We start from the raw sequence: 72,089 nt of genomic DNA on the forward strand, positions 1-72,089 counted from the left end.
AAAATAAAAAAGCATAAGTACATAAATATATTGTTATTTAAATAGTGCAAAATTGACAGTAAAATTTATATTTAATTAATAAGTATACTAAAACTACATTATGGTATTCTATCAAGTGTAAAAATAAAAGATTCTAAAATTTGTACCATTTCAATTATAAAAACATTAGTTAGTTTAAATTAAATACTAACAGTTGATGATTGACAACTAAAATAGTGTTTTTATATGCACTCATTAATTTGGATTATACAGAAAAAAATCGTTATCGAGTGAGATTGTCAACTTTAATTGAAAAACATATCCTAAAAATACAACTTTTCAGTTAAGTCTAGTAAGATTTAACACAAATTAATTGCAAACAACATACCTTGTTCGAAAACAACGAGTTTTTTTGACTCGTCTTTCAGCATTTTAAGAACATCATTCCTTTTGATAGCTGCCAGATTCAATTGCTTCATCATTTCTTGGCCTATTTAAAAAAAAAAACATTTTATAGACATCATTTTTTTTAATAAATATTTTATATTTTCTAATGTGTCTTTTGAGAGTTTTTTTTCACATATCTATCCGAATAATCAATTTAAACTGCTGTAAAATAAATAGTTCAACAAACAAAACGGTCACTAACAGTTATTTACTTCTTTATAAACTTAGTAAGTTGCTAAACTAAATTCAGAAGCTTACTTGTTTGCTGGAAAATGAGCCGTTTTTCCTTTTCGAACCACTTCTTGTCAAACGACAAGCCTCTTTGAACGTTTGGAGATGCTTCGTCAGTGACATTTTCATCTTCAGCAATGCTCTAAAAAATGTTTATAATGTTTTTAAAAAATTTGTCTCGGCATTTTAAGCCATATACTTTTGACTACTAGGTTCAAATAATCAAGTAAAAAACTGTAAGTTCAACTTTTTTTTGCCTTGCTTTGATTAGAGAGAGTTTATAGGTAGACTAAGTAGAGAAGTGTAAATATGTTTATAAATATATATACATGAATAGAATTTGGTTGACATAAACATGAAAAGAAAAAAAAGGTTTGCAAATAATCTAGGAAAAAATTATATAGTAAAATAATGAAAAAAAACTTTAGTAATAAAAAGCAGCAAATCATATGAATGACACTTTCAATTACTTGCAATTGACTGTTTAAATATTTATTGGATTAACACAAAGTTTTTGACTATTTTAGCAAAATCAATATTTTTCTAAGAAAAACAAGTTTTTAATTGACAACGTATGTAGCAAAACACTCAGCCACAAGTAGAGTGGCTTCAGACAAGATTAAAATACAAAGTTAAGGATAAAGATCAGAGATTAGTGCTTGAAAACAAGTATGTCCAAGTATGTTGTTACTCAAACAGTCTTAATGTCACACAAACTAAGTTAAGTTCAGCTATCAAAACTAACCTGGCGAGTTTTGGACCGTTTGGATTTTTTTGCACGAGAAGGAGTGACCTCGATAGGTTTAGAGCAATTTTTTTCATAAAACAATTTCATTATTCGAGAATCAGTTAGGTCGACGTTGTTGGCAGGCGTAGAGGGTGTCTTTAATAATAAATTTAATGACAAAATTGTTCTCAACTTGAAAAAATTAGTCAAGTTTATAGTTTGGCAAGGGTTGCAACTCTTTGAAACAAACAATTTAGCCTGATTTTAAACGAAATTTACTTTAATAAAAGTTTTAATACTTAGATAAATCATAGTAATAACAAAGGGACTTATATCTCAAATAAATGTATTATTTTGAAAAGGGGTAACTATTTTCTTATTTTATTTACTTTAACATTTATGAAAACATCCAAACAAGTTTTGTAAAACACTTGCACTTAATAAAACTTCAAACACTTACATAGTTTTCAATAAAACTTTAATTAGTCTAGGTGGCCTGAGTGAGTGACAACCTTTTTGTATAACTTTTAATTTACTGTGAATGATTTTCAAGAAACTACTATTTGTTGTAAAAAAATTATAATGAATTTAGTAATCGCTTTTTACAAAAAGTAACAAATTAATAGAAGTATTTGTATATGATCGAACCTATCTAAATTTTTTATTAATTTCAACTAAAAAATATATTATTAAAAAAATGTGATTAAACATTTTTTTTAATTACTTTTATTTTAACTTATATTTTATGAAAATCGGTAAAGTTTCTATAGCTCTAAACATAACTTTACTTTAAATTATCTGGTGTTTTCAACAAAAAAACTATTTTAATAGAATATATATTTAGATTATTCTTAGTCTAACCTTATGTAATAAGATAATACTTCCACATACAAAAAAAAATTAACAAATAAGTAGAACTTTAAAACTAAACTACTTGTTATTTTAATTATTACGTATTTATTTTTATGAACTATTATCTAAATGGACTCAATAGTTTTTTTAAGAATAGCAAGGTGTTGCAACTTAGATTTTTATAGGAGATTGGACACAAAATAAAGATTAGGGTAAAAGAGGGAAGGTAAATCAGGTGAGCACATTATTTAATAAAAATACTTTGATTCGGTTGAGAGACAATGCAGTAAGTTTATCTAGACTAGGGTTTCCCAGAGTGGGCCGTTAGCAGCAAAGAGATGAGGTCATAATGAGATATTCTGGAGATGATGATGAAAAGGAAAAGGTCTTAAAATTTTTAATGATAGATTGTTGAAAAATATTGTTGGAAGAGGTTTAGCTTTTTGAAAAAAAGTTTGGGGAACCCTAGTCTAGACTAAAAATCACTTTTGTTAAAAATGACATTGAAATTAGTTTAATTTTTAAGCACATTCGCTATTTCAATATAAAAAATTTAGATTTATAGATTTTTTTAGTACTAAAAAATAAACTCTCTTAAAGCTTTATACAAAATGGATTTTTCATGCTTAAAGAACAAAAAAAACAGTTTAACTTGATTAAATGTAGTGAAAAATTTTACAACGAACCAGAATTTTTCCGTTTAATGGGTCATATTTCATCTCAACCTCACTTCTTGAAAAACTTATACAAGAAGTGACCGATTTTATCTGTAGTTATTAACTTCTATAATTAAATTGTTCCTAAGCTTTGATTAGTTTAAAATACAAATTGTTAATAAACTACTTTCAAACAAATTTTGTTTAAAAAATTGTTTTGTTGCCTTACAGGTTTTTTTTTTTTTGACTTAATCTGAAAGTTGAAATCTGCAATTCTTATAACTGGTTTATTTACATTTTTATTTTCAAAAACTATTTTTGAACAAAAATTTTTTAATATCCTGTGAAAACGGATTAAGAACCTAAAAACAGCTTCACAGAAATAAATTAGATTATTTCAATCCAGTATTTTTATTGCAACCTTTTTAAGCTAGTACTTCTTAAAAAAATTTTTTTTTTTGGTTTTCTTTTTCTAAAACTTCCTTATTGTTTTTCAATCAGACTCAAATCTTTTTAAAGGATCAGTACACTTAATAAATAATTGCTTAAGCCTACGAAGTATAATAAAGCTATAAGTAATCCCAATTAGTAAAAAAATCATAAGGCATAAATCATTATATTAATTAACTTGATATTTGTAAAAAGTTGAAAGAAGTACATTTTTAGTTGTATTCTCTAAATATCTATTTCTACTAATTTAAATTAAAATAATAACCATATCATTAGGGATGATTTGTACGTCCTGAAGATCATCTGAACCATTTGCTTCAATCATATCCGACTTCTTACTTGATGTTGCAATCTTCAATAAATTAGCATTGTAAAATTAAATTCTAACAGTTTAAATGGAAAAAGTTACAAAAATTACAAAAACCTTCCGATGCTTGGGAGGAAAGCCGGGAAATTCAGCTTCGTCATCGTCGGAAGATTTGAACAACTCAACAGCTTCTTTGTTTTCAACCTGCTGCTTGCTTCCTCGTTTGCTGTACGACGACTTCAAAACTGGTTTCTAAAAATCAAAATGCGTATTTTGAGTTAAAACAATACGACACTGGTATAATGTCTGTGTGCTGTTGGGTTTTTAAAGGTGTAGCCACACAGAAATAATTACAATGCAACATACATTGACTTGATATAAAACATACGCTTTATCACAAAAATATTTTGATTAACAAATTATTCATAAAAACCTGCACATAGTCACTGTATTTTCCAGGTGCTGTCCTCTTTCTGGCCGGTCGAGGAGTGCTAACGGCAGCAGGTTTATCAACCTTCATTTCTTGTGTTTCTGGTTTTGATTTGCTTTTTGTTGCCTGCTTTTCATCAGCTTCTTTCTCCTGTAAAGCTTTCTGTTGCCTGTAAAGAATTTGTTTAATTAAATTTACTTGCTGTATTTCTCAACCCATTGTTTGTTTTTAAGCATTATTGTTTTATACTATTTAAGATAAATAAAACTCAAGGGTGTTATAAAACTCCGGGTTGCCACTCAGTTTTTTAAACTTTTTTCCAGGTTTTCCAAATTTCTTCCAGGTTTTTAAAAGTCCACATTTTTGGGTCTATTTTTAGTTTTAAGCTAATTTCCAATAAAGAAACTGTGTTAAAATAGAATAAAAGCATTGATAAGATACTGTAAAGTTACTTTAAATGTGTTTTTTAATAAAAAAACTTTTGATGATGACAAAAAATCTTAATTATATGATAGATTTTTTGTGTCAAATCAAAATTTTACAACTGAAAATGTTAAAGTTTTTAAAAATTCCAGGTTTTTCCAGGTTTTTTGATCAAATTTCCAGGTTTTTCCAGGTTATTTTAGCCTAAGATGACAAATTCCAGGTTTTTCCAGGTTTCCAGGTAAAGTGGCAACCCTGAAAATTTCAATTCCCAAAATTTATATTTCAAATATTTTCAACAGTACTATAGTTTAAAATTTATAATTCTTCTAATTATAGTATTCAATTAGTCATAGTAAAATAACTTAAACTTTTTTTCATCTATGAAATATTAACTTAGTACAACAATGATTATGTGTAAATGTTAAAAATATAGCTGCAGTTCTAAGGTAGCTCCTGATTGGCTATCATTTTACTTATTTTTATTTTAAGCTATTAGTAATGAAACTTTTCTCCGGTTAATCTGTTATATGTTTGGGTAAGGTGGGTTGTGGGTTAGAAATAAGGGTGTAGATTAACAATATAAACTCAAACGAATGTTTATTGAATTGAAAACATAAAACAACCATGGAATCTAAACTAACGTAAATAACAGAAAAGCATCACAATTTGCTCCCTGGTAGTACTTGTATTCTTAAGCTTAAATATTAAATTATCTAGAGCACCTAAATTAAATTTTAAATACTACATTACAGTTAGTGTTAAGAAAAATCAGTATGCTTATTTTCAAAAGCATATACCTACTTTTTTTTTAATTGCAGTTTAGTCACAAATTTATCAATTAAATGAAAACTTTAAGAATTAAAACATTTAACTAAACTACTCAAACTTTCTTGCATATATTTATTCTCAAGTAATAATTAATAAAAAAGTAGCATGGAGAAAATGTAAAATCACTCACTCTTCAAGAGCCTGCCGAATTTGAGTCCTTAGAAACCACTCGGGTTTGCACTGATAACCATTGTCCTTGCGGACACTCAGAAACAGTTGGAAGGTTTCTCTACTGCTGCTTGTGCCTAACACTTAATTTTTTTTTTTTTTTGAAACATCACCTTGCATATATTTACATCAAAATTATGTGTTAAAAAATTGGTAAAAAATAAATAAAACAACTGTTGTTTTCAGTTCTCCTAAAATATTATATATGCAGTTGGAACTAATTTAAATTGTTTAAGTTTTTGTTAAATGTTTGCATAAATTTGATTGAATTTGTTTTTAATATAACATATTATGTACTTTTTAAAAATGTTCAAATAACTTCCAAAACAAGCATATAAAAAAATAACAAACGAATAAATGACCAATATCTATTTTGGCCATCATCAACAAAGTTGAGATGTTAACAACAATAAACAATTAACTTCACACGACCAACAACAATAAACAATAAATGCCATCATCAACAAAGTTTAGATATTTGCAACAATAAACAATAAATGCAAACCTGCATATCTGTACCACCTCCCTCTGCCGTCCTCTCTCGCTTCAGCCTTGAAGATCTTGTTTTTTATCAAAACTTCAAACAGTTTAGACTTGGTGTAAGTATAAGTGCCTATATGATCTGTTACTGTGACCACATCGTTGTCTCGAGCTTTTTCTGTTAGAAAAATGCTTTTGTTTTAAAGAAAAATACTGTCTTTGTGATTTTGATCTTTTTTTTTCAAATATTAGTTACTGTCTTAACAGTTTATGGTTATAAAATTTATAACTCAATAAATATGTAACTTTTGTTTTCTCTCTTGTAGAATATATGTAGAAAAAAAATTTTAAACTTTTTAAACAAAGTTTTGAAAACTTTTATTATAACAAATCTTTAGTGGAACTTTTTTATCAAAAAGAAGTAATTTACTTTCAATATTTAAACAATTTTATCAAGCTTACAAAACCTACTACTTTAAATTCTATCACTAAACAAAAGTATTTAAATTAGATATTTTACCTACTGAAAATTTTTAATTTACTGTGTTTTTAATTAAATTTATATTTAATTACAAAACTAGCTAGCTATTTTGTTCAAGTTAATCAATATGACTTTCATTAAATTGAAAATTTTTTGAAGTCTCAAGAATTGTAATAAAAAATTAATAAAAACTTAATATTTTTACAATGATTAAAAAATTATAAAAAATAACTTACTTCTTCCCATACTTCTAAGTTCTTTGACTGATTGCTATTTTGATTTAAAAAACACACTAATAAATGTTCCTGATAAAAATTTAGGAGATAATTAATGTTAACCTTTGATAATTAAGAATCAAAATGGTTTTAGTAGCACCAAAAACTAAAATACATGATTTTAATTCCAAAAACTAGCATTAAAATAAAATTATAATAATTAAAATTTATTTATATACACCATAGATAAATACTTTCAAATGGGTTTTATAAGTTAATCTTGTTTTAAACATCAGTTTGCTATTATACTTGATTGTAATACTAACAAGGTCTTTTACAAAACACAAATATATTTCAACAAGTTTTCATTAGTGTGATACAATTGTTACAAAATAAATACATAAATACAATAAAATAAATAAAATAATAAAAACTTATATAGCCTTATAATTGCCTCAGAAATTATAAAGCTATAAGAGTTTTAAAATTTTCTTTATTTTGTTACAGTTGTATCACACTGATGAAAATTTGTTGAAAAACATTTGGCATGGGGATCTCTACAAAAATTAACACTTGCTCTTATTTGAAAGCTTTATGTATAAACTACAAGTCAGTTTTTATACAATTGTAAAAAATTAATTAGTTTTTGAGATATAGACATTTTTGTAAAAAGTTTTCAAAACCAAATCAATTGAAATTTTATAGGGTCAATTTTCTTGGAAGTTTAAAAATTCACTAAAAATCTATTTCCACCTCCTTTTTTTGAGCTAAAAACCTCAAATTTTCAGAAAACATTTATTTCATAATTTAAAAGATTTATAATGTTGGGTTTTTTAATATTGAAAATAAAAATTTTAGGTAAAATACAACAAAAGAGTTTTTTTTTTCAAAATTAAAAAATTCTTGCATTAAATCAAGTTAAACATTAGTGATACACTTACACAGGGTTGCCACTCGTTTTTTCAAAAATTTTTCCAGGTTTTTCAAATTTCTTCCAGGTTTTTAAAAGTAAACATTTTTGGGTCTATTTTTAGTTTTAAGTTAATTCAGGGTTCGTGCGCGAAATTTTTTTCATTTAGCTTGACTGGGACCAATTTAGCCTGAAATTTTTTCAAAGTAAGGAAAATCCCCTTAAGAAGTCATTTTAGATATTTGGGGGTCTTAATTAGTACTATTGTAGTTTCCGACTTCAACTAGCTTTATCTCAAAAGTATTTTGAGCTTTAAAAATCTGCAAAAAGCAACTCATAGCTTAGTTACAACTCAATAAAATAAGACAAAATTGTGAAAAAGGTGACTGACCTCTTCCCCCTATACCCTTAACATAACAAATTCAGTGATAAGTTTAAAAAAAAAAGTGTTATATCTAATCTATTACTAGTGTAAAAACATAATATATATTACTAAACACATTTGTTCAATTTTATTAAGCACTAAGTAAAAACATTATAACCAGAAGATTTATAATAAAACGACGTGCATTGTTGTGTTTTATTAAAACTTAGAATGAAACGCTTACATGAGTACTAAAATTCAAACAAACAGCTAAGTTGTTGAACTAAACTGTAATGTTTAATCTGTATATTTTTTATGAATTTTCATAATTATGACGTATATAATCTACTCAAAACAAAATAATGAAGATTCTTAAATTTTTTTTAAGAGATTCAACAAAAGTTTTTAAGCATTTATTTTTACAAGTACTGACTAATTTTGTCTTAAATGAGTAAACCATTATTTAGAAATAAATTTACATCTCAATTTGATCTTATGAGATTTCTCATCTTTTTCTATCAAAAATTTGATGCATTTGAACTGAGAAAAACTGAGATTCTCAAATTTTTAAATAAAAAAACTGATTTAGCCTGACGTTTTTTTAACTTTTTTCAAAAAAACTGATTTAGCCTGACGCGCACGAACCCTGTTAATTTCTATAAAATAAACTGTGATAAATAGTACAAAAACATTTAAAAGATGCTATAAAGTTACTTTAAATGTGTTTTTTAATAAAAAAAATTTTGATGATGACAAAAAAATCTTATTTATGATAGATTTTTGGTGTCAAATTGAAATTTTAGTACTGAAAATGTTAAAGTTATTAAAAATTCCAGGTTTTCCCAGGTTTTTTGATCAAGATTCTAGGTTTTTCCAGATTATTTTTGCCTAAATTGTGGAATTCCAGGTTTTTCCAGGTTTCCAGGTAAAGTGGCAACCCTGACTCACAGTGAAAATTTGAAGAAGATTATGTTGGTTATAAAATAAAAAGGAGATAGATTTTTAGTTAAATAGATTTTTTGCGCTTTTTAGTTTGTGCCTTCCATTAAGAACCTATTGAGGTCATCAACTTTGAGTATATCTTGAAAATTACTTTGGATTTTTTTAGTGGTTTAAAATGTCTGATAGCTAAGATTAACTCTATTTTATCAGGGTTGCCACTCGTATTTTCAAATTTTTTTCCAGGTTTACCAAATTTCTTCCAGGTTTTTAAAAGTACACTTTTATGGGTTTATTTTTAGTTTAAGGTTAATTTCTAAATAAGAAACTGTATTAATTAGTATAAAAACATTGAAAAGACTATGTGAAGTTACTTTAATTGTGTTTTTTATAAAAAAAAAATTTGATGATGACAAAAGAATCTTTTTTATATGATAGATTTTTTGTGTCAAGTTGAAATTTTGGTACTGAAAATGAAAAATTGTTAAAAATTCCAGCTTTTTCCAGGTTTTTTGATCAAAATTCCAGGTTTTTTTCAAAATTTCTCAAATTCCAGGTTTTTCCAGGTTTTTTTTGCCTAACTTGTTAAATTCCAGGTTTTTCCAGGTAAAGTGGCAACCCTGACTATTAGACAACTTTCTTACAAATCATACCCATGCAGCTTACCCAATAAAGGTCTTAGACTAGTCAACCAAGTTTCACAAGAACAAATTATATTAATTATATATGGTGTATTTCTACTTTACTCAAAAACTTCTCAATTGTAGATTTACATTCATGCTTCTTGTATTCATGTTTAACACTAATAGTATTCTCTTTGCCAAAATTCACACAACTTCATTCTAAATGATGTTCATTACTTTATATACTAATACATGTCTTTATTGGTTTTTTTTTAATGCAATCATAGTCAAGATCAAAGCCTTAAATGTATTCATATTTTACACCGATCTCAATAAATAGATTCAAAATTTGGAGTTTAAAATCATTATTACAAATTACTTTGTTACTATTAATCAGGAATTTGGTAAACTTTTATTTAAACAATCGCAACTGACTTTTAAATTTTTAACTTATTTCTAATTTTTTAAAGTAAATAATTAAAATTAAAACAGTAAAATTAGTTGTATTGTTTCATTGCATCAGTTGAGAAAATTTCCTTATTTTAACTAGAAATTTCAAATTGGTTTTTCAATGGAGAAAGTGTTTTTGAGATATCTGACTCCGAAGCCGAAAATAGACACATTAGTCAAATAAAAACAAAATTTTATTGTAAAAGTATTATTAATCTTAAAGGAAATAAGTTTACTGTAAAATCATAATGATATAATTTTAATAAAACTAAATAAATAACTATCCTGTTTAAATATGTGTATTTAGTCCAGATATTTTCTTAAATATAGATATTCATTGTTAGTCAAACAATTTGCATATACATAAAAATAAAAATAATCATAGATAATACCCAATAATTTTAAACTTTACAATTATGTGTTTTTTATAGCTTAGATTTCAAAAAAAAATCATTATTGTACTTTTTTAAGCTATAAAGCTTAACATTTTATCATATCATATTCATATTGTATTGATATTACTATATACCAAGTCCTGGATCTAACTTATTGCCCTGGATAAAACATTAAAAGGTATCCGTGGTGGGCGACTTGATAACCGAAAGATTTTTTCGTACACCGGGTCCTACGATCAAATATTTTGAGACATTTTATTAATCGGCAAAACCTATATTTACCATAAACAAATTTGAAATTTATTATCTGCGTATTGAAACAGCTATTTTTATAATTTAAGTCTTTACAGGCTTTAGAAAAAAAGGTACTACTAAGTTAAAACTCTATTGCTTTAAGTTTTAATTGTTTTTATTGACATTAGAACACTAACATTTTTAAAATGATGTCGAACTTAACTCATTATATTTCGCAATCAACAACTTAAAACTAGAAAAAAGATGACATTCTTTATATTTAAAACAATAGATTCATATCAAATCTATTAACAAGCCTATTTAAGTAAAAAATAGTTATAATACAAACCTTTTATTTCAAAAAAAATAGTAATAAGACAATATTTCACTCTTAAGACTTTCAATTCTAATCAAATTCTAAAATATAATTTTAGAAACAGAGGTTTGAATTAAATCCAAAAAATATAAACAACTTGAGAAAAACTATTAGAAATTTATTTTATGATACTATAGTTTTGTAAATAAAAGTTTTTCGATATATTTACAATTACTATCTTAAAGTTATAAGTTTGAAACTGCATAGAAATTTATATTTAAAAGTTTAAACATAAAATAAAGAAAAAAGAGTTTTTTATAATGAAGACAAGAAAACGGTTAAAAAAAAATTTTTAAACTAGATTTGTTCCGATTGTTGACCAACAAAAAGTACTGTAAAGTAAAGAGTCATAATAATAAACAATTTTAGTATTTAATTTGTAGAAACTTAGTTTTATACATTAATTAATTAACGGTAATTTTTAAAAAATTAATTAGAACTATTCATCTTTTAAAAGCAACACCTTATTTAAAAAAAATAATAAATGTATAATATTATTTATTTAATAAATAATTTGTCCTGAACAAACATTAAAAGGTATCCAAGTGGTGTCCGACTCGATAACCGATGGTTTTTCTTTACTTATAAGATTAGTTCCAGATCCTAGTAGCAAACATTTTAAGTGTCGTGTTTTTTCGTTCAATAAATTATATATACATATACTAATAATAAAATAGATATTAACTATTGAAGTAACTATTGTAAGTAAAAACAAGTCTAAATAGTTAAATTTAAAATTAGCACGGTCAAAATTAATCTAAAAAGTTTACTCTTACACGCGTTTTTTGGATTGGAAAAGTTTAAGATAAAAAAATAGTTAAATTTGCTCACAATATCGAACTAACAAGTAGTGCAGAGAAAATTTGTATCAAACATCGCTATTTTTTGCTACCTAGTATTAGCTACTAGCTAGTTTAAATAAATAAATATTATGCTAAAACTACGATCTATATACTATTTTATTGCTATGAATAACTAGAACTAAAAAAATAAAATACTCTACAAAAACGGTATAAATTTTGCCCTAATCAACAACTAAAAGATTAAAGGATCTCAGGATAAAATTTCCTTACCATGCTTTGAGATTTTCTTTACTTATAAAATATAATCTCTACTGTGTCCTATATGTAAATTGTCATGCATCTTTTATAGATAAAAGAGTATGAAATTTAAAAGCACTGAATTCAATCAAAATTGAGTTAAAACGACCTTGATTGCACAATAAGTTTAGTTCTAAAAATACTAGTTAAAATAGATTTAACAGGTAGATAAATCTACACGAAGATTTAATAAACAATAAAATTTATTAGAAGCTCTAGCCATTTAGTTTAAGTTGTTTAAGTTCAATTTCTTTCCAAAGTTTGGCTGAAAGTTTATATATTCAAAAATAAGATTAGAAAATGCTGGAACGTGTAATGCTAAAATACGCCAAAATACGTTACTTTTCTGAATCCAGAACTAAATTGTTTGTATAAATTATTGTTTATTGAACGACAAAAAAGGAGCTCGAGGTATTTGGTCCTAGGACCTGTTGCACGAAAATACCTTTCTGTTATCGAGTCATATATCAGAACAGTTTGAAGCTTGGATACCTTTATATGTCTTGTCCACGACAAAGTGTCCAGAACTTAAATATAAATAAGTTAGGTGTATTTAATAAACCAATTTGGCGTAAGTACTATACATAAATAACTAAACAGTTACAAAACAGTATGTCCTGGACAAGACGTTAAGTGATGTACGACTCGATAACAGAAAGGTTCTTCGTGCACCAGGTCCTAGTACCAAACATTTTGAGCGTTTTTTCGTCGTTTTTTGTCGTTCAATAAACTATAATAATGGTAGCTGAAACATTTTAAAAATAAAATTGTATTTACTATTTAAAAATTTATTTAAAGGTCAGTCTGAGCTAAAAAAAATCTAAAAAAACTGAGTCATGAAAAAAGCTTTTTTTTTATGTTAATTTTAATAAATTAAACTTTATTCTTTGATTAATTTTTAATATGTTTAGGTATGGTTAGTTAAGGATAAAGGAATAAAAAGATATATAAAAAACCTTTTTAAAATGCTGACTCAGCTTTTTTCAGTTCAGACTGACTTTTTAAGTATGCTTTCCTTTAAAAATATAAACGCAAAAAATAAATAAAATAAAATTTAAATAATATTCTAGTTTTAAAACCTCTCTAAACTAAAGAACATAAAAAACATAAAATGTTTATCTTTTTAAAAACATAAAAATAGTTATTTGGTCGGCAAAATATGACTGACCGGATACGATCTGTTAAACAAAAAATATTAGCCCACGTTAAAATTAATCCTTATAACGACTTTCTCAAAACAACCTGAACAATATTTTTTTGCAAGAAGTCATAAGTAAGTAAGGTGTTAATTCTATTAGGATTTGTGTAAATTGTATGATATCTATTTAAGTCTATCTGACTACGTTTTTTATTTTGCTACCTATACTTACTGTTTTCTTAATACATAGCAAGGCTGCGAAGGTCTTTTTTGGTATTTTGTTTACGAAAGTCAATAAAAAACTATCTAGTTATGTTTGTAATCAAACTTGTAAAATTCAAAAAAAAATGTTTAAGAGTGTTTTACAGAATTTGTTTAAAAAAGGGTTGATTAAGTTGTGCTTCCAAATATTTTATACTTTTCAACAAAATTTTTATTCAATATATTAAAAATAACGCTTATTTGTTTAAAAAAAAAATAATTTAAATAAAGTTAAAATGTGGTTTTATTAAATAAAGTTAGTAAATTTTGATTAGTTTTATGTAGAAAATTACATTAATATCATTAGGTTCAATAGTACAATTTAATATAAAGAAGATAGCGTCTTTATTTGTAGTTAGAAAAAAATTGACCTAAAACGTAAAAAATTAACTAAAGAAAGTTAATTTCACTAACATTAAATGATTGGAAAAATCAAATATAATTTTGTAAAAATATAGATTTTAATGTTTATTTACAAGTTAAAGGAAATAAATTTGTTTTAACATTTACTCCAATCAAGTTAATGCCGCTTCATAAAACTTTTCATAGTTTTTTTTTTCAGATTATTTCCATTTAATTAAGAGTTTCTAAAAAAACCCTATTAGACTAAAAAAAATATTAAAATGATTAAGATGTTTACAATTTTTTTTTATTCATATCTAAGTACTGTTATATGGCAGTTCGAGTTAGAAAAATTAAAATTCTAAAGTTAAAACTATATAAAAATGTTTAATGGGCCGTAATTCAAAAATTAATGTGTATTTGCAAAAAAAAAAGCACATATAGGTCTAATTAATAATATTATGATACTTAAAAAAACATACACTGTATAACATTTTTAAAGATTACTAAGAATTACAAAAACTTTTAACTTATTTTGGCAAAATAGCAATAAATAAATACTAAGAATATTATAAAAAAATAAAGTTTGTAGTTATTAATTTAACTTACGCACTAATTTATTATATTTCTATAGATGTATACCTTTTTATGTAGTGGCACTTTAGAAATTGTCGGATTTTGAGTTGTCCGAATTGGAAAAGTCGTGCACCAAGTCATTTTATACAATTGCGACCAGGTAAGAATGTTTCTATTAATTTATTTAACGTAAGTCATATGTTTTGTAACCTGTTTTTGTTAATGTGTGAATAGTGTTAAAAGTTATTTAGCAATATGATAATAAAAAGTATTGTTTAGTTGTTGCTTTTTGGACAACAAAACTGTTATTAGAAGTTGCTTATAACTCATAATAGTTAACAATACTTAAATAGACGTCTTCTTAGAGGCAAAAAAGTAGAAATGAAATTCCAAAAATTAAGTTTAAATAAAGTCATATGTAGTGTGTTTTACAGTTTAAATGAATTTTTTGAAGGTAGTCTGCCTTTTTTAGAGAAGAAATTGGACAACTTTTAATATTATGATCTACATGTAATGAAACTGGTATTTAAAAACCGTATATAAAAACTGTCTCAACTCAACTCTTTTACAGAAAAACAGATACAGAGATCTTTTGTTTATTATATAAAAATTTTCAAACCTTATTCAAATAGATTTTAATAACCAATTTTGATTTATTTTATACAGTTATAGTTTATATTTTAAGTACTTTTAATACAGAATGATATAACTTTTCAACATTTTTTGAATAAATTGTATTTAAAATAGTATGACAGTATTGTACTCATTTTTTTCTCTAAAAACCTTGTTTTTTTACAATTTATCTATAAATTCTACTTTCCGTTTTTTGTTTATAAATAATCAATTAACCTTTTGATTTTGCCGTCAAACAAAAAACATTAGAAGTTTAACTTTCAACAGTCTATGATAAAGGTCTATGACTTATTTAGAAAGTAATTTAAAATTTATTACCAGCCTAAACTAGGGGTCGGTAAACTGAATTACACGAGGTATTTCAGCTAAAAACATAATTTTTTAAATACTTAAATAATTTTCAAGTGAAAGCTTTCATTAAGGTTTTTAATTTTACTAGTGCTCTAATATTACTTATTTTATCACGCTTTTGGTATAAATGTTACTTTTATATTGATAACTATAAAATTTTTGCGGCCCAAAGAAGAATTTCTCTATACAGTTCACTCGTGAGCAATTTTTTAGGATAAGAAAAAATCGTTACAAGCTGCCGATAAAACTAGGGGTTAGCGTTTGGGTCGCGGAGTAAAAATGACCAACATATCAATGTATACAAAAATTAAGTGAAATCTGTGAGTAACGTAAATAAAGTAAAACTGCGGCCTACGACCATGTAAATGTGGCCCGCTAAACCAGAAATCTAAAAAATTAATTTAGATATTCTGGGATTTGAAATAGAGAGCAAAACAAAAAATCTTAGGTGCAGTTTACAATATATTTTAAACTAGGATATTAGATTAATTGATAAGTTTTCTTGATAAGGACTAGATTTTTCCAAATCTGGCTCGCCGACTAAAAATAATGCCTAGCCCTAGCTTAACAGTGGTTATGGATTTAAATGAAAACTGTATTCTGAAGCAATTATTGTTTATTTGATAGAGTATCAATTGAAGTAAAGGTTTTGAGTTAAATATTAGATTATATCTATTGAAAAAACCTTCCTAACATATGGTTAAATAAAATTGTTAGTACATCAGATGGAAGTGTAAAAGTTTATTTTGTCAAGCTACAGCTGTTTCAAAATATATTAACTGTCGATTTCTTCAGACCTTAACAATAATAAGTACTTTTAAGGTTTTAGTAAAAAATATGCTAAAACTGACCATTTTCAAAAAATAAAAAAGTTAAAATAAACATAATACAACACACTAATGTATGTTTTGTTCTACTACTTTCATTACTCATTAAACTTTAATGGTAGATAAAATTTTTATTATAACAATTACTATTTAACATTTGACACCACTAAGCTTTAGTTGTTAGAAGTAGTAAAAGACTAATGTTTAGAGTTTAGTATACTACGAGAGGCTCAAAATCTCTAAACAAGTGCACAGGATAGCGGATATATATTTTTCTTTAAACTCAGTATTCAAACAAAAGTATAGTTACTAAAAAATATCATGTAGGGGTTGAGAAACAAATACTAGTAAAACAAAGAAAAACATGTAAAGTATTTTCAATTTAAGAATAAAATTACCTTGTTGTAAAATTTATTTGTAAATTTAAGGCTACATTTTAAGGTAGTAACTAATTTACTCTAAGAACAAGCACTAAATAAAAAATGTAAATGTCCTGTACATTTCGTTGAACTGTTCTGGTGTATGACTCGATAGCCTAAAGGTTTTTTCGTGCACCAGGTCCTTGGACCAAACTTTTTGAGCGCTATTTTTTGTCGTTTAATAAATTATATATAATGATCTTTTATTACTTGATACTACATAAGTTTATTATTCTAAAGCTTTATAGATGACAATTTGTTTTCTTAAATTGTTTAATAGGGTATATTATACGGACTAGCTATATATTTTTATTACTTGTCATCTCAAAAATTATGAACTTTTCCCAAAAAATAAACTAAATTACTGGTATATAGTTTACACTTGTTGCAATTTTTATTCATTTTTAATTTATATCAAGAATGACAATCAAAGTTCTAAACTTGCATCCAAGGAGGAAGTTACAAATTTATTGAATCACGAACTTATTTAAACATCAAATCTTTCACTTAATCAATAAAATTAATAAATTTCTAGGATATCATATATATTTTATCTAGTTAGAATACAAAACATGTATTATAAAGAGTCTTGTTTATTTACTAAACAATTTTAATTACAAAAAGTAAAACGAAACTAAAGGAAACATTTAAACAATTATAGTTTAGTATTGTGTTTGTTTAAATTGTTGTATAAATTTAATTAGAGTAGAGTTTAAGTAGACATTGTAAACAAAACTAAATGTTTCATTTTTTTGTAGTTTTCAAACTAATAATAGTTAGTTTAAAACAAGTTACTGAAGTTAAACAGTTTTATTCTGTTTATCGACAACGAAAATTTTTGCATAGGTAAGCTTATAGTTTTCTTTTAATAATTAGTTACGAAATTGCATAGTTTCACAATGAAAAAGTCATTAAATCGATAGTACAGTTTTTTTTATAATTTCTCTGTAGTTTTGACTTTATTACTTATTTTAACGACCTTAACTTTTATGTACTGTACAAAAATAAAACAATTGTAAGAAAAACTATCAACTATGATTACTTTAATAAAAAACAAAAAGTTATTATTGTTTTAAACTACAGAAGTTTATTCATGTAGTATTTCCAATAGCTTTTCTATTAAATATTAAAAATTTTCGAAAATTGGAAAGAGGAACTACTAATAATTTTTTCTTATCATTAGTTAGTTTTTGTATCAAACTATATTATACAATAACATTTAATTAATTACAGTTAGTTATCTTTGTTTATCAAACATGTTACTTGTTAGTTTTGAAAGTCGTACTCACTTAGTAGTAATTTTAAACAGAAATCCTTTAAAAAAAGTTTACTTTTATTGTAAAACTGTTTGATTTATTTTGAAATACTAATGAAAAACTTTAACAAATAAGGCGGGTTTTATACTAGTTACATTGATCGATTGAATTATCCTTAGGTAGAAATACTGATATATTTCGTTATTATTTATTGATAAAATAAACGGGTAAAAAAAGAGTTAGTTTAAACTAGAAAAACTTAATAAAATAGAGCGAGGCCGCAACTAGAAAATAAAATTTAAAATTTACTTTAAAATACTGTGGATAGTAAGCTAACATTCTCATAAATTTAGAGCTCCATAATAGAATAATATTCGTCCATAAGTGAAGTAATGCCAATTGTTGCAAGGTCGTTTATAGTGTATTTGCTTAAATTTTATTTGGAATTTTTAAAAATTTTAAAACTTACCGTTGGAGGTGATCATTTATGAACACTGTAACATGTATTCTATTAAATTAAAAAAAAAAAAAACTTTTTGCTTATTGTTTACCCTTGTCTCGTTTTCGGTCCCCTACAAGATAAACGTTTTAAGGTAAAAAAATACTGAGACAATAAGAAGTATCTGTCAAAATATTTGTTTAATTTTCTAGATTTATAAAACTTATCAGAATTTTGACCCCATTCGCCAAATTTCAAATACAGTTTTAGCCGATATGTTTGGCCTCGTACCTTTTATTTGTTTTTTAAAATAAAGAACAACGTGTTCTTTTTACACATAAAAAAATTATATTTCATATCTTAATAAAACTATTAGCTATTAAAACACAAAAAAGTTTAATTATGGGTTTAATTTGCCTCATTAAAAAGAATAACTTTACACTAGATAAAAATATGCAAACAGCAATAAAATTTCAAGCCCACTATATCAACCTGATACTTTTTATCATAATTTCTGTTTGATGGAATCAATTAATACGTTTTAACAAAAGTATTTGTTACACACATATTTATAACCATCAATAATTAAAAAAAATCAACTTCTTATGTAAGAAATTAAGTTATCTTATGTAAAAATAAATTGGTGTAAGGTTTAACTTGTTTTCAACTTCTTTTACCACTAATATATCAGAAAGAATTTTTTTATTGTGCAAAAACAATTCAACCTAAAATTAAAGTATTTACTACAAATTAAACATTTTTTTCGTTCAAGCTTGCTTTTGAAAAAAAAATCGATTAAAATATTGAATGTATTTTTAATTATATATAATTTTAATGAAAATTCTTACATTACTTTTTAGACTCAACAATTAATCATTTTGTACAATTAAAATTTATTGCTAAAATTTGAACTACAAGTTTAATTTGTAATACAGTGCTTATTCACTTATCCGGACAGTTTCGGTCACACAAAAATTCAAAAAACTTTCAATATTGAACACAAAAATTTTTGTTTGATACAAATGTTGAACGTGAAAAAACTAAAACAAACGTCCATTCTTCCTTGTCAAAATAAAACTTCCAATAAAAACTAGTTTGTTAAGAGTGATATGTTTCCGTTAAATGGACTTTAAACTTCGTCAAAATTTTTCTTTATGCATATTTTTTTTTTGTTTAGAGAGATAGATTGTCATTATTTTTGTTTTAAAAGATAAATTCAACTTATATTTTTTCTTAAACAAAAACTAATATTTTTTAAAAATTGATAGCTAGGGCAGGCGGAACTACAAATGATGAATTTTACTTGCTTGACCCTCAAAAAACGTATATCGTTGCAGAGGGTTAGTAAGTCTGATGTTTTTCTACCTTAGACAAAATTAATTGAATTAAACTAAAAATTATATTTTATTACTCACTATTATTTAATACGTATTTGTTTTTACCATAACACTTTTATTATGCATTATATGCAGCAGTTATATTTATATGAAAAAATTGATTTTTTGTAGTTATCCGGACATGTTTATAGAAAAATCTTGCCCAACGTGTCCGGATAAGTGAATAAGCACTGTACTACTAATAGTGTCCACAGGATGTGGTATCGTGTTAGAAGATGGAATATTTTCGTTAATACTAAAAAGATTTAATTTAAATAGTATAAATATGAGTATAACCCAACAACTCTCCAATAAAAACTTTTTTTAAAATAATATTCAACTTATCTGATTTAAACAAGGATTCTTAAATTTTTCTATTTATATTTCTCTACGCCTTACCCTAATCGACTATTATATTACTTTTATTGTGTTTGTATGTACTAAGTTATCACCTTTTATATTAAGCAAATAAGTTCAAAATTATTAATTAGATCTTTATAAATTTTACTTAGTTCAATTTTTTGTCTATCTTAAATTGTTAAATTATGTGTCCTGTTTAAGTGGCTCAGATTTCAATACCTGAGCTCTACATTGCACGATAAAATAAAAATTGTCTGGGCAAGAAACACAGTGTATATATACCAAACTGTAAAATTGTTCACTGTTATGAAACTTGAATTATAAATTTAATCACAAATGAACAACTCACGTCAATATACTAGGATTTTTTTAACATGCTCCTTTTAAGAGGAAACTAATTATATAAAGAGATTAGGAAAACGACGTGCAGCTTTCAAGTATAAAAATTTAGAGTCGTAATATAAGAAAAGTGTAATATTAGATAAAACTTTCCCAAAACTTAGTATATTCACACTTGATTCATTCAACTCTAATTTATGATGTTAATTTGATGTAAAACTTTATATTTTTAGACAGTCGTTTTTGGAAATACATAAATTTGTTTTATTACTTCAAGTTAATCCTATAAATTTTTAGGAATTAGGTATTACGTTTAACTTAGAAATTTTGCTAAATCTTAAGCACCAAAATAGTTATGAGTATTTTAAAATAATTTTCTTTATGTTGCAAAACAGGACTTTCTATTGCGTTGCTACAAATTTTAAGAAGTATAAAACAATGTTCACTTATATTATAGTTTATTCAAGTTATTTATAAACCAGCATAAGTAACATCATGAGCATTTAGTCATAGATTACAAAGTAAAATAAAAAGTTTGTATCATCAACGAACTTACTCAAACACAACATAAACAGTTTAGATAGATTATATAAAAATACACTGAAGACGCGAATGCTCATATATAGGGGGGAAATAAAAAAATGTCAGATGGATTCAATCGGAGTCAGATTCTTCTTCGCAAATTTCTTCAACGATAACAGTTTCTCGGAGTGCAACTTGACTGGCTTTTATGGTTTGGCTTAGGTCTCGTTGTGATAGCTGAAAAAGTAATAAATTTAAAGCTTTAAAACACCAACCAACTCTTTTAAAAAAAATTTACTACACTAGCTATATTGCTATTTATACGAATTTAAGCATCAAATAATTAAAATTTGAAGTTTAAAAAATACTTTTAATAATTATTTTTAAGATCTTTAATTTAAAATAAGACAAGTACCTATCATTATATTAGTAACTAAAGGTTTTAAAAGTTAGTTTCATAAAAGTTAAAATTTTTTTTTGTGTTTTTCAAGCTATAGTTATAGTTTTGGTTTTTAAAGGATAAAATATGAAGAAATTTGAGAATAAAAAGTTAATTTGATTTTTTCCTTAAAATACAACTTAATTTAATATTTGTTGAAAAACAAATTTATAGACTGCAATTTACACATTGAAAAAACTAACATTTAATTTAGGATATGATTTGATGATTTGAAATTCGTTACTGAGGTAACCCAGGGACCCGACAAAGTCAACCACCGACTGCAAAGTGTCAACTGAGTGCACGAATCTGCGGTTGACCATTTTATTGGCGGGGAGGCGGAACCTTATCGTGCAAGCCTTTTGGAAATAAAAACATAAGTATCTAGTATACTGTCAGAAGTAAAACTTTCTATCAAACTATACTTAAAGATAAATTTGGTTAAAAATAAGGTTGGTTAACATTTTTTTGTAGTTATGTAGCATTAGTTAATTTATATGTTAGTAAACACTCTCATTGGAATAAAACGAACGTTTTTGTCTTGGGGAGGTTCGACGGGCACCAGGGAGTGAAGCCTGGCGATTTCTGCTTGTTTCGATTCTTCTGCCGTCTGCTTCAGCATCTTCTCGTTTGCCGCTTTGCGCTCTTCCTCTTGCTGCTTCAGCGTCTGTTGCGCAAAATATTTGTCAACTCGTTATTTAACTTTGCAACCGTTGAAGGTGGTATCAATGGAAAACTAATAGAGTGAAACTTTACAAGTAAAAAATTTAAATATAGTTGTTTACCTTTTGCCTATCTATTTCCAATGATCTCTCGTAAGCTTCTTTTTGTTCCTTTATGATACGCTCTCTATCTCGCCTGGATTGCTGAGAAAAATACTTGTTAGTTGATTCATTAGCATTAACTTATTAGTTTAAATGCGACAATATAACTCATCAAACAAACGAAAACGTTCTTGAAAATTTTGGTATTTTAGTCAGATAATCTACATTTTAATGGCATTTATATGTAGGCTTAACATAGAGCTATTATATCAAATGTTCTAAACTTCTTATAAAATGTATATTGGCTACGATTACAATTTGTAAAAATTTTCATAATAAATTAAGGAACACAATAAAATTATAGTCTTGATTAAACCAACCTCATCTTTAATTTGTTGTTCTCGATTCCTCACTACTGCCTCTTGTGTTCGCATTATTTTGTTGTAAAGCTCCTCAACATCGGAACTTCCTGTTAGATTCAACTTAGTTAATATCACAAGTAATAAGTAGTTTGTATTCTGATTGAAGACTTATTAAATTGAATGAACGAACTAGTATTCAAGTTTAAAAAGCATATCACAAACTAAAAAGTTACCTTTGATAATTTCTTGTACTTCGCACTGTCTCCCCCTACCGGTGAGCAAAACAATGACGGGATATTCGTCAACTTTGATGAACCTCACTTGATTGTAAACGTCTTCGCTGTACTGCTTGCATGTGTTTAGAAACCTGCATTCAAGTTTTATATTACCAGCTAGCTCTTTTAATTTTCATCTATGGTGTTTAAAAGTAATTCTCAGTCATGTAAAGTTTCATTAAAAAGAGCTATTTCTCATACAAAAAATTGAACTCTTATTTATAACTATATTTTACAAACAAATAACTATTGTCTTACAATCTTTATAAATGAACGACAACTTTTTAAGCAGAAATAAATAATGAGAGTTGCTGTGCAGTGTGCAATAACATGAATATCTTTTCTTTAATTTCAAATAATTTATTAGACACGTTTTAGTACATTTTAAAGATAGTATGCAATAAGTAAATTAAATATACAAAATTTTAGGAAAATTGTTAAGGTTATTTTGACGTTTATTTTCATTAATTTCAATAACCTTATTATTAATCATGCTATACTTTCTAAAAAATATTGTTTTGTAACATATTATAAATTATTTAAAGTAACAAATAATTTATTGCATATCCTTTGGTATGTTCTAAAAATTATGTAGCATGCTACCTGAGTTTACTTAACTTTAGAATAAAATAATAACTTAAATTTTGTTCATTTCACTATTCTTTATGCACTATATTTAAAGAAAACTATCAATTTGTAACAAACTAAAAGTGACAATTACTTGTTTTTATTGTGGGCGGTGGTCATGTCCCACGCCCAGCACACGAAGTTAGTGTTGAGGAGTTGCGATACGGCTTCAGTGCACAGCATTTGCGAGCAGAACACGTTCGATATCACGCTCTTGTCGTGGTGAAGGTAGATTGCTGTCAATTATATTTATATTAAGTTTCAGATGATAAATGCTTAAGGCAACAATACACTATAAGTGTAAGTTATAATGATGTCTCCTACTAAATCGAAACACTTTAAAATCATTATAAAAAAATTAGCTTGAAAACAATAAACAGTAATACTTATTTATAAGATTGAAATTTAAAAAATGCTTCTAAAATTAACTTACATAATAAAAAATAACGAAGTACTGTAAGCATTTAAAATGCAGATTTAAAAATTTTTCTACTGTCACTAAAACAACAAAGCACTACCTAATCCCCTCCTGGAATGAGCTGACCCGCCGAACGCGTCTTCAACGGCCTCACCGAACAGTTTGGTGGAGAAGTCCGGGCCGGGTTGCTGCTGGCAGTAGCGTTTGGTGAACTCGGTTTTGAACTGGTTCAACGCCGCTCTCTCGTCCACCACTGCTTCTGGCACTTTAATAATTTTCAAAGTTATGGTATGCTTCTCATTTATACCAACAAACTAGGTCTTTAAAAACAACCTCTTATTTAAAAACGCTTAATTAAAAGGTAAATCGTTTCTAAGTTTTTTTTGTAAAATAGTAAAAGTCTACAAACGCTCAAGTATCGATAATATTAAGTATATTTTACAATTTTATAAAACAAGTTAGTAAACACATTCTATGAACTGCTCGCAATCAAGTTGAAATTTTGGTTGTTGAGTTGAAATAAAAATACTTGTGAATAAATATTATATTTCATCTGCAACTCAACACAATGGACTAAATTTTAACCGTTTTTGTGTTACTTTTTGTAATAAGATTAAAGCTTTGTAAAATTTTAGTACTAAATATTCAATAATTAGTTTTGGCATTGAACTTTTGAATAAACACTTCAAGTCTTCTTCACTTTTAGATTTTTTTCATCAAATATTTTATAGGTTTTTTAAGTATTACTTCTAACAATAATACTTTAGAATATGAAGTATATTCCGTTGATCTATTTTTTTTTATAATGTTAAGTTAAATATAATTTAAGCTTATGATATGAGACGAGATTTTTATTTTCAAAATATATTTTAAACAAAAATTTTGCGTATCAACTATACCAAATTAACTTTACTATTTGCTTGGAACTAGTTTCAGGTAAGCATAATTTTTTTTTTTAGTTCATGTTGATATTTAGTGTGTTTATGAAAGCTAATAATTCAAAATGATCTATTATAATTTAAACTAACATCTTCTTGAAGTAAAGTTATTACAAACCGTAAAAAAACATTTACAAGTTTATACTTTTCTCAAGACTTCTAAACTTGATGGTTAAATTATTTAACTAGCAATTATAATCTAGGTGAAAAATTCTATGTTTATAAATTTAAAGCTTATAAAAATATTATTAAGATTTTTTTTTTATCAATTTATCTGCACTAATTCTTATATAGTTCTTTAAACTGTCTACTTTACTTCTGAAGAGAAAAATTTCCAGGGTTGCCAAAGGCTTTTGAGAAATTTCTATTAGTTTTTTTTACAATTTTTTTTCAAGATTTTAAAATTTTTGGGTCTATTTTTAGTACAGAAACATTGAAAAGATATTGTTAAGCTACTTCAAACGTGTTTTGTAATGATTAAAATTAACAATAACTAAAACTTTTATTTATATGACAAATTTTTGTGCCAAATTGAAATCTTGCACTTTACATATAAAACTGTTTATAACTCTAGATTTTTCTAGTTTTTTAGTGATTTTTTTTTCAAAATTCAAGTTTTTTTTAGCTTAAACTGTCAACAGGTTTTTTGAGAACCCATCATTTCGCTTCTAATTAAAACTAAACCTCACAAAACTTCAAAATCTCTCTGCAACTAACCAATCAGCTCGTTGAAAACAAAACAACAAACCAATCACACGAGCTTAACACTTACTGAGTTTGGCGTTGGCGGTAGACCTGACTTCGACGTCGTCGCCGAAGAAGAAGTCGTCGTCGTCATCCGACATCGACGACTCCATGTCGTCCGACTGGTCCGGTGAGCTGCCGCGGTGGTTGCCGTTGAACGGGTGGAAGGAGGTTGGGGAGTGGAAGTTGCGGGACATGGGCCTGAATGACATGGGAGACGACGGTTGGCTGCCGCGACGGAGCTGAAACTGGCTGCCGTGACGTTTTATCACCGACGACATGGTGTTCTGTTACGTCACAAACGACTTGAAAGGTGGTATCAAATAAATAAATGAAAAGAAGCTCAGATCAATGGGACACCTACTTGTACCAAAATATTTTTGGCTGTAATTTAGATATTAAAATAGAATATAAAAAATAAATTAAAATAAAATATATAGATAATTTTTTATCTATATGATAGATTTTTTGTGTCGAATCAAAATTTTACTACTTAACAGGTAAAAATTGTTTGAAATACCAGTTTCCATTAAAGGTTTTTCCAGATTTTGTGGCAAACCTGTTAGGTATACTAGATATAACCTTTTGATATATGCAAAACTATTTTCAGATAGAGTTGAAAACTACTACACAACTTTTTTGATAAATACGATTTCCATAAACTGTTTAGTGTTTATTTACTAATGGATCTGAGTATTTTGCAAGTTTCAACAATTTTTGTTTGAAAAATATTTCCAACTTTGTATTTTTTTTTGGTGCTAGCGCTGAGCTACGTATAAATGCATTAAAAATATTTTCCATTTGCTCATATTAGTTTTAAGCTCAGTTGTATGAATAAATATAAATTTAATGTTAGTTTTGGGTTACCTATCTTACTGACAATGTATTTTTTTATTTATAGTACTGATTTTGTCATACTTCTTTTATATTTTAGCCGTAAAGATTTTGGTGAACTTGACTTCATAATATTTTACCAAAATATTTCTTATTGAATACATTTAGTTTCTATGATTTTCATACAAGAAAGAGAAAACATAAGTATGAAAATCTTATTTTAGGTCTATAACATCATAGCAAGAATTTTTACGAGCCCTCCACAAAACTTTCTTCAAGTTACCAAAACTTCCTTCAAAAATTGAAGAGGTGATGTTCTTATAAGCCAATAAAAAATCCAAACCTAATAAAAAACAAACACAAAACTAAAATAGTATTGAAACTAGGTCTACACTAGACTTAACTTTATACTTCAAAATGAATAAAATAGCTTTTATATAAAAAACAGAAAGTAAGACTATAATTTTATATATATTTAAATTAGATAATGCTTTGTGTGCTTGATAAATTAAGTTAACCATTTAAAAAACTCTTATGCAGTATAAATTTAGTTTTTAATAACTAACTGATACATTTTACTTGTCTAGCATTTAACAAATTATAAACTTATTGAAAAAAACTTGTAGTCTTTTTCTGTTGTTATATAAAAGGTATTTCGCTAATTTGTTTATTATTTACGAGATAAACTTACACTTGCGCCTTTTATTTGGACGTTTGAATGTAGAAGAGGAACGCTTTTTCACTATTTTTGAACTTCTAGTTCTCGTTTGCCTTACTCTTAAACTTTCGGTGTTTTTGACTTCGGGTCGTGCTCTTAGTTTTCTAATCATTTCTATTTTAGTTTCAAAATACTCAGCTTGAACAAAAACGTTCAGGTTGATGCTTGATTATAAGTGATAAATGTGTGAGTTTGTAAAAACTTTTGAAAATTAAATTAAACTTATTATGATGTCATACGGTTTTAGTGCTTAAAATTTGTATGAAAATTATTCTAAAGGAGTAGTATTAGTATAATTAACATTTATTTAATCAATTAAGCTTCAAATGATATTTAATTGACCTTTCTTTAACACGTCTTGCTACAGATATAATTACAGTTCTTGTTATTGTTTTAAATAATAATATTTATTGTATATGGATAACATACTTATTTACAATTTTATGTTGCTATGAACAAAATTAAAATGGACTAAACTAATTGATCTGAGCTTCTTTAGTACAAGTATATTACTTTTATTATATAGAAAATAAAGTGTAGTAAACTTAAGTATTTAATAGACTTACTCTGTCATCCTCATTTTTAAGGTTATCTTCCCAAATTTGTGATGGAAAGGGTATCTGAGATTTTCTTGCAACTAAAAGTTTAAACTCTTCTAGTGTTTTGGAACCTTCTGTATCAATCTTGTAAGTTGTGTTACTGTCCGAATTTTCTACGGTGACAGAAAAGGTTTTACTCAAATCTTCAATACTTATATCCATGTTCCTATTAAAAATTAAGGTTGCCTTATAAAAAACAGACACACCAAACACTTAACGAACTAGACAACACTTATCGAACTTTTATCGGACACAAAAAAATAAACAAAATGGACTTTTTAACAAACAATCAATTATTTCTACAGAATTTTTTCATAGATAAAACATATTAATATGATTATTGCAAAATAATAGAATTTTGCATAGAAACAATATGAGATTATTAGAAACGTAATTAAATTAAGTTATTTATATTTTTAGCGTAAAACACGTTAAACTTTTATTTAATTGTTATTTGTAAACAATTGTCTCTAAATATGTTAGTCTTATACATTAAAATCAGCTGATTGAACCTTAAAAGAAAATAGTTAGTAGTTTAATGGTTTTGTGCTAACCAAGTTATTAAAAAATCAGGAATGTTTTTTCTTTAAACTTATGATTTTTCAAAGAAGATTATAATTAAGCTTTTATTACTGCTCCTATTTAATGCATAATAAAAACTTTGTAGATTAGTGTGAATGAACTAAATTAGTTAAACAATGTTTGGGTTGATAACGAATTAATCTAAATTAACAAATATTATGGCAATGCATATGAAAACTATTATGTAAAAAACAATAGACTAATAGTAACTTTACATAAACTTAACATTTTATGACCTCTAAAGATTCAAAATTAACTCAACTGGTTGCTATAATAGTTAAAAAGCTAAAACATAAAATGTTAAGAAAGCTAAAATCATTATACATGTAACATTAACTATTAATTGCAAAGCTCTGTAGGTTCATAAGTGTTTAATATAATATTCAGTCAGTATATTTAGATTTTATATTGTTATTAAATACTGTAAAACTTTAACTAATTTAATTTTATATAATCAAGAAAATTATATTATACATAATGTTAAACTAACTGATACTTAACTTGATTACAATTGCAACTTATATAAGTATATGATATCTATAATAAATTTGATTAAAATTGAAATTCGGTTATTACATTTTCATCTTACATTTTTTAAATTTTTTCTAACTCTAACTGTTATTTGGAACAAACAAATGTAAATTTACTTATTTAATTTAAAATTTTTAGCTCGAGAATTGAATGCGTGCCTCATAAAAGGTAGAAAAAGATCTTATTATTTACAATTAATGTATGCAGTATTAAATTAAATTGTTATCAAAAGTAAATAACTAGTTAAAAAAACTATGTTAGTTAACTTTTATTAAAACATTGCCTACAAGGCACATATTAAAAACTGTTTTTCAAATAAAAATATAAGTTCGTTAGTATTTCCTTGCATTTGGAAGAGCTTAAATTGATATAACTTAAAAAAAACTATATAAACTGAAATAAATTAAAATGGGTCAAGTTCGTCTAGAGGCGGTCAACTATCTATTTTTTGAAACAAAAAAAATATATAATAAATGTTATACGGGTTTGTTAAACCGCATAGTTTTAAAAAAGTTTATTAAAAAAAATTTAATGCATATTTCATTAAACTTTTAATTGTAGGTCGTCTAATGTCGTGTAGTTAAAACCAATTTGATAGCGCTTTTTAAAATGAGTTTATACAAAACATATTTTATTTGTTCAATGCAAGTTGTTTCTCTATCAGTAAGTTGCCCATCCCTAGTTTTAAAATTTTAAGCCTAAACAAATTGGATCATTTAAATCGTTATACATAAGAAGAAGCTTGCCACTAAACTTCAAACAGCTAAAAATTAAAATAAAACATTTGATTTTAATGAAAAATAAACAAAGTTTAGCTCTTTCTGTGTGTATATAAATAATAGTTTGAAAAAAAACAATTGACTTATATAATAAGAGCTTTTCGAAAAACAAATAATAGAAAAGGACTATTAAAAGGAAAATAAAAGACTATTTTTATCATTATAACTAAAGTAGCATTCTTAATAAAAAAGTAAAAAGATATTTTTGTTAAACCTATTGTTAACCTTAAAAAAAACTAATCGAATTTACTAATATACTACACCTAATACCAACATACTTACTATTTGCTATATACTATATATATATGCTAAATACTTACTATTGCTGTCAAACTAATTACAAAAAAAAATAAGAAAGTAGATGAGTAAATAATTTTCAACAATTTATTAGGACACAACTGACTTTTAAATACAATTACTTTAAAAAAGCTTGTAACATATTTAAAAAACACAATTAATCATACTTATTACAAACGAAATTTATTTATAAAAAACTACATAACTTAAAAGTTTATTAGTAATAACATAACACTACGTTTATTATTTTAATTTATTGCAAAAACGTTTTATATAACTAAATCTAGCTACTTTTTTATTTATCAAGTTAATGTTGTCTAAAAGAAAGTTTGATAGAATAACACTAGCAAATCAGAAATACTAGTTTTTTCAATTAATCTGTGCTACTAAAAACTATTAGTATATTCAAGTGTAAAAACTGCATACGTAAGACTATTTATACGTATAACCACAACATACAATAATAACTTATTAGTAATAACACTACATTGATTTTTAAACTTATAGCAATATTTCTAACAGAAGTTCAAGTATAAAAATTTTAAATGTTTTTTGTTACAATTTATTTATTTTTATTAAAATTTAGAATTGACTATTTTCTGTTAAAACTAATGAAAATCTTCAAATTTTTTCAAGTTATTATTTCTCAATTCAAAGCTCATTTAAAAAGAGAACTAGATATACAGTTGTAAATATTTTTATTAGTATATGGTAATTTCTTAATAATTTTTACTAATTTATAAATCACAACTATAAAACTACGAAAAACCTTTTGAAAACTAACAAAATAGTATTGAAAAATTAGCCTTACATTTTCCTTAGCAGCATTTTCAGAGTAATAACATATATCTGTTTTAAAACTGTCAAATTTAATTTTTAGCAAACAAAAGACAAACTTAAGACATAAAATTGTATTAACAAAAAACTTTATATATATTCATTCAATAAACTAAAAAACAAAAGTATTTGGGACTTGCTTGTATACTAAAACAAGGTTGTATATTCTTTAGTGGCTAATGCAAGGTATAAAAACATCAAAACTAGTTTTGTTAACCTAATTTCTTCGTGAAAATAAAAAAAAAGTAAACTTGTTAGACTTCTGAGAAATAGTCAATAAAAAACTGGTTAACTTTTCAGCCTTGTGAGTAGGTATTGGTTAATTTAATCTGTTAGTTGAAAACTATGCAGTTTTGAATAAAAAAAAATTAAAATCAACTTTATACTGTTTTAGGAATGAAAGTAAAATTTTTAGTTTTTTACCACCTAATAACTTTTTTCCTCAAAAAACTAAAAACTGTGGTATCATTTAAAAGCTCATCTTTCAAAAAGTAACTTTAATAGACAATTATACGAAATATTATTCAAGTTACTAGTCAGTTATTAAAATATTAAATGGTTTATCTTACAATATATGACTTAGCATGCTAAGTGTTTGAGTTGTTTTATGTAGCCAAGAGAAATTTGCAAAAAAAAAACACATATATGATACAACTAATACCTTTTAAATGGCTTACATTAAAATCTTAAATAAATAATGGCTTACAAGAACAGTAAAAATAAAAATCTCTAAAATCAAAGGTACCTAATTAAGCAAGAACTTACGTATTAAAAAGTGTATACTGTGCTGAAGTCGAACTCAAGTGCTAAGCAATAATCAAGTAGGATAATTACAACGACTGTAATTTTGTTTTAACAAAAATTAACAGAAGAAACATAATTTAATATAGAACAATAAATTCTGTTTTAAATATTCTAAACGTAAGATGGCGCTCCACAACACGTATAAAAGCATGCATTTTTAAGTTAACAAAAAAAATAACTATTTTTTTAGGACAAGCTCGAATGTGGTCGAAGTTTTGATCACTAAACTATTGTATAGTTGTATATAAATATACTTGGAATTTGTCAATTTTCTTTTTTTTTGAATAAAACAAACTTATACTTATGGTTTAGGTGAGAGTTTTCTACATTTGTCTTATAATAGTTTGTAGTCTCGCGACAGAAGGTAGAAAACGTTAAAGAAAGGAAATCAAAAAGTTAAAATACTAAATCAAATTAACATAGAATGATTAAAATTTAGAATGTATTATTTAAATCGTTTGTTGAATGTATTTTAGTTGAAATAAAAGACTATTGACAATCAATTAAGGTATTCGTTTAAAAAAGAACTTTTATAAAGAACGCCATAGCTACTATACGACTAATAATCGAAGTGTTTTCTTTAAGCAACAATAATAACAAGCGCAATATGAAATAAACACAAATAGCTGCACTGTAGACACTAAGATATTTACAACTGCAGTTATATTTTCAAAAACAATAACAAAACTTTAAGTTTAATGTTGAAAGTCTCTTCTTAGAAAAAAATACAATTTACTTTAAACAGGATTTATACCAAATGTTTTGCAAGTTTATACTGACGTTTTCCCTAACTTTCATTGGTCGACGCAGGGCTTATAAAACGATGTAGTCGACTAATAATAGGACTTTTTGGTACATATTTCTATGCTTTAAATTAGATATAGCCCCTGAAAAATGCCATAAGAATTTAAGTTGTTGGTCCTAGTATTATCATGTAAGTACTGCAAAATTATAGAACACTTTAATTTCAGAATAAGCTCACTCAATTTTAAACTTTCTAAATAATTTCAGCTGCATCAACACTGTTACTTTCACTTTATGATACCCCCTTCCCTCTGATAAATATACTCCCTGCAAACAATGCCTGAATGCATCAATTGAAAAGTTTTAAATTGACAAATATCGACTTTTGAGTGCAATTACCAAACTTTTATTTAGAAAGAAATTCACAATCTAACTATACAATCCAAAAAAAAATCTGATTCTTAAACTTATTTTTGAAATTTTACAGCATTTGTAGTTAATAGTTCTGATTTTTTAAATATTGCCTCTAATCTAGTAAAATTAAGGGTATAACAACCTAACAACAGGGTTGCCACTCGTTTTTTTTTTAAATTTTTCCAGGTTTTCCAAGTTTCTTACAGGATTTTAAAAGTACACATTTTTGGGTCTATTTTTAGTTTTAAGTTAATTTCTATTTAAGAAACTGTGTTAAATATTAAAAAAATATTAAAAAGATACCGTAAAGTTACTTTAAATGTGTTTTTTAATAGAAGAATTTTTGATGATGACAAAAAATCTCAATTAGATTGATAGATTTTTTGTGTCAAATCAAAATTTTGCAACTGAAAATGTTAAAATTATTAAAAATTCCAGGTTTTTTGATTAAAATTTCAGGTTTTTCCATATTTTTTTTTTAATTTCTAAAATTTCAGGTTTTTCCAGGTTATTTTAGCCTAAATTGTCAAATTCCAGGTTTTTCCAGGTAAAGTGGCAACCCTGATAACAACCGATTTATTACTTAAAATAAAACCATCTAAAACTCTACTAAAAAATATTTTTTTTTAATGAATTCAGAAATTTAAATTCAGACATTTAAACTAAAGTGCACTAGGTTGAAAAGAAACTTTTTCAAATTTTATACCAATGGTGCTCATTATAGTAAAACATTTTTAATTTAGAAAAATTGGTTTATACAAAATAATAATGAAAAATAATAAATACAATAAAATAGTCTTTTACTATAATTAAATCAGCTTTCGAGAACAACAGAGATATCTTATAAATTTACACTTAATTTTTCTTTAAGTAGCTTCATGAACTAGGATTTATGTAATTTTTTTAACAACAAAATCCTACCAGTCGCTATTACTAAACGATGGCCGCTTGGCTTTTTTCGAATCGACGCGCAGCTTTTCAATGCCTCTTTTGATTCCCTTCGTCGTTGCTCGGACGGACCTGCGTGCAGTCAGTGTTAAAGTAAGTCGTCGTGTTTGGGGGCATGTAGTATTGACTTGGTCTTTACAAGTTACAAACAAGCATGAAAGATGCTAATTCTTCTGCACTTAATACCGGGTAATCATTCAAAATCAGTGAGGGAAATCAGTTTTTATTGCGTTCTTACTTTCTGAACTTAAGTATACTACATTGGTAATTATAGAAAAGAAAAAAATAGGAACTATGGTCTAATCTTTTATATTTCACCAATAAGGTTTTAATTTTGTGAATAGATCTTGTATTTTACTATTAATTTCTAAAGGAACTTCATATGAAAACCAATAGTCCAACAATAAGTTTCTAATAACTACAAAAAAAAACAAGTAACCGAAAAATCACGACATCTAATTAATATATTTTTAAGGTAGGAGTTTAGTAGGTAGTTACAATAGTGAGATTTCGCTTATTTTCATCAATCATATGATATGTTTAATTTGAGAACCAACACGAGTAACATGTCTTTGTGAATACTAAAACATTAATTATTAAACCAATAAATTTAAAAGTCTGTGCTGCAACTAGTAACAGCAAATTTACAAACCATACTACATGCCCCAGCACACAGTTTCATATATTTTAAAACGTTACTTTTTAATAATTATTTTTTTAATAAAAGTAAATGTATAAATTACTTGTTAAAGTTATGACCTTAATTTACTATTAAAATCGTGGATTGCTTTTTTTATACATTTCTACAAAGATATTAACACTTTGTGACGCACCATATATAAAAAAAAATAATAAGGAATTCAGTTACAATCGATTTAAGCATTTACTTCACTTTATAAAATACATTTATTACTATGCTTAGAAATACATGCTATACTTATTTAAATACATAATTATAAGTATAATGAGGTTGAATTAATTATTTATTTACTTATCAAAGACAACTTGAGGACTTTAACTTTAAATGAGGGTTACTGTTGCAACCACAACTTAAAAAAAAAAACCTTTTTTAAGTTTAGAAGTTTTAGTTAAAATTAAGAAAGCTACTCATAATTAAGTAGTCACAAAATATCATATGCCTGGCATTTATTTAAAGTTGAGTAGAACTAAAGTGATAAAAATAAATTTTTTTTTAGTTTATTAATTAAATCATTTATCAAAGTTTAAAAAATTATTTAGGTTTGAAATAAACACAGAAACATTCGAACACTACTTTGATAATTTTTGAGTTTAGCGTTAAAATAAATATCATTATACAACGAGCTTAGATAAAAACAGATGTGCAAAAATAAAATTACTTGTTTTAACTTTTTGAACTAACTTCTTTAAATTCAATTAAAAAAAATACTTATTTTGATTTCAAGTTTACAACAGCATTTTAACTAAAGTTTGTTTTTTAGGTATAAAATGGTTTCTTGACTTAATTATGTAATTTTAATTTTTATTAAGTTTTGTTATTCTATAAATACATAAATACAACAAATTTGCCATATCATTACAAAATTAATAAAACTTTATTTTGTATTACAAAAGTTATAATTAGTGAGAAGTTTTAAAAGCTTACAACTAAACCAACTTTCTCGTTCTGCAAGTATTTTCAAACATTTAGTCAACTACCAACTTAAAAAAGCTTTAGAAGCACAAACCTGCTGGAAGAAGACGAAGACGAAGAGGGCGATTGGACTCGCGACAACTTGACCTGGTTGACCATGGGCAGGTGTAGCTTGGAAAATCGCGTTTCCATGGACAGTTTCGACGGGTTGCTCGTGGGCCAGTCCACAAAGTCCAAGGTTTCCCCATCCGGGAACTGGCTGCTCGCGATTGATTTCAAGTCGCCTGTGAAATAGCTAACAAATTTACAAAAAAGTAATTTAGTGATGAAAAATAATAGTTCATTTTTTAACAGTTTCAATTGAAATAAACAACTATTGCTATGTTTTCTAATGTAACTTGTTTTTCTTCAAACATAAAAAAAAATCATAAGAATTTAATAATTATGTTTTTTAAAGTTTATCCTATTTTAACTTTTTTTTTTACTTTAAAAAAACATATCTTTTTTCTTATTAAACATTTTTTGGTGAAGTTATAAAAGATTAATGGTATAAAATAACTTAGGCTAGCTTAACTCAAATATGTCTCAGTGGAACAGCGTTGCAACAGATTGAAAAAGAAAATTTAGTCAAAAAATAATAACTGGGGTCACCACAAACTAAACAGAGATTATGAAAAAATAATTATATGAAATATTGAGTATGAAGATAAATAAAAGAGTCAAAATGCATAATTTTTTTTGTTCAAAATTTAGATTTAATCGTTTGCTAACAAAAGATCCTACATATATATCGTAACGTAATTATTGTACGTATTTTGTTCAATCATCGACAACGGTAAAATAAATTTGAATCAGTTATTTTTTCCACTGAAGTAAGTGGTTTGTTTATATTATGATTTGTTGTTTTGTTGTGTATTTTAGTTTACTTTACATATTTTAGACTTAATAAATACAAATATTATATAGTTTTATAACAGTCGGATTTAACATTTAGTATTTTACCTATTATCAAATATTACCTGTATAAATCTGTAGAAATTATTTTATTTTAAAGAAAACATGTACACACCTACTTTATTCTATGCTTCTATTCTTACACTACAGTAATTATTTTTTTTCAGAAATCAGTTGAAGTGTGTTGATTCGTTAACACACAGAAACATATGTTGGTACAATAAAGGAAGATTAATGTATAGCTTTTTTTTAATTTTTTTTTTTGTTAATTAAACTAAAAGAGTTTAAAAAGTTCATAAAAACAACCTTAAAAATATGAAATAATTAACAAAAATTAGGCTTAAAGTCGTTAAAACTAACTTGTTTTATCTGAAAAAAATCAAAAGACCTTAAGAGTTTTAAACTCACTTAAACTTCTGAAGTAATCTTTAGCCACAATATAAAAGCATAAAAAATTTAAAATAAAATATATGTCAATAGATATACTTTCGTGAGTCAAGCAAGCTTATGGGTATTTTTGTAAAACTTTGTTTTTTTCAGTAGAATTTTTTTTTAACAAGCCAGATCAATTTACACTTTAAAGTACAACTTTTAAGTGCATTCAATATACACGCTCACTTTAGATTATTCAACTTTTTCAAATATCTACAAATGCAGGGTGTGTGAAAAGGATATGATTGTTTTTTTAACTGAATATTGTAAATTAGACATCTCATACTTTAATACTGGTTTAACACAGGAAACAAATCAAAAACAAATTGAAGATTCACATTTGATTACATGTTTAAGAATATATTTATTACAAATTTACAGTTACTCAGTTTCACAACAAACAGGATTTTAAAACTACTATTCTGAAATAAAAAACTATGCAAGTCTTCTTTTTCAATATCGGTAAAAGTTGAACTGAAAAATTAAACATGTAGTATAAATTTGAGTATTATATAATGGCTAATTAGGTAATCATAAAGAAATAAAATTAAAATATATAAAAGAAAATTGATTAGTTAATACTAACAATTAATTACACTAGTATCTAAAAACAAATTTGAAGAGTTAGTCATTTTATTAATTTTTTATTACAGAATCTTAGTTTTAAAAATCCGTTTGTGGAACTGAGTAACTGTAAATTTTGTAATAAATGTATTTGTAAAGACATCTTATCTTTAGTTAAAAAGCATTGGCTACAGCTCATTAGAACTTGGACTTGTTTTTTTTTAGTTTTTAGATTATATGTTTAGTGTCAAAAACAGATCATTTAAGTAAAGCTAGCAGTAAAATAAAACATTAAAGATCATCAATAATTAAGGTGAACCAAAAAATACTTATTAGAAAACTTTTAAGACCTCAGGAGATCAAAATATTTTTATACAAAAACGTTGGCTCTTATTTGAAAGCTATAGAACTATAAAATACTTTTTAAACAACTAAAAAAGTCAGTAAGTTTTGAAATATAACACAATTTGTAAAGAAAGTCCAACACTACCTGTATTATATAGAAAAACAAATTTTTATGGTCAATTTTCTCAGAACTTTGAAAAGTGTAGTAAAAATAATTTTCTTATATATTTATGAAGCAATTTACTTTATGTTGTTAGGAAATTTTCATTCCAATACTACTAACAACTTGTAGGACGCGTAATTTTAAAAAAAGTTTAAAAATTTTATGAGCAATGTTAAAAAGAAAAAACTTTTTTGTTTTGTTTTATAAAACAAAATAAATTGCTTCCTATATGTTGTTCAAAATTTATTTAAGATTATACTGATTAAGTTTTAAAGCAACTGCTCAAAGGAGAAGACGGATTTTTAGTAAAGTATTTTGTTGTTTTAGTTTGCAACTCCCATAAAGAACCTTTTGAACTCTCTAAATTTGATTGCTTTTATCTTAAAGATATTATGATCTTTTTAAAATTGTTTAAAAACAGTTTACAGCTAAATATTATACTTATGAATACTATATTAATTTTAAAAAAAGTTATTTACCTCCCCTAGGCCTTCGACTAATAAGAATAACAAAATTGATTAACAGGAGATATTAAAACACCATAGCTTTTTTATAACAAATTTAACTATCCGAGTTAAAAAAAAAATCAAACTATTACAAAGTCTAGTCTGAAATTCCTATAAACTTTTAATAAAAATAATATGAATAGAAATCGTGTAGTATTAGTGCTCTTAAATATTTTTTTTTAAACTAGCTAATAATGGTTTAGTTAAGCTATAAAAAACCAGGCTTAGATATATATTATTTTTATTTGTGCACTTTGATAGTATTTTGTTATATTTATTTCATTTTGCTTAAGACTTAAACTAGACAAATAAACTAGAAAATTCTTAAAAACAATTAAGCATATAAACAGTAAACCTCTAAAATCATCAATCAATTGAAGTACTGAAATTCAAAAATATTTTAAACTACAAACATTAATTTATCTAAATCATAAAACTTTTTGAATCCTTAAAAATAGCATGAGGGATTACCACTTATTTAACAAGCTTTAGATATGTATAATTAATTTTATTAACAAATTGAAACAACAGCATAGTAACAATTATTGACAATTACAGGGTTGCCAAATTTTTTTGAGAAATTCCTTCCAGGTTTTCTGAATTTTTTCTAGGTTTTTAAATAATAGTTTAGGGTCTATTTTAAGTTTAAAGGTAAGTTTAAGATTAAAAACTGTGCTAAGTAGTATAACAACATTGAAAAGATACTGTAAAGTTTCTTTAAATATATTTTAATAAAAAACTATTTTGATGATGACAAAAACTTTTTATCTATGTTATAGATTTTTAAGTCAAATTGAAATTTCACTACTTAACATGTAAATTGCTTAAAATTCTGGAATTTTCCAAATTTTTTAGCCTAAATTGTCAAATTCCAGGTTTTTCAAAAATTCCAGTTTTTTTTTGAGACCTAGAATTTAATCAAGAAAAGTATTTTAATTAAGCTATTAAAAAACAATAGTTGATAAATTATCAAGCAACTACTCAAGTATAGAATGTTTTTTGGTGTACAAAACCTTACCTAAAGTCATAGTTTCATCTAACACTACTTCTTTGGTAACAGAACCGAGAGTACATTTAAACTTCAATAACCTTGAAGAACTGCAACTAGCAGAAGAGCTTCTGCAAAAAATTATTTAAAAAATTTACTTTTTTTTTTGGCCAATCAAATAAAATTAAAGCTGAACTTTGTGGTCAATTTAATTTCAAAATTCGTTCAAGTTTGATTCATGTTTTTATTTTAGTTCTAACAAATCTTTTTTTTTGCTACTTTAGAAACTTTTAAGATACAAATAAAAAATAGCACACAAAAATTTAGTCATGAAACCTTTGCTAAATTTTAAGCACATTAAAAAAAAAAGTTTTTTATCTACTGCTAAATGTTTGACTACTGTTAAATTAGGGTTTAATTTTGTAATAGCTAATACTACTTGTAATATTCAATGATTGAATATAAGTCTTTTTTATTAAATTTTTAATAGATTAGTTTTTCAGAAGAAAATTAAGTTATAACAATCTTAAACAATGTACTGCAAACAAACACAGCAAGAAAATATAATTCAACTCACTTGTCTTGCCTGATATTTTTTGTAAGGTCTGTTATTTGGTCTGGTTGCTGGTAAAAGTGGTTGATTGACTTCTGTACATCATAGTTAAATTTTTCCAATAAATTCTTTCCTAGCTCCCGATCAATGTGTAAAACTGACTGTTATAAAAGTATATTTTTTCAAGAAAAATTTATACTTCAACTCTAGTACTTTTATTTAAGTCATGTTAAGTGATAAACAAGGTAAAATTGTTTGTTCTTATGTTGTTACAAGTATTGAGGATTAAAAAAATGCAATAATTATTTTTATTTCTCCAAATTTCAATAATGACTGTGATATATGTATTAATTTAAAACTAAAATGCTAAACTCACAATTAAGTTTTGTAATGCATCTTCTTCAGTTGCATTTGACATGGTTAGTTTATATTTAGCAAAAAAAAAAAAGTTTCTAAAATACAACAGTATTAAGTTCAAATTAAGTAATTAAACAATTTACTTAGAATTGCAAACTAAATAATCTTACATCAGTGTTCCCACAAAATTTTTAAAAAAATTAAAGGGAAGTCCATAAAATATAGCAAATTTATAGGGAAATCATCAAAAAATAAACAATTAGTTTTAAACGTTACATACATACTTTTAAGGTAAATAAAGTAAGCTGTGGCATTAACCATTTAGAAGCACAGTCATAATAAGAAATATATTTACTAAAAATAACATTAGACTTTATATTAAAGCTTGAAGTACAAACTACAAGCTAGTTTTTATAGAATAAAAAAATCTTATTTAACTTTTAAGATTTTGTAATTTTAAAAAAACCTTCCGATACAAACGTATAAACTGCAAATTTTTTTGGGTCAATTTTATTAGAAATTTTAAAATTTATTTTTTCCTTCATTTTTTGAGCTAGAGACAGAGTTGCCACTTGTTATTTCCAAATTTTTTTCAGGTTTTTAAAAGTACACATTTTTGGGGCTATTTTTAATTTAAAGTCAAGTTTAAGGTAAGAAAACTATGTAAAATAGTATAAAAACATTAAAAAGATACTGTAACAGTACTTTAATTTTTTTTATAAAATAAATTTTGATGATGAAATTTTTTTTTATCTATGCAATAGATTTTTGTGTCGAATTGAAATTTTACTACTGAACATATTAAAACTGCTAAAAATTCCAGGTTTTTCCAGGTCAAGTGGCAACCCTGTAGAGACCCTAAACTTTCAGGAAACGTTCCTTTTATAGTTTAAAAGACTTTAGATGTTTAGATTTTAAAAAAATTTAAAAATAAAAATTTTACGAAGAAAAAATAGGTGGTTTTTTTTAATAAAAATTCTATTTTTTTATTATAAAAAAAAAACCTTGCATTCAATCTTTTTAAAATTTAATAATAGACTTTCTTTAAAAACTTGAAGAAGATTGCTTAAAAAATAAAGGAGATAGATTTGTAGTGAAATGGTCTTTTTTTGCAATTTTAGTTTGTGTCTTCCCTAAGGAACCTATTGAGGTCACGGACTTTTATTGCTCATATCTCAAAAACTACTTTGAATTTTTTCAAGCAATTAAAATGTCTGATAGCTCAGTCAACACTAAATAAAATAAGATCAACTTGTAAAAATCAAGGTTGACCTCCTATGCCCTTAATTATAACAAGATGAAGGCATTAAAAATTAAGTAATTTTGTAAATTTTTAGGAAAATTTTGCAATTTTAGTCTTACTTTGAAGGATTTTAATTAATTTTTTCTACTTTAAGGCTTTGGAAAATAAGGATTTTTATAAATTTGAACCGACAAAATCTGACATTTTTTTAAATCTTGTCAAATTTCCTGACTTTTTTTCAAAAACTCCCACTTTTTCCTGACTTTTGTCATTTTTTAGTTTTTCCTGACCTTGTGGCGGCAGCCCTGACAACAATTTAAGATGTTTACTTCTATAAAAAAAATTAAAAACTTGTTTGATCATAAGCTCATAGTTAACATTATTATTTTACTAATTGAAAATGCATTGCTATGTTTTTATCTACAAAATATATTAAGGGGATGGTTTTAAAAACAAGCCTTCATTTTTGTTTTCAATTAACTAGAAAATTCAAGTCTAAAAAAAATAGTTTAAGTAGTTAAAAAGTTAAGGGACCAATATCCCCCTTTTGGGAAACCATTCAGTTTGTATGAAAAGTTGCATTAATGAAAAAAGGATCTCTAAAATCTAGACCAGTATTTCCCTAAGTTGGGTGCAGTTAAAGGTTAAATATTGTTTTCCTAATCAATCCTTTTTTATAAAATTTTATCGTCTAAATATGGTCAAACTTTGCTGGGTGATCCTTTTTATAGCAATAATCATTGATCAATGATAAAATTTTCATAAAAAATTAATGATCTGTTTTCTTTTTACTCTTAAGTTGTTAACAACAAAAACATTGGCAAAAGTCTGCAGAGCAGAAGCCTTTGTTTGCCGCGAGACAAGCTTAAGTTTAACAATAGTCCTAATAGGACAAAACCAGTCTCAGTCTACCGAAAGCTTGTGGTCTGATGATCAAATTGGCATGATCAACCTTTTAAACTTAAGTTATTAAATACACACACAAAATTCCTTTGAAGTAATATCTAAGTTTTAACAACTCCATGATAAACTTGTGTAAGGTTAGAGTTACTAGAATGGTCATATTGTCTAAAGTTATTGGTGTTTTTTTAGAATTTACTAGCAGAGCATTTAATAAACAAAAAATTCTTGTAAATTTCAGCTTAATCCAAAACAAGTGTTTACCAACAATCAGGGTTGCCACTCTTTGAGTCAAAAAATTTTCCCAAGTGACTTTAAAATGTCATAAATGTTTTTAATCCTTTGAAAAATGTTTAACCTTTCAAAATCAAGTTTACAATTAAGTTTGTTATAAAGTGACAAAATGCAAAAAATATACCACAATAATATCATTCAAAATCTAGAAAAAACTGGCCTTAGATTTTTGGATATCTTAAAACAGGGCATCTAGAAGGTTTTTTTGAAAAATTTCTATAGGTTTTCTATATTTTATCCAGACCCAAGTTTTTCTAAATTTTAACTTTAGGCACAAATCTATCTTAAATAGTATAAGAACATTGAAAAAATACTGTAAACTTACTTCATATTTGTTTTTCTTAAAAATTATACAAAAAAATATTTTAGATTTTGTGCATCTAATCTAAATTTTATTACTTTTCATATAAAAGTTATTAGAAATTCCAGGTTTATTAGTGGTAATTGTTTCATTTTTTTTAAATTTCTCGAGTTCCAAGTTTGTTTGTCTAAATAGTCAAATTTCATATTTTTTGGCAACCCTGTTAAAACTTTTCTGAGTTTTGTATAAAAAAACTTAACTTGCTCAAGTCATCCTCTTTTTTTTTCAAAATACCTTTAGCTATCTGGAAGTTTTTCAAAATATTTTAGCTGTCATGAGTAGCTCAGACTCTGGATTCCAGAGTGTGTGGCAACAAAAATTTTGTGTGATCTACCTGAACTCTTAAAGAGTTGTTAGAAATCAAATTTAACAGCACAGTTTATTAAAGAACAAAAAAAAAGACGCTAAAATATATGGTTCTAGGACCTGGTGCACAAAGAACCTTTTGGTTATCAACATGCACAACAAACCAACTGGGATGCCTTTTACATCTTATCCAGGAATACTCAAATTAGAGAACACTAAATCAGTATTTATAAAAATAGTGCAATAAATCTTTGTTATAAGGTTATCAGTCTTGGATGAAAAAAATTCCAGCCAGAGTGACAAAAAATTAGCCAGTTAGATTAGGTCAGACTTAGTTTATGAGAACAGTGAAAAAAGCCAAAAATAGAGAGATTATTGTTAACCTATTTATATACCTAAAAGTACCATGTTAATAACAACAGGATTCAATAAAAACAATATATAAAGAAATTAAAACAATAAATATCCAAAAAAACAAGCTAGAGTTTTGCAATAAAAATTCATGGTTAAGGTTGGTTTTAAGGGCGCATACTTTACTTAGTAAATTTATTTTTTTTAGAGGTACTTTTAGAGGTACTTGTTGACATTATATTCAATTTTTTATATTAGCAGGGCTAAGCCCTGCTAATATTTACATTTATTATCCTAGTTGCTACAGAACTAAACTATATTAACTTTGGGAACAGGTCAAAATTTTATTACGACAAAATTGCACAAAGACAAATTTGCACGAGATGACAAAATTTCACAATCAAAATTTTTCACAAAGGGTCAATTTCGCACGAAGACAAATTTCCACTAAGGGACTAAATTGCACGAAGACAAAATTGCACAAAGGGTCAATTTGCACAAAGATACTTTTGCACTAAGACAATTTTACTTCAAAAGTCAATTTTGCACGAGAGTTAAAAAAAACTAAAAGATAACTTGATAAAAATCAAAAAAATGTTACTGACATGGTAAGGGTAAGAGGTAATAGTGTGGTAAAAATAATAAATAATTTATAAATACTGTTAAAAAAAAAAGAAAATAAATATAAAAACAAATTATACAGTAATCTTCCTTTATTCTACCAACATATGTTTCTGTGTGTCAACGAATCAACACACTTCAACTGGGTTCTGTAAAAAAAATAATTACTGTAATGAGAGAATAGAAGCATAGAATAAAGTAGGTGTATACATGTTTTCATTAAAATAAGATATTTTCATGATATCCTTTACTAGGATCTTTTGTTAGCAAACAATTAAAACTATATTTTGAACAGTTAGAAAATGAATATATGAACATAAATTAATTAAAAAAAAAGCTACCAACCAAGGGTAAGAGTTAAGGGTAAAATTAAGAAAAAAGTTCTTAAAAAAATTAATAAGAAAGAAATAAAACAAGTTACCGACCAAGGGTAAGGATTAGGGGTAACAGTAGTAGTAAAATTTATAAGTAAAGTAAATTAATAAAAACAATTAAACAAAGAACTAGTTGTTGATAATCAAATAACTTACAAAATATTATTTTTTTATTTTACTATAACTGTTACCTTTAACTCTTACCCTTGGTCAGTTTTTTTTTTTTGTTTAATTAGTTATTTATACCATTTTTCAGTTTTTTTTTTTAACTGTCGAGAAAATTTCCTCTTTGTGCAAAAATGTCTTCTTGAGGTGATTTATCCCATCGTGCAAAAGTGTCCCATTGTATAAATTTGAATCTTGATGCAAAATTGTCTTTGTGCAAAATTAACCCCTGCTAATATAAAAAATTGTATATTGTCAAAAAGTACCTTTAAAAATGATGAATTTATTAAGTAAAATACGCGCCCTAAAACGGATCATAACCAAATTCATTTTATCCCTATTAAAAATAAGCTTTAACTAGCTTGACTGAAGTGTAAGGCAATCCTGTTGTGTTACTATAAAAAATAACTTTAAATAAATCAAAGATCCTAAACTTCTGGCTTTTCACTTATAAACAGTGTAAGAAGCTTTGGTGTTGGCTGTTGCCACTGAAAATTTTAATATCTTTAAACACAGATGGTGTTTTGTATAAGTTTTTATTATTATTACGAATTTCTGAAATAAGATTTCATTTTTACAATAAATATAAATTGGGATATAAAATGTTTTATAAGTTGAAAATTTAAAAATTTATTCTTTTAAGAAGAGAAAAGATCTCAACATCTTGACTGTCCATAAAAAAAGTTTAATGATGACATAAATTGAGGGTAAAACTTTAAATCCAATCAAATATATAATATTGAACTTCTGACTTTTTCAACACTATACAGGGTTGCCACTCATTTTTTCAAATTTTTTTTCCAGGTTTCCAAATTTCTTCCAGGCTTTTAAAAGTATATATTTTTGGGTCTATTTTTAGTTTTAAGATAATTTCTATATAAGAAACTGTGTTTTATAGTATAAAAATATTGAAAAGATACTGTAAAGTTACTTTCAATGTATTTTTCAATAAATTTTTTTTTTGATGATGACAAAAAATCTTAATTATATGATAGATTTTTTGTGTCATATCAAAGTTTTACACCTAAAAATGTTAAAATTATTAAAAACTCCAGGTTTTTTTTTAATTTCTCAAATTCCAGGTTTTTCCAGGTTTCCAGGTAAAGTGGCAACCCTGACTATATAATAGTGATTTTTTGAACATTGTGGTATCTGTATGAAAATTTGAAACTCAGTTTATATTAAAGGTACTGGCATATTTTTTGTACCAATTTACATTTAATAGTAATAACTTTTTAAGAACCAAACAATAGATATAAAAGAAATCAAATAACAGGACCACATTTCAAAGAAATCATCAACTCAATCTTAATAAATTAAGGCTGAGTGAGCTTCAAAATATGTCCTTAAGATAGTTTTGAAATGTATCTGTTTGAACATAGCAAGATTAAAAGGTATACAAGTGGTGTACAACACAATAACTGAAATGTTCTTTTTGCACCAGGTCCTAGGACCAAATATAATGAGCTTTGTTTCTAGTTAAACAAACTAGTAGATTGTCAAGCTTTAATCTTATTGGCATCTACTTACTGTTTAAGTTCAAATACCAAATAAAAACATAACTTATTTTTGATGTTCTCTAAATTATTTTTACAGTACTTTTTTCAGTTCATTACAACTGGTCTTGGTTAGACATATGTTAAATCATATGTAAATTTACAAACATGAGTTATGAACAGAAAAACAATAATAAAAGTACTTTTGTGACTGATGCACTTTTATACTTCAAATGACAAGCAATATTGAAAGTTTTTAAGTTTAAAAAACGGTTTACTATCATTTTTAACTCGCGATCATACTAAACCCAATCATATTAAACTCGATGATAAAAAAACAACATATACTTGGAAAAATTTACTATACTAAGTAAAAATATCATAGAGAAAAATAATGATTAAATATATTTTCAACTCAAATATTTTATCTAAATAAACTTAATAATAATGTTGCTTTAAAACTTGTAAGATAGTTTCTCTAACTAGCACTTAAGGTTCGGCTCGGAGCCCGGCGGTACTTTTAAACTAGCTTAAATCAAGCCGTTCAAAGTACTGCTATATATTTGTCGTTTCGAATTTTGATAGCTTTATTAATTTAACTTAAGGTTTATGAAAAAAGATACAACAAAGCTAAAAAATAGCCCTTAAATAGCTGTCTAATGAAACAATAACCAAAACACTTTAGTTGCAAAGCTTTCGTCCATTATTTAGAACATTTTCAATGCAAAAATAAGGCTGTAAAAACGAAAATTAAAACATAATATATATATATATATATATAAATGTTTTTAATTGATAAAATGACATCTATTAACAGCAAAAAAAACACTTTATATAAAAAATTTTTACTAAATAAAAAACAGATTTACTTTATTCCTATAATATTAAAAAGAGTTTTATTTTATAATATTACATATGCAATTAATATATAAATGTATGTTAAGAACTACTTAATAACACAAAGATATACAAAAAAATATACAAAAAAGATGCATCTAACAATATTCACTTTAACTACTCTACCCCTATAAATCACTGTATTGTGTTTTAGCTAAATTAATATTTGATTTGAGTTGTTATCCAAAAATATTCTTTATAGTCAAGGTTCTTAAAATTTGGTTCTTCCAAAAAAGCAACTTCATACGCGTCATCAAAACAACACTTTTTCTGTAGATCGTTCTTGTGTTTAAAATAGTAGTGTCTATATAAGGCATTTTCATCTGTTATATCTTTTGGGTTAAAATTTGACTTTGATCTATTCCAACTATATCTATGTGCTGTCCATCTTGTACTAAAGCTATTTTTAGTTTGTCCTACATAGTTGCTATTACATTTGGTGCATATAGCTGCGTAAATTCCATAACTCTTGCAGTTCAGATTCGGTTTCAATTTTATTGTCTTACCCTGAATTTTTAAATTTTCTTTATCAAATACCATGTTTTTATGTTTGCTATGATTTCCACAAAGTGCGCATTTTTCACATTTTTTGCTTAATTTAGCACTCGTTTGTTTTTGTTTTGCAATCTGACTAAAACTGTTTAAAAGTTTTCTTAGGCTCGCTGGTTTTGTAAAAGATATTTTACCTAAAGGGAAAAGTTTTGTTTCCTCTTTAGTGAAACTTAGAAGCTTCTTAAATTGAGTAGACCAATATACATTTTCGTTTTTAGTTATGTCTTTTTGTTCAATTGGAACGTTCTTATTCTCATTTTTGCAATAAATTTTCTTAAATTGGTCTTCTACTAGTTTGGGATTGAAATTGGATGCTAAACATTTAGTTTAAAGTTTTTTTTTAAACTTTCATAATAATCTTCTTTTCTTTAATTTATTCTTTTCAATTTTTTTTCTTCGCCTGTAATTATACCTTAAAGATGTTCAGTGGGTGGAAAGATTTTCCGTTCAAAAAAGTAGAATTTACAGCGGTAGTTTTTGAAAAATTTCTGATATAGAAAAAAATTTTTTTGTTTAATCCAGTAAGAATGTGCTCAATATCTAGGAAAGGTAACTTATCTACCTCATTTTCTCTCGACATTATTGTTGATGTTAAATCTAGATTGTACTCTTTAAATTTTTTCTTGAGATCTTTTATTATTTCTTTTGATACTGAAATATTCTCTGATATCAATAATATATCGTCAATGTAACGTCTTACAAATAGTGATTTATTTAATTTAGAAGCTTTCGTCATTATATAATGTAAAGAAATAATAGCTATGACAACGGAGTTGTTGTCACCTGTAATAATACCTTTCTTTTGTTTAAAATATTTTTCTTGGAATACTATAAAGTTATTGCGTAAAGCTATTTCTGATAGCATTACTAAGTATTTGATCATCGGTGTCTCAAATTCTGAGCACAATTCTAATGCTTCAACAAGAGCTTTGCTCACTAAATCTATTGATAATGATGGATGTAAATTTACGACATCAACTGTACTTAAAATATAATTTTTATTATCATATGACTTTTTCCAAGTTTCCAAGTCTTCTAAATAACTTTTTGAATCTTTACAATATTCATTTATTCCATTTTTGCAATAAATAACACTAATCGGTTCCAATATTAGGTTGAGTACAGCTGTCAACCTACTTAGATCTGTATTACCAGCGGCTTGGACTATTCTAGTTGGTATATCTTTAATACTGCAAGTTTTGAGAATATCTGGATTTATCTTATGAGTTTTCCACAAAGGATATATATACCCGCAGTTTTTATTAGTAAAGTATTTCGCAGATGGTCCAAAGACTTTTCTTAAAATACCAGTTTTAGTTTTTTTCATTCCAGTTGTGATAAATAGCAAGTTATCGTCTAAATAATTCTTTTTCCACATATCAACTAAAATTTGACTAATATTTTCTTTTAATTTTGTCATTTTTATTAGTATTTCTTTCTCATTGTAAGGCAGTTCTACGTAGTTTTCATCTAGAGCTTTTGTAATTAATGAAGTATAATCTTTGTAATTTATTACAATAGTTTTGCCGTCTTTGTCTAAGTTTCCAATTACAATTTCTTTGTTTTTTGTTTTGATTCTAAGTTTTTAAAGAGATTTTTGAAGATTTCTATTAAGGTTGTTTTTAAATTTATGCATGTGCATAACTTGAAGCTTTAAATTACGGAATTTGTTTCTAACAATTGGATATATAACTCAGTATTATTTGTTAATTGACTTTTTTCTGGTCTAGAGAAATTTGGAACTTTTAGTAATTTTTGGCTCAAATTACAATTAAAATGATTTGTTTCAACTAAACTTTCATCTTTATTTATGAAGACATCTTTCCACTCTATTGCTCTTATGTGTTTTAACAGATTTTCTTTTTCTTGATGAATAACTTTATTTTCCCACTTTGGCGTTGGTATGAATTGGGGCCCAAAAGATAAAAGCTGTAAGTCATAATTGCTAAGATTTACATCTGATTTATTTAGAACTATTTCATTATTTGATTTATTAATTTTGTTTTTCTTTCTGATTAAATATCGTTGTCGGTCCTTTTTATTTTTAAAACTTTTCTTTTTAGGGTAAAATGTTTGATTTGGTTTGCAAAGTCTTCTTTCCTCCTTTTGTTTGTTAAAAAGCTAAGAAATTTTCTTTTGTAGCGTTGTTTTTGTTTATGGCAAGCTTTATTTACAAAACTTTTTGTTTATTTGATAGTTGGTCAAAATATAATATGATATTGTTTGTATCTTCTTCAATTTCCTTAAATTGCTTGTTGAGCTTTCTTTTTTGTTGTATTAACAATAAATCAAAATCAATACGTTTATTTTTATTTGAAGGTAGTAGAATGTCCAAAGTTATGCATCTTTTCAGAAAAGTAAATTTTTGATTTAGTAACAGCCGTTTAATTGTTTGGTTTACAAGCAAATTGGTATTGTTGACCTCCTGGTCAATAATTAATTAAGAAAAAAGGTAAGCCGTACTCCGGGGTCCAAAAACAACTCCAATTAACTATTGTTTCAGACAAAGCTATACTTAAATTTTCAAATACAACAAAGCTAAAAAATAGCCCTTAAATAGCTGTCTAATGAAACAATAACCAAAACACTTTAGTTGCAAAGCTTTCGTCCTTTATTTAGAACATTTTCAATGCAAAAATACGGCTGTAAAAACAAAAATTAAAACATAAATTATATATATAAAAAAATGTTTTTAATTGATAAAATGACATCTATTAACAGCAAACAAAACACTTTATATAAAAAAATTTTACTAAATAAAAAACAGATTTACTTTATTCCTATAATATTAAAAAGAGTTTTATTTTATAAAATTACATATGTAATTTTTATATAAATGTATGTTAAGAACTACTAAATAACACAAAGATATACAAAAAAATATACAAAAAAGATGCATCTAACAATATGTACTATAACTATTCTTACCCTATAAATCAAAAATTTATATAAAATAACTAAATATAAATTTGAAAAAAGATAGTTATAAAAGCATTGTAGCACAAAAAATAATGCTTAATTCCTTTAAACTAAAAAATTTGTGGTAGATTTATCAAAATGGTAACAATCTTTATGCAAATTAAGCACCAAAGCGTATAAACTTTTGTTTGTTTTACTTAAACATTTTGACGATCAAGTAAATAAAAGCAATTTTTTCAAAAGAACGCTTTACCGCGCTAGATGGAAGAAATTCTATCAATATAAATTTTTGAATATTTGAAACAATTGTTTGTTTTAACTTAAGCTGGGAATAATTAGTTGGTAAGTTACTGGTTCTAAGTTAAACAAATTGAATTAATTCCGGTAGTCAAGCTCCGCGAGACGAATTGGATCCTTCCGCTTGAGAAATACATCCTTGCGAATGTTTAAAACAAGTTGCATTGCCGTTGTTGATGTTTCTTTCTGCCGTTTTGGTGCAGTTGGAAAAATGTTGTCGTATTTTAAACAGTCCGCTCCGGACTCATGTTTGTCAAAAGGCATTGCTTTATTTACTCGATCATAAAATTATTAACTTGAGTGAACAAATATTTATATGTTTTATGCCCATTTTGCATAACATATATTAGTTATTATGCTTTATTGAACGACAAAAAACGCTCAAAATGTTTGCTTTAAGGAACTGGTGCACAAAGAACCTTTCAGTTATCGAATCGCACACCACGGATACCTTTTAACGTCTTATCCAGGATAGAATTTTGAGATTTCTAGTCCAGATTCTGAATGATGAAAACTACACTTCAATAAATAGAATTCAACCCGTTCCAGTAACGTTTAAAACTTGTTTCACACAGAAAATATTAAAATTTTTAGGATACTTTTTAAAACCAGTAACGTTTATTTGAATATTGCTCAAACGATTAGTAAGATTTGATTATTTAACATTGTTTATTTGTACTTTATGCAATATATGTAAAGTACATCATTTTTGAAGTAAATGAAAACCTTAGAAAAAGTTTTTTTTTTAATTTAATATAATAAAAGCTTCTAATAACACTAAAGTTATAGCCTTATTGGTTTGCGGACATAGATTATTATAAAATACAGTTTGAAAATATAAAAACAAATTTAAAAAGTGCGTTTCAAAAAGCAGCATCAGTTTTAAGTGCCGATTTCAAATTGTTATTTCGTTAACAAACTTTAAATCGATACTTCAAGTGTAAACAGTTGTTAAATCTTTTATTGTTACTAATAACAGGCTTTAAAAAATATTTAGTATCTTTTTTCAGTTATTTTTAGATACTGGAGTTAAATTTTTTTTTACATTTTTTTTAAACTGGCATAAAGTAAATTTTTCGTGATTTTCTGTAAAGTAGCTTATACACTTGTTTATATTGTTTTTTAAATTTATTTTTGTGCTTTATCATTATCTAGTGATTTTCTTTGTTGTTTTAAGTTTTATGAACATAAAAACTTTTAGGTTATTTTATATTTATTTGTTTGTCCCGGACAAGAAATTAACTGTATTTAAGTGGTATACGACTCGATAACCGAAAGTTTTTCGTGCACCAAGTCCTAGGACCAAATGTTATGAGCGCTTTTTTTGTCCTTCAATAAACAATAGTGTCTTTGTTACTTTATTTATAAAGCTAGTTTTGTTTTGATATTTGTAAACTGTATTTCAATTATTTTACTGTACAATATGATTAGCATGTTGAACAATATGAAACGAATAAAGATATATATAAAGTTTGATTTTAAACCAACTTCTATTTTTTGTAAGTGAGATCCTTAAATAATTTCATATTTACAACTTTTTAGTATAGATAGTTTTCTAAAAAGCAAGAAAGTATTACAAATTTCTACGTCTTAAGTTTTATAAGTTTACTAAAAAATTAAAACAATTAAAAAAAATATTTGTGTAGTTTAGGAAAGGTTATTTTGGTATGTTAGTTTTTTAATAAAAAGTGTTCGATTGTCATCTGCTATTATAAATTATATGAGTATTCTACAAATTAAAAATAACTTCAGTTAATAAATTTTTACAAGTTTTTGTTGTACTGAAGTCCTTATAAAAGTTAATATTCAATTTTATGTTAAGTACTAAATATTTAATAACTTAATTAGAATTTCAAACTGAAACAAATTTACATATCAAGTGTTTACTGATACATGAAGTTTTGGTATTTTTGGTATAAGATCTACCGGATTTATTAAAAAAAAGCTGATAGGCCACTAGTTTTAGCGGGCAAAACGACTAAAATAAAGCAGTTATATCAAAAATATACTTACAATGAACTATTTTAATTTTTTTTTTAAATTTCTACTTTAAATATTTTAATTATTGCTTTTAAAAGGTTTTTGTTTATGATATTTAAATTAGTTTTAAAAACATTAAAGCTGTTGCAAAAAGTTAATAACTATTTTAAAATGATTTTGTGAAAATATTGAACTTATAGTTATAAAAAGATAGTTCATACATAGACAAAAGTATAATTTTGAATGATGTGAAAGATAATCAAGCTTAAAATACATAAGTTCTAAAGCCTGTACAAACAGTAGTAAATAGTTATTAATTTAAAAAACGAAATGACAATAACAAAGAGCAAGTATATTTTTTATAGAAATTTTAACTAGACAATATAGAAGTATTAAACGGACGGCAAAACTTATTTAAAACAAGACTGAACCAAATTAGTTTAATTAGTTGGAACTTTCTAGAGTATTTATGTGTATTTATAAACAGTATAGTCGACAATGGCGAATTGAAAATATTAAATAGTAGTCACAAAATGTTTTAATAATGTCCTTATTTTAATTAGTACACATTACACAAATAAGTTACTTATTTGAATAGTACATAAGTCATTCGTAAAGTGTCTAATGAAACTTTCACTACAAATAGACTATACAATCTGCTTTTTTTAAACAAATACTGCTGGGAAACCTTTTTTTTTAATCTAAACTGCCTTTCTTATTATCATTTATTTTATACAATTTCAATAAACAATTAAAATCAAAACTTTACTTTAAAGCTCGCAAGCAGCAAGTTTTAAAACTTTACCTAATAAGTAATAAGCGAAATAACCACAACAAAATTTTAGGAACACTAAAAAGTTGAATATAAGTTTTAATTGATTATTAAAAACTTATTTAACACTAAACTCAAATTAACCTTATTTCTGATTTGAACAACAATAAACTGTTCAGAAACTTTCAAACTAGATCAAGTTGACCCTGGTTAGGCTAAATGTTTAGATATTCTATTGAAAACACAACCTGTCTGGAACTAAAACTGTTCACATTCATTTACATTCACTGTTTTCAAACGAAGCTTTTAGAGACATGAAATAGTATAATAGCATTGTTTTTCTGCTTCAATGTAAAAAAATTAAGAAGGATATAATTAGAGTTTAAGTACGATTTACTATTTTACTATTTAAACAAAATTTCAAAGATTAAAATTTTACAAACTTATTTACTGCTCTTAATAAATGTTGTACCCACCATCCTCAGTATTAAAATATTTACTCTATATATATTTTCGTTAAAGTTTACTAAACAGTTTTTTTCTTATTTTTGAGATTATGTTAGTGTTAAGTTTACTGTTTTTCTAGCGTTTAAGTTTTGTGTTTATTAATATTAGTTTTTAGCGAAGTCATATGTTTATGCTTGATACAGCACTTAAGTTTTTAGAAATAATTCTTTTGCAATTAAAGTCATTTTTGTACTTTATAGAAATAAAATTCTAAACTTAAGCATAATAAAATAATTGTGAACGATATATAAGAAATTTTGATTTATTTATATATACATGTTTTTGAGTTCAAATTTAATTTCATTCAATTTTATATTACGTAAAAAAATAATTAATAACCATTACTTAGTTTATAAAAATTATACAACATGTTATATAAGAATTTTTTTCATAAATTCTACCACATTTTTTGCGTGGTTTGTCATTTAAATAAATTTTTATTACAGACCCACAGTTAGATTAACCTTTCGACGGTGAAACTCAATAACTATCTAAGTTTTGCAACAAATATTATTCATTATATAATTTTCACCTTGAAATGATTCCTTTGTAAAATCTGTTTCAACCGAATATATTTATTAATAACATTTACAGCGTGTGCCTTATTTTTTTAATAAGTAGTTCGGTTATGATTGGTACTGTTTTCTCCTATTCTCTTCTTTAAAAACTCTCTAAAATCAGCTAATTTGATACTGGTGCTTGTATATACTGTTGTTATAATTCTAATTATATAATTCAAATTTAAATTTTCTTATTAATATTTAATTCAGCATTCAAGAATGTTTTTACAGCAAAAGTTCTTTGACAAATCGTATGTTTTAGCTTATAAACAACCGGTGGAAATTAAATAATATTGCGGTTTGTTATAACAAAAATTTGAAATATGCTACTAATTTAATTTCCAACATTTTAACACAATAGCTTTTATTTATTAAATTAGAAATATTTTTATAACAACTCTATAATAAGTTTGTAACACCATTTTAATCAAACTGCTAAACCTAACAATAACAGTTTAAATCATAAAATTTAATTTTTTATAAAACGTTTTTTTTTTGTTTTATTTAACTAAAATCATATTTGTTATTTGAAGTAATTGCTAGTAAGTAAATTTTAAATAATTTTTGAGATTATTAATATCATTGTTATGTGTATTGTTTATTGAACGACGAATAAAAGCGCTCAAAATATTTTTTCCTGGTCCTGGTGCACGAAAAAACCTTTTGGTTATTGAGTCGCACACTACTTGGATACCTTTTAACGTCTTGTCTAGGACAAGGAAAGGAGTTAATAAAAAGTTTAACGACAAACAGAACACAAGTTTAAGGATTACAATCAAAGAATAAAGTGGCAAGTTGCTCGAAAATTTTTCATGGAAAAAGGATTGGATCTAACCAGTGGCGTCGCGTGGTATTTTTGTAAGGGGGTGCTGCAGGTTTAGTTGTCAGCTTAAAAAAATCCCCTAATTTGAAACATTAAAATAAAACTCAAGGAGTTAGAGAGAAATAGGGAAATTTCTAAGCTAAAAGTCTTTAAGATATTAAAACATGATATACTTAAAATCTAACTCAACACGACTCAAAACTCTACACCAAAAAAGGCCTAGAGTAAGTAACTCAGTAATATGTTAACTAGTTTGTTATAGGTCAAATTTTGTTATTTTTTTTATTTTTTTTTTCAGTGAGCTAAACTTTATTTTCAGTTTCCGAGAGATCTTACGGGTTTAAGAAGAGATTTTAGTAATACAAACGTTTGAAGGAAGATTGTAGACAACTCGGAGGTTCATGTGGGTGGTTGCCAAGTTATCAAATATATATTTCAACTATTTGTATTTTTAACTTACAATGCTGAATTGTAAAATGTCTGACTTTACTGAATTCGTTGTGTGCGGATACTAATTTTATTTGACAGTATAAATTGAAGCTATTGAAGATTCAATAAATAACATGTTAAGTTGCAGTTGTTTACAACAAAAGTGAAAACTTTTTGGTCTAAAAGTGAATTTAAGAACTACATAAATAATTTGTAGTGTAAACTTACTTAAGGTATATTATAAATGTAAGTAAGTATTAAATATCAAGTCACAAAACTGCAAGTAATACTGTTAAGTATATAACAAAAGTCAAAAAAACACAAACCTACGAATTCAAAAATACTTTATATTATCATTTAACTATTTATAAAGAATTTAGCATAAAACTTACCTTACAATATTAAGTCGGTAGGCGTCTTTAATAAAAAAACTCTTAATTTGTATTATAAACTTTTTACATCAATTAGTTTTTTTTCAGTTAACATAAGACATTTTTGATCCTTGAAGGAACAGATAAATCAGATTACAAAAATTTAAAAATATTAGAATTAAACTCAAACAAAAACAACAATGACTTTATGATTAACTAACTTTAAAGATAAAAAACATGTCTTCATCAAAAAACATATAATAAAATAGATAACTACAAAGTCTGTAGCAACTAGTCAGAATTTTTTTTTTTGTTCGCCGTTACGTTGTTAAAGCTATAAGTTTATGATAACAATTTTCTCAACTTAAATTTTACTTTTTTTATTAAGTTTTTTAGAAGTTTAATGTTACAAAAACGTTCTGCTTGTTAGAATATGTTTTTAATATATCTTATCTAAAGCGGTATATTTGTAATAATAAAAATAAATAAAAATTTTGTTGGATTACAGTTTTTTGTTAAACAACGTATTTCTCAAGAATATATAGCTCAAAACTTTTTAAAAGATATGACAGTAGTTTTAATAAAATTTAATCCTTATAATTCTATATTCATGTTCGTTACATATTTTTTTAAAATCTATATTTTAAGTTTCGATGCGCATTAAATACAAAAATACTTGTTTTAAGATTTTTATTATTTCTATTAATTTTTAAGCTTTAAGTAAGTTTTTGTTTATAAACTTTTGTTAGTATTAAAATGCAAAAAAAAAACTTAATTTAAACGTAAAGTTAGTGATAAATGTTTTACAATGTTTTTTAAAGTTAAGAACAATTTTATTAAATTTTGTCAAAGTTTTGATTCACAAAATTACATATTTTTATTTCTAAATATCTTTAAATAGCTTTATTGCTTTTACAAGTCAAAATAAAAATAAATAATTGACAAAACTAAATAATTAGATTTTTGTTTTGATGTCAAAAAAGCTGTAAAGAAAAGTGATTGTATGAACTAAACATTCAATGTTAATTTGCGATATCAAACTAAGTTTTTTTCAAATAAAAATAGATATCATAAAACCAAAAATAATGGCGAGTAGTGATTAAAATGAAACTAAAGGACTTCAAATTTTAAAGAAAGATTACGATACAATTAATAGTAAACATCAAAGAATAATTCAAGTACCTTTTGGCAACAAACGGCGATTACAAGATGATCCGCAGTTGTTTCGTAGATAAAATCAATCCAAGCAAGATAGTTGACTAATAAAACTGAAAATTTTTAATTGTTTCGCTTAGAAGGCGTCAAAAACCACCTGAGACAGAGACGAGCAGCATCCCGGCAGAGACAAGTAGCAACCCGGCAGAGACAAGAAGTTCTTTTGTTCTACGTGACTTCTTGCCACAACGCTGCTTTAATACTCCGAGAATACTCATTCCTTCGCCTAGTGGAATTTACTACCCCGGGGACCACTTAGAGAAATCCCCTTATTTGCTTTGACTTCTTAATAATAAAAAACGGAAATAGGGGGTTTTTGATGTGAGAAGCTACTCACATAACGGTGAGAAGTTTCTGAACAAAAAAACAGCTCAATGGAATCTTGCAGTCAGAAACGTTGGCCAAGACATGAAAAAAGTGTATGAAATTCATATTAGATCTAAAACAACGCAATAATGTGTAATCCCACGTGGAGGAGTACTAAAAGTAATATATATTAATCATAAAGTCCACCACGTCAAAGTAGTTCTACAGCCTTATCGACTTATCATACGCAAAAAATATAGAAGAGGCTTTCAAAAGAAGATTTTATATTACTTATAAAAGCACACGAATAAACCTTCATGATAACGACTTGTTTTTACTCACAAAAGCTGTTGATCCAAGGTATCGACTTGAATTTTGCCTTGCTAATTTTAAACAGAATGTTGTAAAGCCACTGAAATCACAAGTAAAAAATCATGTGTCATGAGAATGGTCAAAGTGTTCAAGTTACTTTAGTGCGCCTAATAAACCTAAAGCTCAACTACCAAAAAATTGTGTCCCAAACTTTTTGTCGTTCTATTCAACATTTAAATCGGAAACAAGTGTAACACTCACTAAAATGAGCAAAAAGATTCAGTTAATCAAGAGATTAAGGCAGAATAAGTTTTTTTTTTGGCTGAAGAAAATTTATCTGTTGAAGAAGTTACAAAAGCTGAAGTCTTGTTTTGGTTAAACTCAAACAAGAAAAAATACACACATTTTACCAAGTTTGCAAGAAGGTTTCTTCAGTACCACCATCTTATGATTATTCTGAAAGGTTATTTTCAGAAGCTTGTAACTTGTACGAACAAAAGCGAAATCGATTGCTTCCGAAACCCGGTGAAGAACTTTTATTTTTTCATCACAACTTGAAAAAACAAGAATAAGTTTCTTTGTAGCTTCATGGCGTTGATATGAGTAAATGTTATGTTATTTACTAAATTACTTAGTTTTATTTGTGTGAACAGTTGCTAAAGAAGTTATTGTTCATCTTATAGTTCGAACTTTTGTAAATAAAAGTACAATATAAAGCTTATCAAAAAAATAAGTAATTTAAGTTCGTTATTTAAAGCATTGTAACATTTAATTTATTTTTCTTTTACGTCATACAAAGTACAAAACTCAAGTTTAGTCGTATAAGTAGCTTTAAACTTTAAACTGAGATTTCTTATAGGTATTTTTTTTTTTACGACGTTCTTTCCTAGTGTTCAAATAAAATATTTATACAATACCATTGTGTTTTTGTTAATGAAATATTTGTATTAATTTTTTTATTACTGATTAATGATACTGTAACAATTAAATTTTATAAGTTTGTTCACAATTGAAACTACATAAAACTTGAAACATCCGGATCCGACGGGACCTTAATTTGAAAAAAATAAGTTTGGATCCGGCCGGATCTTTTTTAGTGTATCCTGTACATCACTATTGAAAAGTATTACTGCAGGCAGCCCGATTTAAAAACTGAAATACATTACGATTTAGTTTCGAACTAGGTACATTTTTTTGTTTAGTTTATCCTTATGATAAACATTAAGAATTGAGTAAACCTATGAATGGCTTGGCTTGCTATAAAGGGGTAGCTTAAGGGTTGTGCAAATCTAAGCATAATGTAGCAAATCATGTTTGCTGAGTCAGCAAAAAAGTCTGGTTTTCATATTATTTTCAATTATTAAAACTTTATTTTTGTATGTTTGGGTAAGATGGGTTCGGGATAAGAGCATAAATGAAAAAGAAAAGTTTTTGAAAAAATGCTGACTCAGCAAATATGAAAATGACTTGATACATTATGCTTATGATTTGCACACATAGAGACATTATACACACATCTCAAGCTACACATTATAAAGACAGTTTAACACTTAATAAAATATAGTAGCAGAAAGACTTGCTTCTGTATAGTTAAGATGTTTTTTTTGTTTATCAAGCTTTCTATCTGAGACAAAATTTTACTTAATAATTTTGTTGTGCTAGTCCTGGACAAGACGTTTAAAGGTATCTGTGGTGTGTGACTCAATAACCAAAAGGTTTCTTTGTGCACCAGGTCCTAGGACCAAGTAGCATTTTGAGTGCTTTTTCTGTCGTTTAATAAACAATATTTGCATATTTGTACTTATCTATTATATATATTTTCAGAAACAAATCTATAAGCAGGGTTGACACAAAACCTGAAATCCTGGAAAAACCTGAAATTTGACAATTTCGGCTAAAAAACCTGTAAAAACCTTGATTTTTACAAGTTGATCTTGTTTTATAAAGTTTTATCTGAGCTATCAGACATTTTTAACAACTTAAAAAAATTCAAAGTAATTTTTGTGATATAAGGGATCAAAGTTGGTGACCTCAATAGGTTCCTAATGGAAGGCACAAACCAAAAACGCATAAAAAGACTATTACAGCAAAAATGTATCTTCTCCTTCATTTTTTCAATCAATATTCTTCAAGTTTTCACAGAAGGGAATTAACAAATTAATAAAAAAAAATTAATAAAAAAACCACCAATTTTTTTGTCTTTTTATGTAATTTTTTTAGTTTTTCAATATTTTAAAAGTTGCAACATTCAAAGTCTTTTAAACTATAAAAGGAAAATTTCTTGAAAATTTGAGGTCTCTTCTCGAAAAATGAAGGAGAAGATAGATTTTTAGTGATTTTTATAGTTTCTTAGAAAATTGACCTAAAAAAATTTGCTCTTCATACGTTTATATTAGAAACTTTTTACAAAAATAACAATATCTCAGAAGTTAAGTAATATTTTTTAATTCTATAAATGTCAACTTATAATTTTATATTAGAGTAAGTTAAAGAAGAGAATGAACAGTAGCTTAATAATACAATTGTTTTTTCTTTTTTGATATTTTTCCTTAATTTTTTTATAATTTTTACATGAATTATCTTAAATTTTTTCTGAACTTTAGTGGTAATCTTAATTGAGCTTGAATTGACTGACTGGAAATTATTTCTTAACTCAGTTTTTTTAATTATGTGGAAAACATGTCACTTTATAAACAACTACATTTACAACTTTCAAATCTTAATAAAGTTAGTACTCAGTATAATACTACCTTTTTTTTAATTCAATTAAACAAAAACCATTCTAGTTTTGTTAAGTTTGGCTCAAAGTTTAAAAGAATAATTGTTAATGATTTTTCATACACCAAATTATTCTATTAACTAGATTCTGAAATTTTCTCTGTGTTATTTTCTCTGGTGTTTTATTTTATAGCCAATTTTATTTTAAACATATTATTTGTTTTGAATTTAAGGCCATAGGAAGATAAGGGATTTTTTTTTACCAAAATTAACATTGTTCTTATTTAAAAATACGAACTGAAGCTATTTATAAAGAATATAAAATGTATATAACTTTTAGTTCATAGTAGTTGTGGTTAAAAGTTTTCAATAGAAATTTATTAACAAAAATTTTTTTATTGCTATTTGTTTCAGAAATTTTAACATCTTTTAAAAATATATATTCTTCTTTATTTTTAAGGTAGAGGATTCAAAATTTTAAGAAACATTACTAATATAGTTTTATAGACTATCGGAAAAAAATTATTAGATGAGAAAAAAAATATATTTTTCTATAAAAAAGCTTTGTTTTTAAGAATTAAGGAATTTTACTTGAAAAAGATTTTAATTTCAGTAATAGACTTACCATAAAAAGTTTAAAATGTTGTAGTAAATTATTAATGAAATTTTGGTTTATACTTTCCAAAAGGAACCTATTAAATTCGCAACTTATGTTGTTTATACCTTAAAAGTTACTATAAAAACTGTTAAGCGGATAAAACTATTTTTTAGCTCAGATAAAACTCTACAAAATAAATCAACTTGTAACATGCAAGTTGAACCCTTTATACCCTTATTAATCTTTAATGAGAGTTATAAGCAATTGCAAAGTGGTAAAATCTCAATAAAACTTTATAAAGGTTGCCACACACTCAAATGCCTCAGAATAATTCAGATTAGTTTGAACTTTTTTAGGAACTCAGGCTGATTCAGGTTTGTTTGATCTTTTTTGTTAGAAGTTTATTTTAAATTAGTTTTGATACATTTTAGAATCTCAAGCTTACTATTTATATATTAAAACCTCTTTTTTAAATAGAGTGTTTTCAAATATATAATGTATTTTTGATATTTTTAAGTTATTTTTGTTTATTTAAGATTGATTAATAGTTTTTTTTTTCAGTTTTTGGCAAACCAAAGTATTATAAATTTTTGTTAAATAATTGGAAATAAGCTATTAATAATTTTAGTTTATAAGTATTTTGTTTTTAGTCTTATACAAACTTGTTTCTAATGTAGTATTTTTTATACACTGTTTAATATTAAACATCAGAAATAGCATTTACAAATATATAGTTTACAAGATAGAAAAAAATCTTTTTATCAGCTACTTTGAGTAATTTTTTGTATTAATGTCTGATAAAAGAATAGTTTTGCTAAAAGATTCACCCGATAAAGATGACCCTTATGTCACAAGCCTCTCTCAGCTGATGGCTGTTGAATGCATACCCGTGCTGTGTTTCAATTACACCAACCAAGAACAACTACAAAACAGCCTGCAAGATGTATCCAAGTACAACGGAGTTATTTTCACAAGCAGGCGAGGAGTGCAGGCTGTGAAAAAAGCTTTCAAAACGGCGCTGCCTTGCTGGTCTGACGTGATGTGCTACACTGTTGGTGAGGCTACAAAGCGCGAAGCAGAAAAGCTCGGTTTCAACTGCAAAGGAGAAAAGAGCGGGACAGGTGCGGCACTCGCACGTATCATTGTTGGTGATAAGGATCATTTTGACTCCAGTAAAGAACTTTTGTTTATTTCTGGCGCCCTCAAAAGGCCTGAGTTGTCTAACATCATACTAGAGGCCAAGTTAGGATTAAAAGACGTGATTGCTTATGAAACAGTGTGTGACCCCAGCGCTGAATCAAAAATAAATCACTATGTGCACAACCATGGTGTTCCAGACTTCCTTGTGTTTTTTAGTCCTTCTGGTGTTGACTTCTGTCTTGACATTTGGAGAAAAATGTGGAAATTGAGTTCCAAGTTTTCTTCTGTTGTTTCAATTGGGCCTTCTACTACTGTGAAACTTGAAAGTGAAGGGATTAATGATGTTAAAACTGCTGAGTTCCCTAGTCCTAAGTATATATTTGATATGATAAAAAAAGAGTTATAGTTTTTATTTTTTAATATAGAGCTTAAGTGTTAACTTTTTAAATAATCAGTTTACAAGAAGACTAATATTTAAATAAATATTTATTTTTGCCAACATCAACAAAGTTGAGATGTATTGCGCCATCAATATTTAATTTAAAGCTTCATAACCAACAACAACATCTGAGACATTAGAAAAATAAACTTAACCTGCAAACTGTTGCTTCTGTACTTTTTACTTTAGCCTGCTTGGTCAAATCTCAAAAACATTATCCCGCAACTATACCTGTCTGATGAGAAATTGGTGTTGTTGTCTCGGATGTTGTAATTGTTGAACGTGTGGTGAAGTTCTCTATTTATTATACTTATTTTTACAGTTTTTTTATCTGTTAAAAACTTTTTTTTATGTTTTATTTTTATTTTTAATTTAAAACAATTTTGCCTATTTAAGATAATCTTTTAGTATGTCCATAAACAACTTAATGTTGTAGAAAAAATGTAACGAGTAGATAAAGTAGTGAAAGATTACAACAATACATAAGACAATTTAATTTTATCATTGTTATTTTATAATTAAAGAAATGTGTTAGTATAAAAATTTTTATAAACTTATTTTTAGTTTTGTAAATGTTATTTTTTATAGTACTATGTTTTTCATTTTATATGTGTCTTAGTCTATTTGTTAATCTAGTTAATCATACTTTAAAATGTATATTTTTTGAAATTAAAACTGTTAAAAAAGTAAATTCAAACTCTAAATACTGTTTAACCATTTTACAGATTTTTTATTTAAACTTAGTCTTTGTGGTATGAAAAAGATATAAGATGAGTATTGACAAGGTTAGTCTATTTTTCAAAAAATTACAATGATTTTTTTAAAATAAGCTGTTTCTTCTACAGTTTATAAGTTATATAATTCTTGAATAATTAGTCTTGTATATAAAGCTGTTATACGTTTTTAAATTAAACATTAGTGTTATTTTGAAAAAAAAAATTCATGTTGGTTATTATCACTGAACTACTAACATAAAGTAAAAAGTAAAATTGTTGTTTCATTTTTTTTTGAAATTTTTTTGTTCAACTTTGACAGTTACTTAAATTATATTTCAAGGCAAGAGTCTTTTTATAATGTTTAGAAAGCTCTTTCTTAAATAAAATCATGTCTAAGTAATTATTTGTTGGTCTTTTAAATCTAACTCTACGAGCACTATTCTTATTTGAGTTTTATTTATTGAAATATTACATGCCAAGCTAATTTAAGTATATATATTTGTTCTTTTAAATCATGTTATAGGCACTTTAATATATACTGATTTTTTACTTTCATTTGATTAGGTTTAAATTTTACCTTTAAATAAATTATCAGTGTTGGTTGGCTTAGTAGAGTTTACTAAAAATGGTGTTCTTAAGTATATTTACATTTAAAAAAAGAGCACAAGCTAAAAAGAAGTACTCAGGGTTGCCACACACTCAGGAAACTCAGGGAATCTCAGGGAATTTTCAAACTGTAGAAAATCTCAGGGAAAATCAGGGAATTTTAGCATTTTTCTTTTAACTCAGGGAAACTCAGGGAAGTTTTGATTTTTTCTCTAAATTTCAGGGAAGTTTTTGAAAATCTCAGGGAAATTTTTTTCTAGATCTAGAATGAGGTTTAGTTAATCCAGTTTCAATATTTTGTTCAAAAGTAGTAATTTTTATTATTTAAGTGGTTATTTAGAATTTTTTTAGCCTTGCGGCTAGTTCTTCAATATTCTTAGTATTAACATTGTAGTTTTTTAAGTTTTAAATTTATATTTACTTAAGTAAAATCAATCAAACAGTTTAGAGAAATGAAAGTTGTTGTTAACTTTTTTACAATAATGTTAAGCTTTTAAGTTTTATTTACTGCATTCAGAACAGTTGCTAGGAAAGACATACAAGTCATAATGAAGTTATTATGTATGAATTTAAGTGAGTTCTTCATGTGAAATTGTTATTATAGTATAATTAAATTTTGTCAATTAAAATGTCAAACAAATTAAACTTTATTCTTTTATGTAGAAAGTTAAGGGCATAGGGGGGGTAAACACCCTATTTTGGTTTTTGATCTTATTTTATATAGTTTTTGCTAAGCTAAAAAATGCTTTTTACAGATTTAAAAATTTCGAAATAGTTTTTGAGATATAGCCGGTCAAAGTCGGAGCCAATAATAGGTTCCTTATGGGAGGCACAAACTAAAACGGCAAAATTAGACTATTTCACTAAAAATCTATCTACTCCTACGTTTTTTGAGATAACTACCTTAAATTTTCAGGAAATGTTCCTTAATATATTTAGAAAATTCTGTTCTGACAGAAATTTCTTAATATATTAAGGAACATATCCTAAAAATTTGAGGTAGTTATCTCAAAAAACCTAGGAGAAGATAGATTTTTAGTATTTTCTAGTTATTTGCCGTTTTAGTTTGCGCCTCCCAAAAGGAACCTATTGTTGCCTCCGACTTTGACCGGCTATATCTCAAAAATTATTTTGAATATTTTAAATCTGAAAAAACCATCTTGTAGCTTAGTAAAAACTATATAAAACAAGATCAAAAACCAAAAAAAGTTGTTTACCCTCCCTATGCCCTTAACTAACAAGTTTACACAAAGTTGTGCAAAAATTTAGTTTTTAATTTTTAATTGGTTTAAACCTTTTAAGATTGAGTTTTTGAAAACAGTTTTTTTCATAAATTTAATGCAGAAGCATACACATACAACCTTCCTTTTATTATTAAAGAAGAAAAATGAGAATGAGGTATTAATAATTTGTGTTAGAAGAGAAATTTTTTTTTTAAGATTTGAAAAATACTCAGGGAAACTCAGGGAAATTTAAGGTTACTCAGGGAAATTTTTGGTCACTCAGGGAAGATTTTTTGGCTCAAAGAGTGGCAACCCTGAGTACTTTATAGTTTAAAATATATTTAAGTTAGAGCCAAATATATAGCTTTAAAAAACAAGTTGTTGACTTGTTCTTGACCTATTGAGTTCTTGACCTAATGTACAATTTTGAAATAACTCAAAGATCATTTTGATTAACATCATATTTGTTAACCATTTATTGCTGTTTTGAGAACTAATACCATAAATACAAGCGAGTATACTTTTTTGGACTAGGTGTCAGAAATGCATAAAAAATTTTGCGCAAAAATCTTTTTGCAAGATGTTACTTTTGCACAAGGGGTCATTTTTGCACAGCATTAGTTTAACACGGACTAAAACTTTTTATTGATTATGATAACTGTTACCCCTAATCCTTATCCTTTGTCAATAACTCTTTTTTCTTACCTATATATTTTCTTTATTTTTACTATACCTTTTACCCCTAACCCTTATCATTGGTTAGTAATTTGTATATATATATATATATATATAAATATATATAATAAGGTTAATGTTTAAACGTAAACACTTTCAACTGAGCCCACTTAAAGGGCTTTTAAATAATTTATTCAAATGGCGATTTTAAAAATTCTGGAACATATGTTTCACAAAGCTTTAATTTTTCATAAAGCTTTGATCATCAGCCAGTTAAATTCAAAATCAAAATATATATATATTTAGAGTAGGTGTCAAATTTGCATGAGTGTACAAAATTACATAAGGGGAAAAAATTGCACGAGGGCACAAAATTGCACAATAATACTTTTGCACTGATGGTCAATTTTGCCCAAAGACATTTTTGAACAAGTTGAAATTTTTTTAAATAATACTTGTTTTTTATTTATTTCTTTAACAGTTTTTGTTTTCCATTTTGTTTTTACTATAACTGTTACCACTAAGTCTTAACCTCAGTCGGTAACTTGTTTTTATTTTTATTTTCTAAATATTGTTTTATTTTTATAATAATTATTGTTTGTTTTTTATTTTACTTTTACTATCACTGTTACCCCATACCCTCGGTCGGTACCTTCTTTTTATTTCATATATTTTATTATTCAATTTTTAGTTTTTTTTTCTGTATTTTTTAATATCTTTCTTTCTGTTTTTTTTACTCTTGTGCAAAAATGACTCTCCGTGCAAAATTGTCACATGTGCGCAATTGACCCTCCATGCAAAATTGTCGTTGTGCAGTTTTGTCACCTTGTGCAAATTTGTCTCAGTGCAAAATTGACCCTTTGTGCAAATTTGTCTTCATGTAATTTTGACCCGTTCCCATACATTTACTCTCCGTGCAATACTGACTCATCTCGACTTTTTCAATAGTTGTTTTGCAGCTTGCATTATTGATGAAATATGTATATGATAAAAATAACCGTTCAAAAATATAGGTTTAATAGTTTGCTAATAAAAGATCCTAGTGAAGTAGCTTCACTGGAATATAAGTAAAAACAAATTATACAGTAATCTTCCTTTATTCTACCAACATATGTTTCTGTGTGTTAACGAATCAACACACTTCAACTGGGTTGTTAATGGGAAAGATAACTCATTTATCTTTCATTTATTTATTTCAATGAGTTATCTTTCCCATTAACAACCCAGTTGAAGTGTGTTGATTCGTTAACACACAGAAACATATGTTGGTACAATAAAGGAAGACTACTGTACAACTTGTTTTTATATAGATGAAAATAGTACTATTTTATAATAAATTCAAAACAGAACAACCTGGTGTACGAGACCATGGTCATGCTCGGCCACAAGTCCGAAGCGATCACCCCGATACAAAAAAATTCCGGAACTCACACGCACAAGTGGAAGGTGTACGTGAGAAACTCGACCATGATGAAAAACGTCAAGTTGGAACTCATCATTGATAAGGTTGACTTTTGATGTTTCGTATTTGAATGAAACATTAAAAAAGTTTGTTTTAAAAAGACATAGCTATGCTGTGAATGTATTATACAGTTTACTTGAGATATATGTGGAACTAGACTTTTTTTTGAATTAATTAATAGGTGTTTGTTTTGTTATGCAGTTTTAGTTATACAAACATGCATGTTAAGGTTTTTTTTTATTGATAAAAATTCAGTAAATAAAAATCACGTAGTACAGAAATTTCAGAAAATCTTTAAAAATGTGTGTCCTCTTCCAATAATTATGTGCACATTCATTTATATATTTTCATTTAAAAACAAGATTTAGAAGGGTTAATTATATTAATCAGCATTTATATATAAAGGTTGTTAAAAACTAGAAAATAACAGGTTAATTACAACAAAAAAGTATCTACATTTAAAAAAAAAATTTTTTTAAGTTTTGAAATTTCACTGTACATTTAGAGAACCACTATTGTACTTTATATGTAAAGTTTTAAAGCATAACAGATAAAAGATGTCTCGTCACACTTTTTTGTTTTGGTTATAAACTTTTTTGATACAGGTCAAATCTATTACAATTAGAGATAAATAAAATTTAAGAAATTAATACTCTTGATAAGTTTTGTTTTAGTAATAATTTTGATAAAAATTTGAATAAAAATGACCTATTTAAAGTTGTTTTAAACTCCTCAATAAATTTTATGCTCCTAAGTATATAAATTGTTTTGTTCAGACCGTTTGTGAAACTATATATGTTTAAAACTATTATTATTAAATTTTAAATTTTACAGGTGGTGTTTGTCATCCACGATTCTTACGATCCGAACGTGATCGAGAGGTTCAAACCGCCTTACGAAATCAAACAGACCGGATTCGCCGGTTTCGACGTGAAAATTATCATATTTTGGAGAAACAAGGTTTGAAGAGTTATTTGTGAAAATTAAATAACTTCTTTGAAAATAAACCTGATTGCTCTAATATGTCATAACTTACCATGTTAACTTTGTTGTGTATTATTACATTTTTTTTCTAACTTGTAGAAAGATTAATGTATAGTTTGTCTTAAAAACTCATTAATACTGTCCTAATGTTTTTCATATCTTTATTTTTTTTCTGATTTAAGTTTTCTAATGTATCAAAAATATTTAATGATTACAGTTACTGTTTTAGGCTTAAGCTATATAAAAATGATTGTTGAAAGAAAAATATTTTATCTAAGACTATATTTTAAAAATAATTAAAACGTACAGATCCAATCTGAGTTTATGTACAACTTGTTTCTGCACGTCGACTCGCACAGCAACAACGAACGGAACGAGCTGGTAACTTTCAACGAGCACCCCAACTCGTCTTTCAAAAAATACCTCAACAAAGCCGGAGGTGATTTCTCCTTACACACTTTTTGGTGAAGTCTTAAAGTTTTTAAAAAAATACATATGATTTTACTACTAATAATTTTTAAAAGAGTAAGTTTAAATTATTTCTATTTAGCTCGATTAAAAAATGGAGCTAAAAAAGTGCGGAAGGAAATTTCTAGTGACGACGATGTCAGGCGGAAAAAGGTTTGTTTTGAATATTATAAAAATTTAAATAAAATAGTAATTTTGTTATATTTTAAATGTTTTTATTATGTCACAAATTTATTCAGCAAACTAAGTTTCGCTCAAAGAGCTTGTGAAATAGATAATTAATATATAAATAAAATTTGTTCTTTCATAAAGTATAAATATTTAATTGTTTTCTAACAATCAAACCTATAATGTAATAATAACACTAATATTGAAAATTAAAAAAATATATACATCTTAGCTTCAAAAATAATTATTACTTAGTAAAACTAGGTTTGATAAACTTTTTTTTTAATTTTTTTTTATTAAGAATATTTTTTATAGAAAATTATGCATTTAGAGAAACAGATGAAAGAAATCAAAAGTAGTTTGTTTGAATATTTTGTATCAAAATATTTTATTTTAATTATTGACACAATGTTTTTGTATATAAGTTAGAAAAATCTAGTAATTATAATTTATAAAGTTGTACGATTAGTTAACTGATTTTATTTCAATATTTACAATATTTCAAAATTACTAGTACAAAAGAAACATATCTAATGTATATAATTCAAACTCGTACAATTAGAGGCTAGAAATATATTTATTAAAAATAGAGTTTCTTCTTGTTCAAGTAATTATTTATAGATTAATATTTTTACACGAAGAATTAATAACTTTTTCAGAATCAAAACATTCTAATTTGGAACAAAAAAGCTTAAAACCACTAGTACTAAAAAAGAAAGAAAAAGTCTACGAACATGAAAAATCATCTGAGAGAAGTTTATCTTCCAAAAAAGAAAAAGTAAGTACTTATTTACACTATTTAAGACTTTTTTTGCTTAATAGTTAAGCTTAATGGTTAGCAGTACGAAATTGTTGTATTTGTTTAATAATTTGTTGCAAAATAATCTTTCAGAAGAATTCAATTAAAGACAAGCCAAGTTTGAAGCAAAGAGAAAAGCATCCAAAGTCTACTTCAAATTCCACCATCAGTTCTAGCGATAAAAGCTTTAGTCAAAACAAAAAACCGATTCAACAAACTAAAAAGGTTTTGGTTTATTACTTAATGATAACTTTTGAAAATTAATCTTAAGCGTTTGAAGGCAACAAAAATTGTTTTCTTTTTGCAAAACTACTTGTCCATAAAAACTTAATGATCTTACTAAACCTGGGGTTGGTATTGATCAATAAAGTTAATGTTTTTGCAAGTTTAATTGATTATTAAACGTATACCTATAAAGCTATAATCTGAATACTTTTTTGAATACATTTTAATTTTTGAAATTCGTAGTGTTTCATTAAAAATCAAGAAGTAAACAAAATCTAGAACTTAAACTTAGAAATCAAGACCAACTTGGTTTTTAGTCTTAAATTCACACTCAAAATTTGTAAATATAGGTTAAGGGCATAGGGGGTTCCAACATTTTTTTACTAAAAATAACATTGAATCTTATATGAAAGCTTAACGAAGAAACTACAAGCCAGGTTTTATAAAATTAAAACATTATTTAACTTTTGTGATTTTGTGCTTTTTATATAAAGTTTCCGATACAAACGTATGGACCGCAAGTTTTTTGGGGTCATTTTTCTCAAAAATTAAAAAATCACTAAAAACCTATTTATCCTTCATTTTTTGAGACAGAGACCTCAAATTTACAGGAAACGTTCCTTTTATAGTTTAAAAGACTTTGAATGTTAGAATTTTAAAAATATAAAAAATAAAAATTTTAGATAAAAAAAAAACAAAAAAATAAGTGGTTTTTTTTCAATAAAAATTTTATTTTTCAAAATTAAAAAATTTCTACATTCAATCTTTTAAAAATTTAATAAGACACTTTCTGTGAAAATTTGAAGAAAATTGCTTAAAAAATTAAGGAGGAGAGAGATTTTTAGTGAAATGGCCTTTTTTTGCGTTTTTAGTTTGCGCCTTCCATCAACAACCTATTGAGGTCACCGACTTTGACTGCTCATATCACAAAAAATATTTTGATTATTTTGAAGCGTTTAAAAATGTCTTATAGCTCAGATAAAACTCTATAAAATAAGATCAACTTGTAAAAATCAAGGTGGACCCCCCTATGCCCTTAAGAAAAGTGAATATTAAAACTTACTGTGCACACTCATTAAAATACATTATACGCTGCACACTTATTGAAAGACTGTTTTTGAATGTTATAGATAAATAAAATATTAATTTAATTGAATATATGCTAAAATTAAGTAAGTTAATTTAAACTAAGGGTTTAAAGAACAAATAAAAACTAGTGATTCTTTTCACAATGTACTTTATGAATATAAATATATATGTTAATTACAAATAGAAATTAGTTTAAGTATTTTGGATAACTCCATGTAAAGAATTGTCATAAGAAGTAAATATGATTATTTTTTAAAGGTAAAAACGTTGAAAACTGTTGATCTATTTGGAGGCATGGATGCATCTATACCTAAAAAGACCAAGCAAAAGCAAGAAGTTAAGTCAACGAGCATCAAAAAAGACAGTACCATAAAGAACCACGATGTGAAGCGGGAAATTAAAAAGGAACACCCGTTTTATAAAAAAGAGAAGAGCTTGAAACATGACGACTTGAATGAGAAAATCAAAAAAGCAAAAAAGTAAGTTTAAAATTGCTCAGAACTAAGGTAAACTCGTAAGTTTTAATATAAATAAATTTTAATTAAAATTCATTGCAATTGTTTTCAGACTCGTGAAGAAAGAAGAACCAATTAAAACGAAGCATTCTTCGAAAACTCACAACACGTCTCGATCGAGTTCTGTTGCTTCGACTGCTTCCAGATCAAGTGTGAATAAAGCAAGCAGCAAGTCAAC

At 25.9% G+C, this 72,089-nt stretch overlaps 4 protein-coding genes across 7 annotated transcripts in view; 2 read left to right on the forward strand and 2 right to left on the reverse strand.

The window, feature by feature from the left end:
- Positions 1–6,792, reverse strand: part of LOC145842124 (uncharacterized) — an 11,059-nt gene extending 4,267 nt beyond the window's left edge. For all 3 annotated transcript variants that reach the window (XM_082949510.1, XM_082949511.1, XM_082949508.1), the window contains exons 1-9: positions 6,699–6,792; positions 6,007–6,159; positions 5,464–5,584; positions 4,083–4,248; positions 3,767–3,901; positions 3,608–3,694; positions 1,403–1,540; positions 685–799; positions 368–469 (exon numbers count right to left, since the gene is read on the reverse strand). In XM_082949510.1, the coding sequence (XP_082805636.1) occupies positions 368–469; positions 685–799; positions 1,403–1,540; positions 3,608–3,694; positions 3,767–3,901; positions 4,083–4,248; positions 5,464–5,584; positions 6,007–6,159; positions 6,699–6,708 (1,027 nt within the window). In that variant the 5' untranslated portion in view covers positions 6,709–6,792. The remainder of the gene's footprint in view (positions 1–367; positions 470–684; positions 800–1,402; positions 1,541–3,607; positions 3,695–3,766; positions 3,902–4,082; positions 4,249–5,463; positions 5,585–6,006; positions 6,160–6,698) is intronic.
- A 14,034-nt stretch (positions 6,793–20,826) lies between these two features.
- Positions 20,827–40,126, reverse strand: LOC145842241 (FAS-associated factor 1-like). 2 transcript variants are annotated; one of them, XM_082949660.1, is made up of 15 exons: positions 40,055–40,126; positions 39,703–39,839; positions 39,156–39,256; positions 35,268–35,457; positions 33,535–33,633; positions 27,593–27,791; positions 25,503–25,761; positions 23,893–24,057; positions 23,469–23,610; positions 22,706–22,839; positions 22,491–22,579; positions 22,132–22,212; positions 21,879–22,013; positions 21,550–21,705; positions 20,827–21,144 (listed from the first exon to the last, which is right to left on the reverse strand). In XM_082949660.1, the coding sequence occupies exons 1-15, from the start codon at positions 40,094–40,096 to the stop codon at positions 21,040–21,042; spliced, it is 2,034 nt and encodes a 677-aa protein (XP_082805786.1). In that variant the 5' UTR covers positions 40,097–40,126; the 3' UTR covers positions 20,827–21,039. The 2 variants fall into 2 exon arrangements, with proteins under 2 accessions (XP_082805786.1, XP_082805787.1); XM_082949661.1 differs by lacking the exon at positions 33,535–33,633.
- A 22,046-nt stretch (positions 40,127–62,172) lies between these two features.
- On the forward strand, positions 62,173–63,462 carry LOC145842461 (uroporphyrinogen-III synthase-like). The gene has a single exon (XM_082949913.1). The coding sequence runs from the start codon at positions 62,193–62,195 to the stop codon at positions 62,946–62,948; it is 756 nt and encodes a 251-aa protein (XP_082806039.1). The 5' UTR covers positions 62,173–62,192; the 3' UTR covers positions 62,949–63,462.
- Positions 63,463–63,704: 242 nt separating this feature from the next.
- Positions 63,705–72,089, forward strand: part of LOC145842267 (uncharacterized) — a 14,575-nt gene continuing 6,190 nt past the window's right edge. Inside the window, exons 1-10 of the mRNA XM_082949688.1 lie at positions 63,705–63,766; positions 67,549–67,707; positions 68,498–68,623; positions 68,957–69,086; positions 69,198–69,268; positions 69,599–69,638; positions 69,943–70,061; positions 70,176–70,307; positions 71,655–71,875; positions 71,964–72,089. The exon at positions 71,964–72,089 is cut by the window's right edge and continues 15 nt beyond it. Of these exons, the coding sequence (XP_082805814.1) occupies positions 63,752–63,766; positions 67,549–67,707; positions 68,498–68,623; positions 68,957–69,086; positions 69,198–69,268; positions 69,599–69,638; positions 69,943–70,061; positions 70,176–70,307; positions 71,655–71,875; positions 71,964–72,089 (1,139 nt within the window). The 5' untranslated portion in view covers positions 63,705–63,751. The remainder of the gene's footprint in view (positions 63,767–67,548; positions 67,708–68,497; positions 68,624–68,956; positions 69,087–69,197; positions 69,269–69,598; positions 69,639–69,942; positions 70,062–70,175; positions 70,308–71,654; positions 71,876–71,963) is intronic.

Source organism: Thalia democratica, chromosome 8, assembly GCF_965202585.1.
Source record: "Thalia democratica chromosome 8, ktThaDemo2.hap1.1, whole genome shotgun sequence".
NCBI lineage: Eukaryota > Metazoa > Chordata > Thaliacea > Salpida > Salpidae > Thalia > Thalia democratica.

What these genes read in the sequence shown, in the direction of transcription:
- LOC145842241 (XM_082949660.1), bottom strand. Translation starts at nt 40,096, where the DNA reads ATGTCAAATGCAACTGAAGAAGATGCATTACAAAACTTAATT. An exon ending in TACCGCCAACGCCAAACTCA is followed by an intron (nt 24,058 to 25,502) that starts GTAAGTGTTAAG and finishes AAATTATTAAAG; the next exon opens with TGCCAGAAGCAGTGGTGGAC. An exon ending in AACCTCCCCAAGACAAAAAC is followed by an intron (nt 21,706 to 21,878) that starts GTTCGTTTTATT and finishes TATTTCCAAAAG; the next exon opens with GCTTGCACGATAAGGTTCCG.
- LOC145842461 (XM_082949913.1), top strand. Translation starts at nt 62,193, where the DNA reads ATGTCTGATAAAAGAATAGTTTTGCTAAAAGATTCACCCGATAAAGAT.